The sequence below is a fragment of the Vipera ursinii genome (genome assembly GCF_947247035.1).
Source record: "Vipera ursinii genome assembly, chromosome: 6".
Classification (NCBI taxonomy): domain Eukaryota; kingdom Metazoa; phylum Chordata; class Lepidosauria; order Squamata; family Viperidae; genus Vipera; species Vipera ursinii.
In genome coordinates this window covers 86696614-86757602 of record NC_139515.1, presented here as the reverse complement: position 1 = coordinate 86757602, position 60989 = coordinate 86696614, and the positions used below count along the sequence as shown (strand labels likewise).

General features: G+C 46.2%; 1 long non-coding RNA gene across 1 annotated transcript; it reads left to right on the top strand.

Annotated features, from left to right (window-relative positions):
- Positions 1 to 8800: 8800 nt before the first annotated feature.
- LOC310642462 lies at positions 8801 to 44335 on the top strand. Its single transcript, XR_014492908.1, has 3 exons — positions 8801 to 9250; positions 34761 to 34896; positions 43621 to 44335. It is a non-coding gene; the product is annotated as an uncharacterized lncRNA (long non-coding RNA).
- Positions 44336 to 60989: the final 16654 nt, after the last annotated feature.

The window sequence follows — 60989 nt, the reverse complement described above, 5'->3', positions numbered from 1 at the left end:
GTATTTAATAGATTTATCGTATAGCCTCGGTTCTGGTAGAAGAAGGAACACAATTCTGGTGAAAACGGGGGAGCTACCTGTAATCCTCAATTCGTGGCTACCGTGAGCTCAAAAATTTATGTCGTAAAGCGAGACAGTTTTAAGTTAATCTTGCCCATTTTGCTTTGTTTCAGGGCAATTGGCTGACTCTGCATACCGCTTTACACAGCGCTGTAAAGCCGATGAAGCGGTATATAGGTCTAAGCGCTGTTATGACCTTTTCTTGCCACAGGTTGTTAAGCGAATCGCTGTAGGTGTTACGTTGGTAACACGGTTGTTAAGTGAATCTGGCTTCCCTGTTGACTCTGCTTGTCAGAAGGTTGCAAAGGGGATCACGTGACCCCGGGACGCGGCAGCCGTCATAAATGCGAGCCAGTTGTCAAACATACGAAGGTAAATATTTGAGAGGCTGGCCCAAAGATGAGGGGGTCACATTATTCTCCAAAGCACCAGAGGGCAGGACGAGAAACAACGGATGGAAACTGACCAAGACGAAGCAACCTGGAATTAAGGAGAAACTTCCTGACAGTGAGGACAATTAACCAGTGGAACAGCCTGCCACTAGAAATCGTGGACGCTCCATCAGTGGAGATTTTCAAGAAGAGACTGGACATTCACCTGTCTGAGATGGTATAGGTTCTGCTTGAGCAGGGGGCTGGACTAGAAGACCTGCAAGGCCCCTTCAACTCTATTCTATTCTAAAACACAGCATGGGACGCTGCAACGGTTGTAAGTCTGAAAAACGGTCACAAGTCCCCTTTCTCAGTGCCGCTGTAATTCTGAACGGTCACTAAATGAGCTGTCATAAGTCGAGAACCAGCTGTAGAGATAACCTGGGACCCTTTGCTGCGGGGCGCCAAATGCCTCGAGGGCCAAAAATGTTTCAGACGTCGGAGTTTTTTCATTTTACACACCCCTTTACGCGTCCCACTTCTGCGGTTTGCAGATTAGATCTTCAGGAAGCCCGTTCGGATCCATGCCTCCTTACCCAGGGATGTAGTTCCCTTAATGTGCAACACACTTGAGGGCATTCCTCTTGTCGATTGAAGGATTCGTGCATGTAAGATTGATGGTTAGTTATCTTCCGGGTCTAGTAGCTGCGGAAAAATGTAACTCCTCAGCTGGTTTCCAAACCATAATTCAGCGGGGTGTTTTATTGCATTGCATGTTTTTAACCACGCTTGGAAAAAGAGACGTTGGCTGCCATTTTAATAATAATAGGAATAGAGCTGGAAGGGACCTTGGAGGTCTTCTAGTCCAGCCCCCTGCTCAAGCAGGAGTCCCTATATCATTTCAATAATAGATATGGATGGAATGATGGATGGATGGATAGATAGATAGATAGATAGATAGATAGATAGATAGATAGATAGATAGATAGATAGATAGATAGATAGATAGATAGATAGATAGATAGATAGGCAGATAGGCAGATAGATAGATAGATAGATAGATAGATAGATAGATAGATAGATAGATAGATAGATAGATAGATAGATAGATAGATAGATAGATAGGCAGATAGGCAGATAGATAGATAGATAGATAGATAGATAGATAGATAGATAGATAGATAGATAGATAGATAGATAGGATGGAGATAGATAGATAGATAGATAGATAGATAGATAGATAGATAGGATGGATATAGATAGATAGATAGATAGATAGATAGATAGATAGATAGATAGATAGATAGATAGATAGATAGATAGATAGAATGGATATAGATAGATAAAATAGATAGATAGATAGATAGATAGATAGATAGATAGATAGATAGATAGATAGATAGGATGGATATAGATAGATAGATAGATAGATAGATAGATAGATAGATAGATAGATAGATAGGATGGATATAGATAGATAGATAGATAGATAGATAGATAGATAGATAGATAGATAGAATGGATATAGATAGATAAAATAGATAGATAGATAGATAGATAGATAGATAGATAGATAGATAGATAGATAGATAGATAGATAGATAGGCAGATAGGCAGATAGATAGATAGATAGATAGATAGATAGGATGGATATAGATAGATAGATAGATAGATAGAATGGATATAGATAGATAAAATAGATAGATAGATAGATAGATAGATAGATAGATAGATAGATAGGATGGAGATATATATATTTCTACTCTGTGGATACAGGATAAGGCGTCGCTCTCATTTTCCGAGCAGGTATTTTTCAACCTGAAGCCACTATAGGCCATAATTTACTGCCTTATTAAGGGACAGATTCAATTAACCAGCTGAGAAAGAAAGAAGCTCTGCCAATATATTAGACTGGACATTCATGTAATTTTTAACGGCCAGCCCTATTAAAGTAAACAGGATATTTCTATCCAACATTTTACATGGGTCTAGATTTCTTCTGTAAAGGTGAGCGGGGAGGGTTTGGTGGGGGGAAAGCCAAAATAAAACCACCTATAGGTTGAGAAAGTGTGCGTATGTGCCCACCTAAGTAGAGTGCCAAGTGAAAACCGTATCATTTAACTAAGCTGAAAATAAATCAGAGGGAGGGTGGGTGGCTGCGAAATATGAAGTATAAATAAATAAATGAATATTAATAAAAGGCTGCTTTTATGGTCCGAAGACAGAATAAGGCTGTTCAATATGTGTAGCAGCTTATCGTTCAAATGGTGGAAGGAAAGGAAGGGAGGGAAGGAAGGAAGGAAGGAAGGAAGGAAAAGAAGGAAGGAAGGAAGGAAAGGAGGAGGGAAGGAAGGAAAGAAGGAGGGAAGGGAGGAAGGAAGGAAAGGAAGGGAGGGAGGAAGGAAAGAAGGAGGGAAGGAAGGGGAAGAGGAGGAAGAGAGGGAAAGAGGGAAAGGAAAGGAGGGAGCGAGAGAGGGTAAGACAGGGAGGGAGGCAGGAACGAGGAAGGAAAGGAAAAGAGGAGGGAGAAAGGAAGGAAGGAAGAAAAAGGTAAGAAAGAAAGAGAGAGAGAGAGAAGTACCTCAGTCGGTATGGAAAGAATACTGCTTGTGTGTCCCAAACCCGCCTTTCGTGCTTTAAAATGACAAAAAATTGCCATCGATCTCTACAACTGTTGTGTTCATCTTTATTGATTAGGCCGAAGGGAGATAAATCACTCTCCTCCCTACGAGATGGAGAGATGAAGGCCAGCGTTAGCCTCCGAACGGAGGAGGGAGGGCCGGTGGATGGAGCACCATCGGTCATCTCCAAACGGCTGACCCGTCCATCTCGCCCACCGCCGTCTCCTCCGCTTGTGTCTAATCGCCTCCCGATTTGGTTCGATTTGCGTTGGGGCCACCTGGAGGCGACTGTCACAGGATATGAGCCCCATTGCTAAATCCAGAAGTGGGCTGGTGTGTGTGTGTGTGTGTGTGTGTGTGTGTGTGTGTGTGTGTGTGTGTGTAGGCGCGACCTAACGAAATTTTCCTTTTCTGACTGGCTAGCAGTGATGTATTAAAATAATAATAATAATAATAATAATAATAATAATAATAATAATAATAATAATAATAATAATAATTAATAATTAATAATTAATAATTAATAATAATCTACCCCCACCAAAGTTGCGGCTGCAACTGGATATCCCAGGCAGATGAATTATGAGGGCCAGATAGAGACCACCTTGTTCTGTTTTAATCTTCATGAAAGCCTTTTGACTGTCGAGGCGGCTCCACAATTTATTATAATTTGTGTAGAAGACAGGAGGCCTGCCTGAAACACAATTGGATTCTGCTTCTCCTTCCTTGGCGTAATGTTTTTTTTAAAAAAAACAAAAACCAATGATTTCTGCGGATCCCTGGCAAACGTCAGCGCGGCCTCGGAGAGAGCGTAGGAGGCCCAGCTATGATCATTAAAAATCAGATAATCCAATATTTGTCCTGCTACCTTTCCTAGTGGCATTTTGTCTTTTGAGATGTCACTGAACCTCGGTTTGAGCATTTCTCACTGCAGGAAGTCCTTGACTCGCCAGCCCAGCTGAGCCCAAAATTGCGGTTACTAAGCGAGACGGTTGTGAAGTGCATTTGGCCCCCGTTTTTACGACTTCTCATGCCGTAATGGTTAACCCAGGGGTAGGCAACCTTGGCTCTTTTATGACTCCTGGACTTCAACTCCCAGAATTCCTGAGCCAGCCATGCTGAGGGGAAAAGGAGAGGTTTCCAAGCTGAACCATGCTGGCTCAGAAATTCTGGGAGTTGAAGTCCACGAGTCATGAGGGGGCCACAGTTACCCCATGCTGGCTCAGGAATTCTGGGAGTTGAAGTCTACGAGTCATGAAGGGGCCATAGTTCCCCCATGCTAGCTCAGGAATTCTGGGAGTTGAAGTCCACCAGTCATGAAGCGGCCATAGTTCCCCCATGCTAGCTCAGGAATTCTGGGAGTTGAAGTCCACGAGTCATGAAGGGGCCATAGTTCCCCCATGCTGGCTCAGGAATTCTGGGAGTTGAAGTCCACCAGTCATGAAGCGGCCATAGTTCCCCCATGCTGGCTCAGGAATTCTGGGAGTTGAAGTCCACAAGTCATGAAGGGGCCATAGTTCCCCCATGCTGGCTCAGGAATTCTGGGAGTTGAAGTCCACAAGTCATGAAGGGGCCATAGTTCCCCCATGCTGGCTCAGGAATTCTGGGAGTCGAAGTCCACAAGTCATGAAGGGGCCATAGTTCCCCCATGCTGGCTCAGGAATTCTGGGAGTTGAAGTCCACGAGTCATGAAGGGGTCATTGTTGCCCCATGGTATAGTTCACTGGTATAGGGTCTCCTGCTTGAGCAGTGGGTTGGACTAGGTGACCTCCAAGGTCCCTTCCAGCTCTGTTCTGATTGATAAGTGGTTTAGAAGAACGGGGAGAAGGCTTGGGCCGTGATAGATCCATATGTTTCATCTGATGTCTCTGGAGATTGCCAGTCGATCATGCTCGTCTCCGAGGTGCTTGTTCTGAAAGGCAACTCTTCTCTCTTGGGTTATTTTTCCACCCTCCCCTTTGGAAGCGTTTCGCTTCTGACCCAAGAAGCTTCTTCAGTTCGTCTGATGAGTTTCATCTGAAGAGATACTCAGAGCACGGTTTGACGTTGAATCGTGAGGGCCTCCACCTCTTCTCCAACGCATCGGAAGGCAAGACAAGAAACAACGGATGGAAACCAATCAAGGAGAGAAGCAACCTGGAATAAAGGAGAAACTTCCTGACAGTGAGGACGATTATCCGGTGGAACAGCTGGCCACCAGAAGTTGCGAGAGATTTTTAAGAAGAGAACTGGACTGTTGTGATTCAGGGTCAGCCTGTGGGTTCGGCAGTTGGGTCGGATGACTCAGATGAGGGGCAGGAGGGGGGTGTTGAAGAACTTGCTGATGATGGCTTTGAGGCTCCGCAGAGCCCCCAGCCAGGCCCCTCCCACCTGGTGGAGACCCAGCTGTGTGAGCCTGACAGCGTGGATGAAGATGACCCACAGCTGGCCCTGTTCAAGGACGCCGGACGCAGGAGGCAGTCAAGTAGGAGTAAACAGAGGAAGGCAATGGGGCTTCTCGGAAGGAGGCAGAGAGAAGCCACGCCCTGAACTCTTTATAAAGGACTTGTGTGGGGAGGGCTGGTTTGCTGAAAGCAACCGCTCAGATAGTGTTTCAAAGCTCCGGTATCTTGGTTCGTGTCTTGTTTGTTTTTGTAATAAATTTGGCAGACGTATTCCAGCCTCTTGCCGTCTGTAAAGGGGTTGCCTTTTCTGCAAGGCCGGTAGCAGGCTGGTACAGAACATGGACAGGCACTTGTCTGGAATGGTGTAGAGAGTCTCCTGCTTGAGCAGTGGGTTGGACTAGAAGACCCCCAAGGTCCCTTCCAGCTCCATTCGGTTTGATTGAAAACCGAGTGACTGACCTTCTCTGCGGAGGTCGTAAGACGAACGCAGCCGTCATAAAGAGAACGCCACAGTTGTTAAGCAAACCAAAGATTCACTACAGGCAAGTTTTACCATAAGCTGGAAGCCAGTGCGGCTTTTTCCCCCCCAGCAAAACGGTTGCACAACACGGTCACGCGTGGGATGCTGCATATGGCTATAAACACGGGACACTTGCCAACACCCTAACTGCGGACACGTGACCACAGGAGAAAATTGTGGGGGAGGGGGGCGGCCATTGGAACTGAATCTTAGACGAGGCTATCCCTCGGCAGGCTCACTGGAACGAACTCGTCGTAAGTCGAGGACTAACTTTATCAGAGGGCGCTTTTTTTTGCATCGGTTCCATACCTCGCTGATGTTCACTCCGTTGTGTCCGACAACCGCTAACACGCTGGTCTTTGATACATTAATTGTCCGTGCCGCATTCCTTAAATCACCCGGTCTGTCTCATATCCACCGCAAATCATGCCCGCTCGCCGACAAAACAGCCTTGTCAGAATACAAAACTGCAATTTATGTGCACAACATTCCTACGATGTCACAGCAAGCATTGCTGGTAGGGTTTCCCATAAGCCGATTAAAACCGAGGGGGACTTTGGGCATCCTCACTTCATTCCTTGCTCAAAATATACTTAGTCCTCATCTCAATGGCCGCTGTTGAGCCCAACATTTCCTTTTAATGCTCTACGCTGCCTGGAGTCAGCTCGTGTCATTTCGGTGGCCATATGCAGTAAATCTATTTAATAAATAGATAATAGAAGAGAGCACGTTTGATCTAGTGCAGGGGTAGGCAACCTTGGCCCCTTCATGACTCGTGGACTTCAACTCCCAGAATTCCTGATCCCGCATGAGGCAACTATGGCCCCTTCATGACTTGTGGACTTCAACTCCCAGAATTCCTGAGCCAGCATGGGGGAACTATGGCCCCTTCATGACTCATGGACTTCAATTCCCAGAATTCCTGAGCTAGCATGGGGGACTGTGGCCCCTTCGTGACTTGTGGACTTCAACTCCCAGAATTCCTGAGCCAGCATGGGGGAACTATGGCCCCTTCATGACTCATGGACTTCAATTCCCAGAATTCCTGAGCTAGCATGGGGGAACTGTGGCCCCTTCATGACTCATGGACTTCAATTCCCAGAATTCCTGAGCTAGCATGGGGGAACTGTGGCCCCTTCGTGACTTGTGGACTTCAACTCCCAGAATTCCTGAGCCAGCATGGGGGAACTATGGCCCCTTCATGACTCATGGACTTCAATTCCCAGAATTCCTGAGCTAGCATGGGGGAACTGTGGCCCCTTCGTGACTTGTGGACTTCAACTCCCAGAATTCCTGAGCCGGCACGGGGGAACTATGGCCCCTTCATGACTTGTGCTGGCTCAAGTTGAAGTCTGGGAGTTGAAGTCCACGAGTCATAAAAGAGCCAAGGTTGCCTACCCCTGATCTAGTGGTTCAGGCAGCAGGCTGGAAACCAGCAGGTGGTGAGTTCCAGTCCCGCCTTAGACGTGACAGTCAGCTAGTTGACTTTGGACCAATCAACAGGAGACTGAGTTCTAGTCCCAGCTTAGGCACGAATGCTGGCTGGGTGACTTTCAGCCGATCACCAGGCGATGGTGATTTCTAGTCCCGCCTCAGCCACGGAAGCCAGCTGGGTGGCTTTGGGCCAATCACCAGGAGATGGTGAGTTCTAGTCCCACCTTAGACAGGAAAGCCAACTGGGTGACTTTGGGCCAATAACCAGGAGACGGCGAGTTCTAGTTCCGCCTTAGGCACAAAAGCAAACTGAGCATCTTTGGGCCATCCTCTTGTCTTAGCCCAAGTCACTCCACAGGGTGGTTGTTGTGAGGAAAATTGGAGGAAGAAGATGTCTTGGATACATTGGCCATCTTGAGTTATTTGTAAAAGGAAAAAAGGCAGGATATAAATAAAATAAATACAACACGCTGCTTTTTAGCCAAAATAATGGCTTGGCTAACTTACCGAGAAGTCACTACTTGGGCGCTGTGAGCATGACTCAAGGTTGCTGCTCTCGGTGTGTTTGCGGTTGCCAAGGCTTTTGCGGCATTGTGATGTCACGAAGGTTCAGTTGGGAAGCTCAGCTTAAGCCTGGAGGTCCGCAGTCCTTCGGGGTCACGGACTGGTAGGGCCACGGGGGGGCGGGCCTGGGGCCAAGGATGGAAAAGCCTGGGAGAAGAGGAAGCCAGGCAAAAGGAAGAGGGCCCCCAATGAAAAAGGTACCAAGAGGAAATCCAAGTTAAAGGTGGGGGGCGGGGGAATGTGCAGTTGAATTGGAAAGAAGGTGGACTGTGCTTTTCCCGGTCAAGTCGTTTGAATTAATTAGTGATTAAGGTGCTAGCCTAGAAACCAGGAGTCTGTGAGTTGTAGTTCTGCCTTAGGCACGATAGCCATCTGGGTGACTTTGGGCCAATCACCAGGAAGTGAGTTCTAGTCCTGTCTTAGGCATGAAGGCCGGCTGGGTGACTTTGGGCCAATCACCAGGAGGTGATGAGTTCTAGTCCTGACTTGGGCACAAAAGCCTGCTGCTTAACTTTGGGCCAATTGCCAGGAGGTGGTGAGTTCTAGTTCTGACTGGGGCATGAAAGCCAGCTGCATAACTTTGGGCCAATCGCCAGGAGGCGGTGAGTTCTAGTCCTGACTTGGGCAAGAAAGCCAGCTGCATAACTTCGGGCCAATCGCCAGGAGGTGGCGAGTTCTAGTCCTGACTTGGGCATGAAAGCCAGCTGCGTAACTTTGGGCCAATTGCCAGGAGGTGGTGAGTTCTAGTCCTGACTTAGGCACGAAAGCCGGCTGGGTGACTTTGGAGAGTTTGGGGTAGTGATTAAGGTGCTAGCCTAGAAACCAGGAGTCCGTGAGTTCTAGTCCCGCCTGAGGGTATGAAAGTCGGCTGGGTGACTTTGGGCCACTCCCCCTCTTAGCCCCATCCACCTTACAGGGTTCTTATGGGGAAAATATGAGGAAGACAGAATATTAGGTATGTTTGCTGCCTTGAGCTACTTACAAAGTAATTAAGTTGGGAGATAAATCTAATAAATACAAAAATAATAATAATAATAATTAGGAACGCATCTTGAATACTTTGTTTCGTCCTGCTTGTGGCCTTGCTTGAAAGTTCCAAGTATTGTTATGCACAAATTCCTCTTTGGGGATTGTAAGAAAGATAAACACTCACCATTTCTCATTTGGTTTTTTTGGGGGGCATTTATACTTAATTTCTTTCCTTTTTTCCCTCCTCTTCCCACAGAGCTCACAATTCTACAAAGTCACCACCGAGCAATACGAGAAAGCTGTGGCGGAAGTCAAATCCCGATTCAAGTAAGACCTGTGTGTTTTTTTTAAAAAAAATCTTCTTTATCCATTGCTTGCCCATAAACACCACACCCATCATCCTGTGCCATGGAATTGTAATACAGGTTGCCAATGTGATTTTTCCCCCCCAAGAAAGCGTTTGGACCAAAATATCTAAAAGGTACGCATGTCCTAAAGAGAGACACTGATTACAGATAGTCCTCTACTTACAACAGTAAGTCATTTAGTGACCGTTTGAAGTTACATCAATGAAAAAAGGGATTTACGACCGTTTTCACACTTACAACCGTCGTTGCAACATTCCCCATGATCACATGAACAAAATTCAGACACTTGGCAACTGACTCACATTTATGACAGTCGCAGCATCCCAGGGGTCATGCGATCTCCTTTTGTGACCTTCTGACAAGCAAAGTCACGGGGGAAGCTGGATTCACTTAACAACCGGGTGACTAGCTTGACTGCAGTGATTCACTTAAGGACTGTGGCAGGGAAGGTCGTAAAATGGGGCCAAAGCACACCTAACAACTGTCTTGCTTAGCAACACAAACATTGGGCTCCATTTTAGCCGTAAGCCGAGGACTCCCTCGTATTATGATATGGTTAAATGGTAGACTAAATGCAGGATGTGATTTTTTTTCTGACGTCCTCAAAAAAATGTCCATCAGGAAAAAGGGCTTCCGATTATTGGAGTGAAATTAAAGGCCATGTTGCTTTTTTTAGGCTATGCTGCCAAAAAACGAATGTTTTTAAAGTTGTCCTTTCGAAGTTCAGCCTTCTTCGGCATTTAAATTAGGGGTAGGCAACCTTGGCTCTTTTATGACTCGTGGACTTCAACTCCCAGAATTCCTGAGCCAGCCATGCTGAGGGGGAAAGAGAAAGGTTTCCAAGCTGAGCCATGCTGGCTCAGGAATTCTGGGAGTTGAAGTCCACAAATCATGAAGGGGCCATAGTTCCCTCATGCTGGCTCAGGAATTCTGGGAGTTGAAGTCCAGGAGTCATGAGGGGGTCATAGTTCCTCCCTGCTGGCTCAGGAATTCTGGGAGTTGAAGTCCACAAGCCATAAAAGAGCCAAGGTTGCCTACCCCTGATTCAAATGAAGCCCATTTTTTCTTTGAGTGCAGCTTGCTGTGTAAATGGCTTGGGGTGGGTGATTAAAGAAAAGCGCTCCCTCCATTGATATCTCTTCTGATGTCTCGTGTCCCGGTTTAATTGAATGTGAGGACGAAAGTCAGGCTTGCGAGGGGTAGTACCTTAAAGATTGAGCTTGCTTAATTGCCTGTAAAAAAAAATAGAGAGAGAAATTAAATAAGGTGGAACGGCTAAATTTATCATTTCGTTCGACACGTAAAGTGAACGCGCGGCGTGTCAGCGTGATTTCAAGTTGGGAGTGTGAGATTAATGGAGCTAATTGTGGCATTGTTGCAAAGCAGCTCCACTTAATAAGGGCAAATATGCCTGGGATTTTTCAGTAAGTTTCCACTCAAGAATTCACTTTCTGCATCAGCTTATAAAAGGCGAGTTTCACGCTGTCACGCTTACCACAGGGATCCTGTGAAGGTGATCGTATGAATGCAGGACATGAGGTTCAGCCTAGTGCAGGGGTAGGCAACCTCGGCTCTTTTATGACTCGTGGACTTCAACTCCCAGAATTCCTGAGCCAGCATGGGGGAACTATGGCCCCCTCATGACTCGTGGACTTCAACTCCCAGAATTCCTGAGCCAGCATGGGGGAACTGAGGCCCCTTCATGACTCGTGGACTTCAACTCCCAGAATTCCTGAGCTAGCATGGGGGAACTGTGGCCCCTTCATGACTTGTGGACTTCAACTCCCAAATTCCTGAGCCAGCATGGAGGAACTATGGCCCCCTCATGACTCGTGGACTTCAACTCCCAGAATTCCTGAGCCAGCATGGGGGAACTGTGGCCCCTCCATGACTTGTGGACTTCAACTCCCAAATTCCTGAGCCAGCATGGGGGAACTATGGCCCCCTCATGACTCGTGGACTTCAACTCCCAGAATTCCTGAGCCGGCATGGCTCAGCTTGGAAACCTCTCTCTTTCCCCTCAGCATGGCTGGCTCAGGAATTCTGGGAGTTGAAGTCCACGAGTCATAAAAGAGCCAAGGTTGCCTACCCCTAATTTAAATGCCGAAGAAGGCTGAACTTCGAAAGGACAACTTTAAAACCATTCATTTTTTGGCAGCAAAGCCTAAAAAAAAGCAGTGAGGAGACAGTGAGTTTTAGTCCCACCTTAGGCATGAAAGCCCAGTAATTTTGAACCAATCATCAGGAGATGGTGAGTTCTAGTTCTGACTTAGGCATAAAAGCCGGCTGGATGACTTTGGGCTAGTCACCCCAGAGATGGTGAGTTCTAGTACTGCCTTCGGCATGAAAACTGACAGGGTGACTTTAGACCAGTCATCAGGAGACTATGAATTCTAGTCACACCTGGACTATGAATTCTAGTCCAGCTGGGTGGAATCACCAGGAGACGGTGAGTTATAGTCCTGCCATGGCTATGAAAGCCAGCTGGGCCAATCACCAGGAGACGGTGAATTCTAGTCCCGCCTTAGGTATGAAAGCCAGCTGGGTGACTTTGGGCCAGTCACCAGGAGACGGTGAATTCTAGTCCTGCCTTAGGCATTAAAGCCGACTGGGTGACTTTGAGGCAGTCCTTCTCTCTCATCCCAACTCACCTCACAGGGTTGTTGTCCTGGGGATAACAAGAGGCCAAAGAGTATTTTGGATGTTCACCACTTTGAATCACTTATGAAGTAGTAAAGACGGGATAAAAATCTAATAATAAATAAATGGACAGAGCCTTGTGTATTTCTACCAGCAAGTCCACAAGGTAGGCAGGAGATATCTTAAACAGCAGGAACTTTTCGGGCACCTCCAAAAATATCCGTGCAATGGATTGTTCTGGAAGGTTCTCTGCCTGGAGCTGACCCCGTAACGCTCGTTTGTACGAAGTGGGGGGAAAAAAAGAAATCTGCAAAGCGGCACAAAAATGGCGCACGACCACATGCTCCCTTAAAATGTCAGATCTAGGAATATGCAAATCGCACCCTGAAGGCCAGCAAAACATTAAAGAAGATCAGAATCCAATTCTTTTAACACAATGACCAAGAAAAAAAACAACAGTTCCCTCTTGGGCGAAACAGTAGCAACACCCTGAGTCTCCGGCTAAGGTTCTTTGTAAAGGCGTAGTAGCCTTTTCCCCCTTTCACCTAGGAGCAAAGTTTTTCCAGCAGGTCTTAAGACAAGAACAAAATCACCCCGGACCTCTGATCTTTGTGTATTTCAAACGCTGTAACCGACATCAGTACTTACAGATAATTCTTGATTTAACGCCATTTGGTTACCCCCACCAGCACTGACAGGGCAAGCCACTGGTTATATAAACCAGGAGTAAACCCCTTTCCCTTCGAGCACTGATGATGTTACCTAGTTGGGTCATGAAACATTTACAAGAAAACTACCAAACTTAGAGAGAACCAGGGACTCCACAATTCTTCTCCTTCTCTTCCTCCTCTTTCCCCTTCATTCTTTCTCTTTCTTCCTCTTCCCCCTCTTCTTAAACCTCACTCCCTTCTAGCATTGATGAGGTTACCTAGTTGGGTCATGAAACATCTGCAAGAAAACAACCCAGCTCAGAGAGCACCGTGGAGATCACAGTCCTCCTCCTCCTCCACAACCCCTCCTCCTACCACTGATGTTACCAAATTGGGTCATGAAACATCTGCAAGAAAACCACCAAACTCAGAGAGCACCATGGAGATCACAATCCTCCTCCTCCTCCTCCACTCCTCCTCCTCCTCCTTCCTCACCAGAAACCCTCACTCCCTTCTAGCACCGATGATGTTACCAAGTTGGGTCACGAAACGTCTGCAAGAAAACCACCAAGCTCAGAGAGCACCAAGGACCCCACAGTTCTCCTCCTCCTCGTCCTCCTCCTCCTCCTCCTCCTCCTCCTCTATTTATTAACTATCTCAAATTTATCTGCCATCTGACAATTGCCACCAGACATTGTCTTCGCAACAAAGATGGTTAGGGGACTGGAGGCTAAAACTTACAAAGGACAGTTGCTGGAATTGGATATGTTTGGTTTAATGAAAAGAAGGACTAGGGGTGATAAGAAAGCAGTCTTCCAATATTTGAGGGGCTGCCCCAAAGAAGAGGGAGTCAAGCTATTCCCCAAAGCGCCTGAAGGCAGGACAAGAAGCAAGGGATGGAAACTCATCAAGGAGAGAAGCAACCTAGAACTAAGGAGAAATTTCTTAAGAGTGGGAACAATTAACCAGTGGAACAACCTGCCTCCAGAAGTTGTAAATGTTCCATCACTGGAGATTTTTAAGAAGAGACTGGACAGCTATTTGTCTGAAATGGTATAGGGTTTCCTGCCTGAGCAGGGGGTTGGACTAGATGACCTCCAAGCTCCCTTCCAACTGTGATTATGCGATGCTTACCTGATGCTCTCATTGTGCTGATCGCAGCAAGGCCCAAATTTTAATATTCCAAAATGGAAGATTTCTTTCACTTTAAAAAAAACAACAACTAAAAACTAGAGATTTTTCTGGGGGCCTTGGATCCCATTGATTGTCAAATGTTTTATCTCTCTTTAAGACACTAACTCGCATTGATCTGACGGTAAAACGATCAGGCTGCGCGACTTCCTTCAATACCCAAATTGCATTAAAACCGCATTAGCTGGCCCGCCTGCCTTTTCTCCGAGGCGGGCGTTGTGTTCTCCACCGTGGCATTGTAACCTGACATGATTACGTTAGGCGGGAATGTCTCATGGCTAATGAAAAGTTTACATAATAAAGCAGAAAGGGGGAAAGAGAAGCGAGACTTTGGAATTACAGGAAAAGGGTTGGCTCTGGTGGAAAAGGATTTCAGCTTTGATTGAATAATTCTATTAGGGCCCTCTCTGGGACTCTGCCTTTCGTTCTTCACAGCCCAGGGGTAGAAACCTGGCAGCTTGGAGGATCACATTGCCTGCCCTGATGCTTAAAAGCAAAGCCCATTATTATCATTTCTGTAAGAGATTCAGCCAACCCCGTTCCCGGAAATAATCAGCTATGTTGCACAACTGTTGCCTGATCTTGGGGCAAATGCACATGTGTTCCTGATGGGAGCTGTCTATTTATTGATTTGTATATTTTATGTATTAGATTTTTATCCTGCCTTTATTTCTATAGAATGGAATGGAATGGAATGGAATGGAATGGAATAGAATAGAATATGAATGGAATGCAAATAGAAATAGAATAGAATAGAATAGAATAGAATAGAATAGAATAGAATAGAATAGAATAGAATAGAATAGAATAGAATAGAATAATAAAAATAAGAAATAGAATAAGAGTACAGGAATAGAATAGAATAGAATAGAATAGATTAGAATAGATTAGAATAGATTAGAATAATAAAAATAAGAAATAGAATAAGAAATAGAATAAGAGTACAGGAATAGAATAGAATGGAATAGAATAGAATAGAATAGAATAACAGAATAGAATAGAATAGAATAGAATAGAATAGAATAGAATAGAATAGAATAGAATAGAATAATAAAAATAAGAAATAGAATAAGAAATAGAATAAGAGTACAGGAATAGAATGGAATGGAATGGAATAGAATGGAATAGAATAGAATAGAATAGAATAGAATAGAATAGAATAGAATAGAATAGAATAGAATAGAATAGAATAGAATAAGAAAATTTGGAATGGAATAGAATAGAACAGAATATAGAATGGAATAGAATGCAGAAAGGAATAGAATAGAATAGAATAGAATAGAATAGAATAGAATAGAATAACAGAGTTGGAAGGGACCTTGGAGGTCATCTAGTCCAACCCCCTGCTCAGGCAGGAAACCCTATACTATTCCAGACAGATGGCTCTCCAATCTCTCCTTAAAAACTTCCAGTGTTGGAGCACTCACAACCTCTGGAGGCAAGTCGTCCCACTGATTAATTGTCGGGAAATTGTCAGGAAATCCACGAGCCACAAAAGGCCCACGTTTCCCCAACCCCGGCATCCAACCCATGGAACCTTTGACTTCACAGACCGGTGATGCTTAAAAAAAGTTGGAGGAGGACCTGCCAGCTATCCTTTTAAAGTTCTCCCAGATCTCCGTCTCTAGCAAACCGTACCAAACTTTCGGCCCTTCCGTTTGGAGAAGGACGCCGTCCGCCTCCTGAAAGTTGTGTAGCTCCCCTCTCTCAGGTTGTGGTTGAGGTTAAAAATTTACAAAGCCTAACTCTGCCTTACGCGTATTTGCCCGCTCCACCCATTGGTAGCTACGGCCGGCCGGCGAGGGCTCCGTTCATTATCTCTCTTTCTTCCGCCTCTTCTCGGAGGCCTTTCGGATTGGCCGCGAGTTGTAAGCTCTTTGAACCTGCATCGCTTTATAACTGACAGCTTCACTTTTCCCTACAGCAGCCGGCTACTTTTTCTGTCTGCCTTTGATCAATACAATCCATTAGGAATGTGGAGTAGCCAAGGCAGCGATATGAAATATTAATTAAGCACATTTTAGTTAGACAAATGTGTGCTTGGAAAGCAGCACAAAATGGGGTGTGTGTGTGTGTGCTAGAGTCAGTCTCTCTCTCTCTCTGTGTGTGTGTGTGTGTAGCTGCATCTGTATTAAAAAGCAAAGATTTCAATACATATTTGATCTTTCTTTCTTTCTTCTGATTTTATTAGTGTTTTAATCCTGCCTTTATTACTTTAGAAGCAACTCAAGGCAGCAAATGTCCATAATGCCCTAATAAGCAGGCATATACATAGAATGAAGGCTACTGCTAAGCTTGTAAGCCGCCCTGAGTCTTCGGAGAAGGGCGGGATATAAATGGAATTAAAATAAAATAAATAAATAAATAAATAATACTCCCTTTATCCTCTTTCTCCCCCCCTCTCAACAACAACCCTGTGAGGTGGGCTGGGCTGAGAGACAAGAAGGAGGGAGGGGCCCAAAGTCACCCAGACACGTTTCGTGGGACTAGAACTCACCGTCTCCTGGTGATTGGTTCAAAGTCACCCAGCCGGCTTTCGTTCCTAAGAGCGTGACTAGAACTGGTTTCTAAGCCAGCACCTTAACCACTACGGTATGCCACTGTGGCTCTTAATGTATATGAAATCATTCTGGTCCTTTCCTTATTCTTTGTAAAAGTTAAAACCCAGTCATCCTAAGAGCCAGTTTCGTCTGGTAGTTAAATCAACCGGTTAGCAACAGACTGCAAACCCCACACTCCCTTCTAGCACTGATGATGTCACCTAGTTGGGTCCTGAAACGTCTGCAAGGAAACAACCAAACTCAAAAGAGTCCCAAGGAGCCGCATTTCAAGCTAATCCAGCACCTTGGTATAAGCCCTACATTTAGAATAGCTGGAAGGGACCTTGGAGGTCTTCTAGTCCAGCCCCCTGCTCAAGCAGGAGAACCTATACCATCTCAGACAGGTGACTGTCCAGTCTCTTCTTAAGAACCTCCAGTGATGGGGCGCTCATGATTTCTGGTGGGAAGCTGTCCTACTGGTTAATTGTCCTCACTGTCAGGAAGTTTCTCCTTAGTTTCAGGTTGCTTCTCTCCTTGACGAGTTTCCATCCGTTGCTTCTTGTCCTGCCTTCGGGTGCTTTGGAGAATAGCTTGACTGCCTCTTCTTTGTGGCAGCCCCTGAGATGTTGAAAGACTGCCATCATGTCCCCCCTCATCCTTCTCTTCCTTAAACTAGACATACCCAATTCCAGCCACCGTTCCTTGTATGTTTGAGCCTCCAGTCCCCTGATCATCTTTGTTGCTCTTCTCTGCACTCTTTCTAGAGTCTCAACATCTGTTCCCCATTCCCTGCAGGTAGAAACCTAGCAGCTGAGGAGTTACACAGGTGTAGTGAAGAAGGAGAGTGCAAAACTTGGGTTGAAACTAAACATTAAGAAAACCAAGATCATGGCATCCGGCCCTCTCAATTCCTGGCAAATAGATGGGGAAGAAATGAAGGGAGTGACAGATTTTATTTTCCTGGGCTCCAAGATCACTGCAGATGGGGATTGTAGCCAAGAAATTAAAAGACGCTTGCTCCTCGGGAGGAAAGCCATGTCAAATCTAGACAGCACACTAAAAAGCAGAGACATCACCCTGTCAACAAAAGTGCGTATAGTCAAGGCTACGGTCTTCCCAGTTGCAATGTATGGCAGTGAAAGCTGGACCATAAGAAAGGCTGAGCGCCAAAGAATTGAAGCCTTTGAACTCTGGTGCTGGAGAAGACTCCTGAGAGTCCCTTGGACTGCAAGGGGATCAAACCGGTCAGTCCTAGAGGAGATCATCCCTGACTGCTCTTCGGAAGGCCAGATCCTGAAGCTAAAACTCAAATACTTTGGCCACCTAATGAGAAGGAAGGACTCACTGGAGAAGAGCCTCATGCTGGGAAAGGTTGAGGGCAAGAGAAGAAGGGGACGACAGAGAAGGAGGTGGCTAGATGGAGTCACCGAAGCGGTAGGCGTGAGCTTAAATGGACTCCAGAAGATGGTAGAGGACAGGAAGGCCTGGAGGAACATTGTCCATAGGATCGCAATGGGTCGGACACGACTTCGCAACTAACAACAACAACAAGTGTTCTTTTGGAGATGTCAATTTTGGCCCCCTCTGCCTTGTGGCAACCCCTCAGATACTGGAACACTGCTATCATGTCTCCCCTACCACTTCTTTTCTTTAGACTGGCCAGACCCATGCCAGAGACATTTTCTTCCTGCCTAGACAATGTAAACTCACCCCCCCCACACCCTTGAATGGAGAAACTGAAACGTAACCAGTAGCACATTTCTTCAAGGTGTGACAGCCGGTAAGAATCCCTGGCTTTTCTTCTCTTCTCTTCATAAATTATTGCTCCCTGCCCTGAATTATTGAAATCTTTGAGGAAGACCATACCTTGCCCCAAACGGGCTTGAGCGAGCCATTATGTGGACCTCAGGCTCTTTGGCCGCTGACCCCCCCCCCCAGTGGATGGATGGCCTTGACAGGCCAGTCCAGAAGACTGAAAAAGATCAGAGGCTTCTTCTGGTTGAGGAAACGAGCGGTTATGGGGCCCTGGTGCCTAATACCCACTAAAATATTCATCATCCATTTGCTTAATTCTCTCCTGAAGGCATCTAACCTGGCGGACGTCAACATACTTTGGGACCATGAGCTCAGAGCATTGATTTACATGTTGCATAAAGGAGGAGGCCTGAAATCAATCAGCTTCACGAGGCAACTTGAAGCCGCCATGTTGAGATGTGTGGCTGATGTCATTCCTCTCTCTCTCTCTCTCTTCCGTCCACTGCCTGTCATTGTGTGGCAGCTGCCACAAAATGGCCAACACAGCGCTAGGCTGCATTAACAGCGGGATAGAATCAAGATCACGTGAAGTGAGTTGCCTCTGGAGCTGCGGACGGCCCCTGACCTTCGGTCCTTCCGCTGTGACCTGAAGACCTGGTTGTTCCAACAAGCGGGCCTGGACTGACTACGTTTTTTTAATTAGGCTTTTTACTGGGTTAAATTGTCTCATAATTTTGCATTTGTTGTTTAATTCTCTTTTAAATTTTTTACTCTTATGTTTTTTAATTTTTATTGTTGTGAGCCGCCCTGAGTCCTCAGGGAGAAGGGCGGCATATAAATTTAATAAAATCAAAATCAAATCAAATCAAGTGTTGATGCCACTTTACCAGGCCTTGGTAAGGCCACCCTTGGAATCCTGCATCCAGTTTTGGTCACCAAGATGTTAAAAAAGATGCTGAGACTCTGGAAAGAGTGCAGAGAAGAGCAACAAAGAGGATCAGGGGACTGGAGGCTAAAACATATGAAGAACGGTTGCAGGAATTGGGCATGTCTAGTTTAATGAAGAGAAGGACGAGAGGGGACATGATAGCAGTCTTCCAGTATCTCAGGGGCTGCCCCAAAGAAGAGGGAGTCAAGCTGTTCTCCAAAGCCCCTGAAGGCAGGACAAGAAGCAACGGATGGAAACTAACCAAGGAGAGAAGCAACCTAGAACTAAGGAGAAACTTCCTGACGGTCAGAACAATTAACCAGTGGAACAACCTGCCTCCAGAAGCTGTGGGTGCTCCATCATTGGAGTTTTTCAAGAAGACCCTGGACAGCCATTTGTCTCTCCAAAATGGGATAAAATCTTTTGCTTGAGCAGAGGGTTGGACTAGAGGACCTCCGAGGTCCCTCCCAATTCCGTCATCCTGTTACCCTTGTTGTTTCTGTAACTGGACGGGCCCTTTCGGGAAGTAGATTTCAGAAGGTGCCTGTTGAGCAGAACGTCTGCCGAACGCTGGAGGCGAATAGAGCCGGCTTCCTCATTGTGTTAGAAGAACTTGGTAGACAGTGGCGACTCATTTTCCCACACAGCCGGTACGGTTACATTTGTACAAAGTGTTCTGTGCTCCAGGCAAGCTTGGATCCATGTGGGACCTTCTGCCAACATAGTTAAACACCGGAGCAGGAAAAGATAATCAGCATCGGGCTGACAAGGCTTGAAGGAAGGGATGTAAGACAGGATAGCCAGGATCGTCTGCAAAGATCTTAGGGACATGCTTGAAAGAGGCGCGGGGGGTGGTGGGGCGGGCTGATTCCCCATCCATTTCTTTGCATATTGTTGGGGGGCAAATTAGCATACGTTCTCCTGCAACATTATCTTTCTCTTCCCGCTTTTCGAGCGAGGGTTTATTTTCAGTGGAACGTAACTGATGTTCTTCCTGGTGGCCATTACCATGCAGCAGGCCGGGACGGGCTGCAGACCCATCCTTGAACCAGTGGAACAGCTTGCCACCAGAGGTCGTGGGCGCTCCAACACCGGACGTTTTTAAGAAGAGATTGGTCAGCAATTTGTCCGAAATAATAATAATAATAATAATAATAATAATAATAATAATAATAATAATAATAATAATGATGATGACAATGATGATGATGATGTTGTTGTTAGTTGCGAAGTCGTGTCCGGCCCATCGCGACCCCATGGACAATGTTCCTCCAGGCCTTCCTGTCCTCTACCATCTTCTGGAGTCCATCTAGGTTCACGCCTACCGCTTCAGTGACTCCATCCAGCCACCTCCTTCTCTGTCGTCCCCTTCTTCTCTTGCCCTCAACCTTTCCCAGCATGAGGCTCTTCTCCAGTGAGTCCTTCCTTCTCATTAGGTGGCCAAAGTATTTGAGTTTTAGCTTCAGGATCTGGCCTTCTAAAGAGCAGTCAGGGTTGATCTCCTCTAGGACTGACCGGTTTGATCGCCTTGCAGTCCAAGGAACTCGCAGGAGTCTTCTCCAGCACCAGAGTTCAAAGGCTTCAATTCTTTGGCGCTCAGCCTTTCTTATGGTCCAGCTTTCACTGCCATACATTGCAACTGGGAAGACCATAGCCTTGACTATACGCACTTTTGTTGACAGGGTGATGTCTCTGCTTTTTAGTGTGCTGTCTAGATTTGCCATGGCTTTCCTCCCAAGGAGCAAGCGTCTTTTAATTTCTTGGCTACAGTCCCCATCTGCAGTGATCTTGGAGCCCAGGAAAATAGGGGTATTTTTTCCTGGAGAGACCAGAAGTAAATTCAGGGGGGTTTTGGCAGAAAATATTGCAATTTGCAGTTGATGGGATGCTGCAGATGGCTGTCAGTGCAGCCCAGTTGCCAAGCACCCAAGATGCGGTCATGTCACCGCGGGAGAATGGATGTCAGAATTTGGAATCCGGGTCGTATCATAGCATTTTCTGGGCCCCTTTGTTGATTTCAAAGGGTCATTAGGCGACCCGTCGTATGGCGAGGACTAGGTGTATAGGGGAAGGCACGTCTGGAGATCTTCTTTTTTTTTTTTTTTTTTTTATTGAAAAGTTTTAAAATACAATTTTCCTTTGAAAGACCCCCCTTCCCCCTCCCTCCTCCCCTCCCTACCTCCCCCCTATCTCCCCCCCTCCCCCTCTCCCTCTTCCCTCCCACCCCTCTACTTCCCCTCCTCCCCCCCTCCCCCCCCCCCGACTTCCCAGAGCAAAATACAAGGTATATATCTAAAAAGCAATCATAAACAATCATATACTAACAATTATAAACTCTAAAATCCATCACTCTCTAGCTTATATAGAGTAAACCAATCCTTAACAATACTAAATATGTATAAAGAACTAAAATAAAAGAAAACTAGCATCATTCCCATCTATGTTCTTCCACAATTCACTATTACCTAGACATATTCTCACTTACACATCACAAGCACCTATCCCTATTAACCTCTCTAGCCAAAATAGGCTATAATAGATAGTTCTTACACAAATTATCGTATCATCCATCTCGTGGGAAAGAGGAAGTTAGGACCCTTTTGTTTATTGCTGACAAAACCCAAATGCTAACCCCCCCTTTTGTTTCCCCAGTTCAAAAGGCTTCTCCTTTCCTTTGAAATGCCTATTGCCCGTTCAATACACATCTATCCTCTTCTCTTCGGGAGATGACAGAATCCATGGGATAATGTTTGAAACATTCCATTTATGAATATGATATAGATGGATTCTGACAGTCCATTAATTCCAAATTGAACATTCTGTTACCATACATATCATCCCAAAACTCTTAAAAACACAACTACCACTTGACTATAAGTATATTGTGGAAGTTCCATAGATTTCTACTGGTCTTATTTTTTAATCTTTTTTGAGCGTTTTAAGGCAGCACGCGTCACCACGTCTGGAGATCTTCTTGATGGCTCTCCATGGTGGAATTTGTTTTGCCCTTGGTTGGTCATAAAAGTCAGAAGTCAGCCCTTGGTAGCCCACGGTTGAAATGAAGGGTCCTTGGTGCTCTCTGAGCTGGGTGGTTTTCTTGGAGACGTTTCATGACCCAACTAGGTAATGTCAGCAGTCCTAGAAGAGAGTGGGGGGGAGGAGGAGGAGGAATGATGAATTTTGGGTCCTTGGTGCTCTGTGAGCTGGATTTCTTTCTTGCAGACTTGACGGTTTGTCGGATGTTACTCTTATAGTTAATCTGTGCTCTTTTGTGTCTGGATTGCTGGCAGGGATGTGTCTTGGATTTTTGTTCCCCTCGCTGGCTGGTTGACTTGTCTCTTTTGCGCCGTCTGTGGATATCGTTTACGTCTACGTGTCTAGGGATGGCTAATTGGTCAGACTGCCCGGCTTCTAGAAATCCCCTAGAGTTTTTGGACTTGACTTGGTCTCTAGGAGGGCCACAGTTTCCCCGCTGAAACTACGGTTAGGCCTGTCCACGTGTGGTGAAATTTAAAAGCGTTTTCATCCTGTCTTCTGACTGCTAAGCTTGGTGTTCAGGGATGCGTTCTGCCGGTCTTCTGCCTGTTTGTCCTACATAGTGGCGGTTCCAGTCATGACACTGTATGTCAGGGGTCCCCAACAACCCCCCCCTCCGGTCCGTGGACCGGTACCAGGGCCGCAGCATGCCAGCAACCGGTCCACACAAACAAGCAAAGCCCCATCCGTGAGATGCAGGCAGCACACAAAAACCACACATGCTCTCCGGTCCACGGAAAAACCTCTCTCCACGGAACCCGTCCCTGGTGCCCAAAAAGTTGGGGACCTTTGCTGTATGTTGTAGAATGAGACGCCTGTTTGGTTTTGGGGTTGTTTTTTTTTTTCTTCTGGGTCTTGCATCGTCTTCCCAGAGGCGCTCCTGTGGATAGGTGAAAACGCTGTCGGGCCAACTCAAAATACGAAAATCTTTACGGTTGTGTACCTGCCCTTTAAGGGACGCGGTGGCTCAGTGGGTTAGGACACTGAGTTTGTCGATCGGAAGGTCGGCAGTTTGGCGGGTCGAATCCCGAGTGCCGCGTAACAGAGTGAGCGCCTGTTACTCGTCCCAGCTTCTGCCCACCTAGCAGTTTGAAAGCACGTAAAAATGCAAGTAGAAAAATAGGGACCACTCCGGTGGGAAGGTAACAGCGTTCCGTGCGCCTTTGGCGTCCAGTCATGCCGGCCACATGACCACAGAGACGTCCTCGGACAAGCGCCGGCTCCTCGGCTTTGAAACGGAGATGAGCACCGGCCCCTAGAGTCGGAAACGACTAGCACGCATGTGCGGGGGAACCTTTACCTTTACCTTTACCTGCCCTTTAGATCTCAATGGCAAAGAGTCAAACTGGGGGCGGGTGGAGGGCCCTGAAAAACGATGGGCGGGCTCATTGAGGGCACATCTTGCTTCCAACTGCTGGGTGGTCTCACGCCCGCCGGCTCGGAGACCCTCCTGGCTCCCAGCATCTCTTCCAAGCTTTAGAGGCCTCTGCTTTTGACGGCTGAAGAGGCCTTGTCGGGAATTTGCATTAGTGCAAGTCGCCCCTTGCTCAATTATGTTTTGGCAACAAGGTGGGAGGCTAAAAGCTGCAGTCAATCCTGTGGATCTCGTTTTTTGGCGAATTAATGAGGTCGGCAAGCATCTGTTCCCCCCCACCCCCTCCCCTTTCATAACCAGAGCTGCTTTGCAGATTTCTTTCAAAACGCCTCTCACTTTGCATTAAAAGGAATGCAGGCTTGCAAGGTGGGTGGATGCAGCTGCTAGAGCCAGATTGGTCTAGGGCAGGGGTCTCCAAACGTGGCCCTTTGATGACGTGTGGACTTCAACTCCCAGAATTCCTCAGCCAGCATGGACCATGTAAGCCGGGGGGGGGGGTCTTCAAACGTGGCCCTTTAATGACTTGTGGGCTTCAACTCCCAGAATTCCTCAGCCAGCATGGACCATATAAGCCAGGGATCTTCAAACGTAGCCCTTTTATGACTTGTGGGCTTCAACTCCCAGAATTGCTCAGCCAGCATGCCTGGCTGAGGAATTCTGGGAGTTGAAGTTCACAAGTCATAAAAGGGCCAAGTTTGAAGACCCCTGGTCTAGTGGTTTAAGGTACCAGGCTAGAAACCAGGGGATAATGACTTCTAGTCCTACCTTAGGCATGATAGCTGACTGGGTGACTTTGGGCCAGTCCCCTCCCTCTCAGCCTATCCGTCCACCTGATAGACAGCAGTGAGTAGACACAACAGTGAGAAGACACGTGTGTTGGTTCCTGGAAGCAAAATGTGACTGTCCCATCTCTCTGCCTTAGAAATCCTGAGTGACTCGTCGATGGGAAAGTTCTCTGTCAGGTGGATGGATGGGTGAGTGGGTAGATGGATGGATATGATGGAAGGATAAAATGGATGGATGAGTAAATGGATAAAATGGGTGGATGGATGCATGGTTGGGTGGATGGATGGATAGATGGGTGGAAGGAAAGATAGGTGGGTGGAAGGAAAAAAGGAAGGGATGGATGGATGGAGTGAATGGGTGGGTGGGTGGGTGGAAGGAAAGATATATGGAAGGATGGATGGAGTGAATGGGTGGGTGGGTGGATGGATGGGTGGAAGGAAAAATGGAAGGAGAAAAGAAAGGGATGGATGGAATGGATGGGGGGAGGTGTATGGATGGATGGATAATGGTGGATGGATGGATAGAGTGAATGGACGGATTGATGGACGGACGGACAGGCAGACAGAGCTGCCAGCCAACCAGCAGAATTTAATAATTTTAATAATTTAATAATTTTATTTATATACCGCCCTTCTCCCAAAGACTCAGGGCGGTGAACAGGGCAAATGTATAAAAATACAAAAATACAAAAGTTAAAAGGAATTAAACATAATGCCCAAGCTAAAAACAGTAAATACTAATATTAAGAACAATAAAAACCCAACCCATCCCCCATCAGGCCAAGCCGGCTTGTTCAAATAAATAAACATTAGGACCCGTAACATGGTCTTCTTGATCCCTGTTCTTGTCATTGGAACTGATTTTTTTTTCTTTCTCATTTGTTGAAAGCACAAGGCTGTTAGGTACCAGAAATGCCAGTTTTAGTAAGCGGTTGGCTTAATGTGCACGTTAAACAGATAATTTTAAATATTTCATGGCGGTTTTAAATTTTCCATTCAGACCCTCTGTTGACAAAATTGCCATGTACGTTGGAGCGCATGGTGTGTGTGTGTGTTTTGGCACAGGCCTCTACAAATCCCAACACAAGACAGGCGTACAAAAAACGATGGCCGTGTAAATACAAAGGAAACCAATACTATGTCCTGGGGGGTGGGGGAAACGGGGACAACGACAACGAGTCACAGAATGGATTGCACACAGAAATGGCGCTCTGAGCTTGGTGGTTTCCTTGCAGACGTTTCATGACCCAACTAGGGAACATCATCAGGGCTAGAAGGGGGGGGAGGGTTGTGGAGAAGAGGAGGAGGAGGAGGAGAGGACTGCTGCAGACAGCCATAAATGTCCCTCCCCAACTTTTCCACTTAATGCTTGGTTGTTCAAATCCCAAGCCAAAGCACCCGAAGGCAGGACAAGAAACAACAGTTGGAAGCTCATCCAAGAAAGAAGCAACCTGGAATTAAGGAGAAACGTCCTGACAGTGAGGACCATTAACCAGTGGAACGGCTTGCCACCAGAAGTCGTAGGCGCTTCATCATTGGAGGTTTTTAAAGAAGAGACGGGACTGGACACTTGTCTGAAATGGTATTGGGTCTCCTGCTTGTGCAGAGGGTTGGACTAGAAGACCTCCAAGGTCCCTTCCCGCTCTAGGTTGATTCTGATTCTTCCCACCCCTCCACCGGCGTGTCTCCATTTTTAAATCATTCCTGCAAACTTTGATTAAACTCCTCTTTTCCACCTTGTAAGCATCCTTTACATTTTTGTCCTTTGTTGTTTTTTTTTACTCCTCCGGGGATCAATAACGCCTTTCAGGTCTCCCAGAGCCGGCGATGCAACCCGGTGAAGTTGGCCCGAGTTAATATGCGCGCGCCCGCACGCTAACAATATGTTTTGCCTTATCGCAACGGATGGGATCGATGATCCGTCGAGCGCGGGAATCGCCCGTCCATCAGGGGCTGCGATGTCTGATGCTTGGCTGGAAACGAATCCCCGTGTAACGATTCTGTAATGCAGCCTGTCAGTTGTCCAGAGCTCGGAGCTCGGCAGAGGCTTGCCAGACCTTCTCCGGCTGGGAAAAGAGCTCAGATTACTGGAACATAACTAACGCCGTCTCTAATTGCGGTCTTGCAAAGGTGCGTTCTCAAACTGCGCCAGGATCGCGGCAATGGAAGGAAGGTGTGCACGCACGATTCAACAGATAACACCCACCGTTCAAAAGAGACAATCAAAAGGCCAAAAGGCAAAGAAAAAGACCTAAAAAAAAATTTCTCCCGGCCAGCAGTCAGCAACGCCCAGATGAGAGAAAGTAACACTAAACCAACAATCAGGAAGTAAATAACACCCAAATCAAGGGACTACCAACTCGGATAAACAATCCAACAGTAAACAGCAGCCTAATCAAAGGCTCATCTCTAACACTCCCACTGATAGGGCCAGCCACTAGTATATTAACAGAGAGCGAACCCCCCTCCCTTCTAGCACTGATGATGTTCCCTAGTTGGCTCATGAAACGTCTGCAAGGAAACCAGCTCAGAGAGGACCAAGGACCCCACAGTAGTCCTCCTCCTCCTCTCTTCAAACCCCCTCCCTTCTAGCACTGATGATTTTAGAATAGAATAGAATAGAATAGAATAAGGATGAAGAAATTAGAACAGAATAGAATAGAGTAGAATAGAATAGAATAGAATAGAATAGAATAGAATAGAATAGAATAGAATAGAATAGAATAGAATAGAATAGAATAGAATAAGGATGAAGAAATTAGAACAGAATAGAATAGAATAGAATAGAATAGAATAGAATAGAATAAGGATGAAGAAATTAGAACAGAATAGAATAGAATAGAATAGAATAGAATAGAATAGAATAGAATAGAATAGAACAGAACATATGGAGCGGAGTGAAGTGGAGTAGAGTAGAGTAGAGTAGAATAGAATAGAATAGAATAGAAAATATGGAAAGGAATAGAACGGAATGGAATGGAGTAGAGTAGAGTAGAGTAGAGTAGAAAAAAGAATAGAAGAGAATAACATTAGAATAGAACAGAACAGAATAGAATAGAATAGGGAATAGAATAGAACAGAACAGAACAGAATGGAATGGAATAGAATAGAATGGAATGGAATGGAATAGAAAAGAAAATATGGAATAGAATAGAATATATGGAATGGCATATAAAATGTGATATATAACAGAATAGAATAGAACAGAACAGAACAGAATAGAAAATAGAATAGAACAGAACAGAATAGAATAGAATAGAATAGAATAGAATAGAATAGAATAGAATAGAATAGAATATAGAATGGAATGGAATGGAATGGAATAGAAAAGAAAAGAAAATATGGAATAGAATAGAATATATGGAATGGCATATAAAATGTGATATATAACAGAATAGAATAGAACAGAACAGAATAGAATAGAATAATGCTGGAAGGGGCCTTGGAGGTCTTCCAGTAAAAGTTTTTTTAAGCTCCATGGGCAGGAATAATTTGCATTTGCCTGCCAAAGACGAATTGAAGGAGAGAGGAAAAAAGCTAAATAGCATCAGCAGAAGAAAAACGTATGTTCGGTGCTTAAAAAATAAGAAAAAAATCAGACCGAGGGGGGAGAAAAAAGGACCCAAAGCAGCCACATCTCCTTTTTCCAGCTGAAGGGCCCGGAGGGCAACCATATATAAACTAAATAAATAATAAAACTCTCTTACAAAATTCTTCTGCCGACTGAACTGTTTAACTCCAGGGAGAAAAGGGTTATGTCTGCATTGTCTTTAACCTTCTCTAGTAAAGCCAGACCAGGATTTTCAGACATTGCATCCCAGCCAACCCAATTAAAATTGCATTTGCAACGTTGGAGTCTATTATTATTATTATTATTATTATTATTATTATTATTATTATTATTATTATTATTATTATTATTATTATTATTATTATTAATATTTAAATAGTCTGCTCACCAAGGATTTTGAAAAGTTGATGGCTCAGAAGAGGCACGGGTTCAAACTTACCATCCTAATCTCCTGCCTACTTCTGGACAAGGTTTATCTCTTTCATCCTACTGGTAGTTTACCAACAGTTGGACCCTCCCTCCCCCATTTGTCTGAGATGCTGCTGGCCAGGGGGTTGGTCTAGAAGACCTCCAGGGTCCCCTTCCAAAGCTTGGATTCTAGGATTCTACCTGACTGAGCTCTTAAGAAGGCAGCGTTTGCCAAGCCAAGTCCTCGACTTGTACAACCGTTCATTCAGTGACCATTTCAAAAGTTACAATGGCACTTAAAAAAAAAAAGGGGGGACGCCTGCCCTGGCCAGAGATTTGGACTAGATGACCTTCAAGGGTCCCTTCAAAACCTTGGATGCTAGGATTGTCCCTGACTGAGCTCGTGCGCCCTGGAAAAATTGGAGAAGGCACCAACTGCGTGTGTTATCTGACACGCCATAATGAAAGCTGGGATATAAAACGAGCCTGGGATGATAAAAATAATTGCCACTTGCAGTTGTTAAAAGTCACTCTCCATTTTTATAGGAACCTGGACTTCATTCATTGTTGATAATGGAGGTTCCTTTGAAGATTCTTCAAAGTGCCCGCCGCGCTCTTCCAAATGCCTATTTTAAAGGAGGGGGATTCATACGATGAAGGAAGATTTATTCTTACCTCGCTGCATATTCAGATCTAGCCTGGACCAGATGCTGCAGTCCATCAGGGTTTGCAGGAACAATTAACTTTTGTGCGTGTAAGCAACAAAAGCAACCAGGATGCTTAGGAAGGCTGGAGGCTAAAACATTCGAAGCATGGTCACAAGAATCGGGGATGCCTAGTCTAAAAGAGAGAAGAAATAGGGGTGACTCGATAGCAGTCTTCCCAATATTTGAGGGGCTGCCAACAAGAAGAAGAGGGGGTCAACTCATTCTCCAAAGCCCCTGAAGGCAGAACAAGAAATTGAAAATAGTCAAGGAGAGACGCAACCTAGAACTAAGGAGAAATTTCCTGATAGTTAGAACAATTAAGCCATGGAACGACTTGCCTCCAGATGTTGTGGGTGCTCCAACATTGCAGGCTTTTAAAAAAGAGACTGGACAGCCCCTTTTCCCCCCTGGAATGCTATTGGGTCTCCTGGTCAGGTTGGGGGTCAGACTAGAAGACCTCCATGGTCCCTTCCAAATCTATTCTATGCTCTAAAATCATTTTCTTATCCTTCAAGCCTTTGCTTTTAGTGGCCTCTCTCTCTCTCTCTGTCTTTCTCTCTCTCTCTCTCTCTCTCTCTCACACACACACACACACACACACACACTTTTGGGGAGAGTTGGGGGTATCTAGAAACATGGAGGGCAAACTTTACAACTTTTTTTTTTTGGCCCCAGCTGTTCGGCGCATCCTTTCCCGTCGTTAAGTGAATCGCGCCGTTTTTGAGCGAATCTGGTCCTCCCGTTGACTTTGCTTGTCGGACGTCGGCTGGGAGAGTTAGAAATTGAACGTTCACAGGAATGCCGGTTGCCCACCCACCACCCCTTGCCCAAATTTTTAATTCTGTTAGGGTGAGGATTTTGTGATGGGCGCCGTTGCATCATCCGTCTTGTGGTTTTTTTTCCGGTGCCGTTGTACCTTCGAACGGGTCACTGAATGGATAGCCGTAAACTGAGGACTTCCTATATCTGCCGTTGGGCCAGGGCTAAGCTGGCAGTCAGCCACAACAAGGGTGAACAAGCACACATTTTTTTTTGCATTTTTTGGTTGTTGTTCTGCAGTTCAACAAGATTAAATTTTATCCAGGGGACTAGACTACACGGAGCTAAAATTCTGGCCGAGACGGTTTTCTCTCTCTCTCTCTCTCTCCTCTCTCTCTCTCTCTCTCTCTCTCTCTCTCTCTCTCTCTCTCTCTCTCTCCTCTCTCTCTCTCTCTCTCCTCTCTCTCTCTCTCCTCTCTCTCTCCTCTCTCCTCTCTCTCCTCTCTCTCTCTCCTCTCTCTCTCTCTCTCCTCTCTCTCTCTCTCTCCTCTCTCTCTCCTCTCTCTCCTCTCTCTCTCTCTCTCTCTCCTCTCTCTCCTCTCTCTCTCTCTCTCTCTCACACACACACACACGCATCCCGTCCTGTCAATTTTTTATTACCTCTCTTTTTTAAGGAAATGCTGCATAACACACTGCCAGCATGATAGACATGGGGCTCATATAACCACCCGTAACCTGGACTAATAAAATCTTTATAGCGTCTTTCGCTATCCTTGGAGCTGAGTTTTTTTTTCTCCTTCCTCTTTTTTTTTAATCTCTGACCTCCTCTGCTCTCCATCCTTAAATGAAAGAAACTTCACTCCTCCGAAAAGATCAGATGTAACACTCAAGCATCAAACGGCCTTCAGGCACACACACAACATTACATTTCGGCTTCATTATCCCAGGAGTGTCTTTTCGGTGGCGAAAGACGAAAAATTGTAGACTTTTTCTTTTTCTTCCCCACCCCCCTCCCACCCCCCTTCACCAGAGAAAGAGAGACCAAGATACTTGGTGTGTCGGCTCGGCTTTTTTTTTTTTTTTTTGATCATCATCATAGGGAAGAAAAGATTGCACAGAGTAGCCTAAAGTTTCGCCCTTAAGGACCGGATCCCCCCCCCCTGAGAAGGGGAGCGGGCCAGGCTTGGGTTCGAAGGATGCGAGATTGCTTGTGCAATCCAGAAACCGTATCCGTGCACGCTCACGGGGAAGATCCGGCTGCATCTGGGCGACGTTGCTTTTCTTCTGTTTCAAAACGCGGGCCGTCCTCGACTTAGCAGCCATTCCATTAGTGACTTTCTTATTTGCAGGTAGTCCTCAACTTAGGAAAACAACGGAGCCCCAAAATTTCTGTTGGCTAAGCGAGACATTTCTTAAGCGAGTTTTACATGCGTAAAACTGCACATTTTGTGTGTGTGTGTGTCTGTGTCTTGGTCTCTTTGCCCAGCGTGGAAGTGGTACAAGCAAGAATACAATCGGCCACTGCATTACCTTATTTTAAAGCCGCTATCTGAGTTTAATTGCAGAGTGACAGAGGAAAAAAAAATGGCCCAGTCAATGGGAATTTAATTTCTCCTCCACCCCATTACTTGTCTGATGCATTAGAAATCTTTTTTCGATCGACAGGCGCTTTATTAAAGCAAAGCGGCAAGGGCTGCAGCGTGACACATCCCGGGCATCTTCCAAGGATCTTTTTGCCACCCTGATTTTTGCAAAATGCCCCTGGAAGAACACCTGCAGAAAGGGAACGGCTGAGGGCTCAGAAGCTTTAATTGCATTTATTTAACGAGAGGAAAAGCAATACAGGCAGTCCTGGGCTTACGAGCCTGGAATTTCTGTCGCTAAACGAGACAGTTTTGCCCCATGTTACAAGCCTCTTTGCCACGGTTGTGAGGTAAATCGCCTCAGTGGTTAAGTTAGCAACGCAGACGTTAAGCGAATCCCCCCCATTGACTTTGGTTGTCAGAAGGTCGTAAAAGGGAATCACGTGACCCCGGGACATGGCGGCCGTCGTAAATATGAGCCAGTAGCCAAGTGGCCGAATTTTGATCACGGGGATGCTGCAGCGTTTGTTGGTGTGAAAAACAAGCTATAAGTCAGTGCCGTGGTAACTTCAAACAGTCACTAAATGAATTACTGTAAGTCGAGGTCTACCTTTAGTTAAGAGAGCGAAGGAGAGGTAAAAGAGTGCAGGTAAGTCCTCGACCTACGACCACAATTGAGCCCAAAATTTCTGCTGCTATACGAGATAATTGTTAGGTGAGTTTTGCCCCAGGTTCCAACCTCCCTCGCCACCGTCGTTGAGCGGATCAGTGCAGTTGTTAAGTTAGCAGTGCGGTCGTTAAGTGAATCCAGCCTCCCCATTGACTTTGCTTGTCGGGAAGGAAGGGAAAGAAGAAAAAAAAAGAAGGGTGGGAGGAAGGAAGGAAGGGAAAAAAAGGAAGGGGAAGAAGAAAGAAAAAAGGGAGGGATGGATGGAAGGAAGGAAGGAAGGAGCGGAGGAAGGGAAAGAGAAAAAGAAGGAAGGGAGGGAAAGAAGAAAGAAGGAAGGAGGGATGGAAAGAAGGAAGAAAAAGAAAAGAAAGAGAAAGAAAGGAAATGAGGTTGAGTGGGTACAAAATGGCAGCTCTGGGAAATACTTAAAAATATGCTGCCTCCTAGTTCATCACACAAGCACAGCTATTTTACTTTACTTCACTTTACCTTAGGGATCCAGTAAGATGGATGACCTTGTGATTTTTATTTTTTATTTTCCTTCAGCCCATTGCCTGGTCTGGCCACATGAAGAGGTCTGTGGGCAGAGGTGGGATTCAGATAGGCGAGCAACCGGTTCTCTGGGTGGATGCCGCTTCCGGAAGTCCGTTCTGGGCCTAGGCAACAAAAAATAAATAAATAAATTAGCTACCGGTTCTGCCGAACCGGTGCGAGCCGGCTGAATCCCACCGTTGTCTGCGGGGCTTCTGTCCACAGAGCTAAAATAATATTTATTTATTTATTTATTTATTTATTATTATTATATTTGTATACCGCCCTTCTCCCGAAGGACTCAGGGCGGTGAACAGGGCACATAAAAAATACAGAATACAAAAATTAAAAAAGAATTAAATAAAGAGCCCCAGCTAAAAACAGTAGAATAATATAAAAATCCCCAATAAAAACCCCAGCACATCCCCCATCAGGCCAGGCCAGCTTGCTCAAATAGGTAGGTCTTCAGACCGCGTCGGAAGGAGCGAAGGTCGGGCGCCATCCGGAGCTCGACCGGCAGCTGATTCCATAAAGCCATTCTCTGACCGGTGGCACCCTGAGGAGGCCCTCTCTGTGGGAACGCACAGGGCGGAGGGAAGTTGACGCCGGCAGCAGGTCATAAACGATGTCCTTCTACGGATTTTGAATAACGGGCACGAAACTTAAAAAACGGTTCTGCCCTCTTCCCCACCCGATATCATTTGACCTCCAGGGCTCCTCTTTCAAAAAAACCCCCATCATTTTCCCCTCTGAATTTCCACCACACCCCACAGAAGGAGCCCGACGTGTATTTTTGTTGAGCTCATCCCATCTTTGAGTGCGCCCGTCAGAGCAGTTCAGGAGTCAAATCCCAATTTTTAAGTTAATTGCGTTGGGGGTTGGCGCTTCCGCTAAGCCCCATCGGATGGGATGACTCACGAGAGCCGTGAGTCATACATCCCAGAAATTATTGGTACACAGCTTTGTTTTTCAATTTCTCTGGGGCTGCGGCAGCTGCAGGATTCATAACTGCTGGCCTCTGATTAATTTCACATCTTGAGGGGCTGCAAGTCTCAAGTTGGTCCAAAGCAGAGGTGGGGAACCATGACCCCTTCATGACTTGTGGACTTCAGCTCCCAGAATTCCTGATCCAGCATGGCTGAATGGCCCCTTCATGACTTGTGGACTTCAACTCCCAGAATTCCTGATCCAGCATGGCTGAATGGCCCCTTCATGACTTGTGGACTTCAACTCCCAGAATTCCTGAGCCAGCATGGCTGAATGGCCCCTTCATGACTTGTGGACTTCAACTCCCAGAATTCCTGAGCCAGCATGGCTGAATGGCCCCTTTATCACTTGTGGACTTCAGCTCCCAGAATTCCTGAGCTAGTATGGCTGGATGGTCCCTTTTATGACTTGTGGACTTCAACTCCCAGAATTCCTGAGCCAATAGGGCTGGATGGCTCCTTTATCACTTGTGGACTTCAGCTCCCAGAATTCCTGAGCCAGTATGGCTGGATGGCCCCTTTTATGACTCGTGGACTTCAATTCCCAGAATTCCTGACCCAGCATGGCTGCCTCAGAAATTCTGGGAGTTGAAGTCCACACGTCATAAAAGGGCCACCACAGTCTAAAGCAGACATGTCCAACTTGCGACATCGCGTGACGTATCGGAGCTTTTTCTCCATGGCCGGCAATGGACTGGGCGCGGCTTCCATGTGACGCATCCGGCCCTTGGCCGGCAGTTTGACACCCCTGGTTTAAAGTATCGTGGGGGTGTTTCCCAGAGAAACTCTGTACAGATAGTCCTCAATTTAGGACCACAAGTGAGCTCAAGATTTCTCTTGCTAAGCAAGAGAATTGTTGAGTGCTTTTTCTCCTCCTTTATGATCTTCCTTGCCAGTGTTGCCAAGCAAATCACTGCAGTTGTTAAGTTAGCCACACGGTTATTAAGTGGTGGCAAGGGAGGTCGCGAAAGGGGACCACTTGACCCCAGGAACTTGCGACCGTTGTAAAGATGAGCCAGTTGATCACATGACCACAGGAATGCTGCCAGGGTTTTTAAAAGGGTTGTGTGTCATTTTTTTCCCCATTGCTGTTATTGAAGATTACCCATGCTAAAACCTTGGAACTTGGTTGACAACTGCAGTATTTGTGGGTGCTTTTAAAAAAGGGGACTGGACAACCATTTGTCTAAAATGGCACAGAATCTCCTGCTTGAGCAGAGGGTTGGACTAGAAGACCTCCGAGGTCCCTCCTAGCTCTGTTATTTTGAGCCTCAAGGGTGTGTCACTTCAAGTGTGAGAACAATCCTTTGAAGTTTTGTAACTCTTCCTTCTCTCTCCTCTTCCCCTCATCCAGGCGATACAAGGCTGATCCTGTGTGTGTAGATCTCCAGAACCAGATCTTCCAGTGCTATCAGCAGAACCCAAAGGAGACCCTCAGCTGCTCAGCTTTGGCCGCTGAGTACTTCAAGTGTGTCCAGCACGCTCGGCAGGTGGGTGCAAAAGCTCAGCCTTCTTCACACTTGGCTTGTTGCGAATGGGATGGGATGACAACGCCCAACAAATCCTAACTCAGGCCATTGCACTATATTATTATATTGCATTCTGCTAGCCAGTTTGGTCCAGTGGTCAAGGCACCAGACTTGAAAGTGGAACACCGTGACTTCTAGTCCCGCCTCAGCCACGAAAGCCGTTTGAGTGACTTAGGGCCAATCACCAGGAGACCCTGAGTTCTAGTCCTGCCTTAGCCACAAAAGCCATTTGAGTGACTTTGGGCCAATAACCAGGAGACCGTGAGTTCTAGTCCCGCCTTAGCCACGAAAGCCGGTTGAGTGACTTTGGGCCAATCACCAGGAGACGGTGAGTTCTAGTCCCGCCTTAGCCATGAAAGCCGTTTGAGTGACTTTGGGCCAATCACCAGGAGACCCTGAGTTCTAGTCCCGCCTTAGCCACGAAAGCCATTTGAGTGACTTTGGGCCAATCACCAGGAGACCATGAGTTCTAGTCCCGCCTTAGCCACGAAAGCCGTTTGAGTGACTTTGGGCCAATCACCAGGAGACGGTGAGTTCTAGTCCCGCCTTAGCCACGAAAGCCGTTTGAGTGACTTTAGGCCAATCACCAGGAGACAGTGAGTTCTAGTCCCGCCTTAGCCACGAAAGCCGGTTGAGTGACTTTGGGCCAATCACCAGGAGACGGTGAGTTCTAGTCCCGCCTTAGCCATGAAAGCCGTTTGAGTGACTTTGGGCCAATCACCAGGAGACCCTGAGTTCTAGTCCCGCCTTAGCCACGAAAGCCGTTTGAGTGACTTTGGGCCAATCACCAGGAGACCATGAGTTCTAGTCCCGCCTTAGCCACGAAAGCCGTTTGAGTGACTTTGGGCCAATCACCAGGAGACGGTGAGTTCTAGTCCCGCCTTAGCCACGAAAGCCGTTTGAGTGACTTTAGGCCAATCACCAGGAGACAGTGAGTTCTAGTCCCGCCTTAGCCACGAAAGCCGGTTGAGTGACTTTGGGCCAATCACCAGGAGACAGTGAGTTCTAGTCCCGCCTTAGCCACGAAAGCCGGTTGAGTGACTTTGGGCCAATCACCAGGAGACAGTGAGTTCTAATCCCGCCTTAGCCACGAAAGCCAGTTGAGTGACTTTGGGCCAATCACCAGGAGACTGTGAGTTCTAATCTCAGCAGCTCACAGAGTTGTTGTTGTCGTGGGGAAAAATATGTTGTAATCTGTTTTGTGATATTTTGACATCATCAGATGTCTCATAAAATCTGCCAAATTTTAAACTTCATGGCTGTCATATGGATCCTGGACTTTGGATGCTTTCTGTAAATTGGCCCTGTTTTGAGGTACCTTGGTCGAAATTGTTTTGCCCTAACTAACACACCTAACAACGTGCTTAAAACCACATCCTTAAAATTGAGCCCTGAATCGGATGCCGGGGTGCTGCGTTCGCTGCTGGGCTGTAGATTGCCCAGGTCCGATCTAAGCTCCAAGACTTTCTGTAGGAAAAGAGTTGGCAGAGCTGGGGGGGGAGTTAAGTGCGCCATTAGCTTAGAATCCTTGCGTTCCCACAAACAGTCCCAGTCCAACCCTTTTTAAAAATATTTCTTTTATTTAATTGTAACATAAACTATGAAAATACAAAAGGAAATAGTAAGGAACAACGGGAGGGGAATGGGAAAAAGAGAAGTGTGGAAAAGGGGGCAGGAGAAAGAGAAAAAAAAAGGCGTTGACGTCCCTCTGTGGCAGTAAAATAAGGCATTAACATCCAACCTCAACTTTTTTATATTTCTGTAGTAGTTATGAACCAGCATTTCAGTGTCAACAAATCAGTCTGATCAGTAGAACCTAAAATCATGGTATCGTGGTTTTTTTTCTCACCTCAAGCACAAAGCCCAGAAGCGGTTTCCCAGTCGAAACAAAAGTACTTATTATTCTTTTCTTTGATCAAAACGGTCAATTTCGCCATCTCTGCTAATTCCACCAGCTTTTGTAGCCATTCCTGCGTGGGTGGGAATTGAAACATCCTCCCATTTTCATAACACGGAGCAGTCTCCGTCTCTAAAATCAGAGTTCCAAATTTTCCCATTAGACCTGGAAGGAAAGTTTCTGGTTTAATGGTCTAGCACAGCGGTCCCCAACCCCCGGTCTGTGGACCGAGACCGGGCCATGGCTGTTGTGATTCAGTGTCAGTCTGTGCTCCCAGCAGCTGAGTCTGAGGAATCTGAGGAGGAGGAGGAGGAGGAGGAGGGGTTTGGAGAGCCTTCGGTGTCAGAGGGAGGCTCTGATGCACTGCAGGACTCTCAGCCTGGCCCCTCCAGTCGTGTTCCTCACGAGGCTCAGCTGGGTGAGGAGGAGGGGTCGGACTCAGAGGAGTCACAGCTGAATCTGTTCAGAGACGCTAGAAGCAGAAGGCAATCCAGCAGAGCAGAGCAGAGAAAATCAATGAGGCAACTCAGTGAGAGGAGGAGAAGGCAGTGAGAAGCCACATGGTGGGACAGATAATAAAAGGGGAAGGTGTGGGTGGTGCTGGTTGCTGAAGGCAACCGTTCGGAGACGTTCAAAGAGAAATCCTGGTCTGTTCTGGCTACTTCTGTTTAACTCTTGTTTGGCTCTTGTTGGATGTTTTGAATCATGTATTTTTGGTTGAAGAAAATATTCTGCTGCTTTTTTGTTTGAAAGACTTTATTATTTGGAACTGTAAATAAATTTGGGTTGGGTTTTTTTCCCCCAGCCTATTGATTGTTAAAAGGAAAAAGGGGTTGTTCCTGATACACAAACACGGCCAGTCGTAGGCTGGAACAGAACAATGGCATGCCAGCCACCGGGCCGCACAAACAAGCAAAGCCCCATCCGCGGGATGCAGGCAGCACACAAAACCACACCCCCTTCGGTCCACGGAAAAACCTTTCTCCACAGAACCGGTGGTCCCTGGCGCCCAAAAGGTTGGGGACCTCTGGTCTAGCTGCCTTCCGACTGCAAACCCTGCTGAATTCCATTGATCCTAACCTGGTGCCAATTTAGCGTCGAACATTCCTGGACCAGATTCTTACATATAGGTTTGAGTGCAGGTAGTCCTCGACTTAACAACCATTTGTTTAGCGACCGTAGGGCACTGGAAAGAAAAGGGGCTTAGGCCAGGTTTTCACACTTCACAACTGTTGCGGAATCTCCACAGTCACGTGATCAAAATTAAGACCCTTGGCAAGCGATTCATACTTAACGCTGTGTCCCTCGGGGGTTTAAGTTTTAGGTTTATTGAATTTATATGCCGCCCTTTTCCCGTAGGACTCAGGGCGGTTTACAAGGTATTTAAAAACGTCAATACAATACAAAAGTTAATGTGACACACACACACACACCCCCACACACCCTTTTGAGACCTTCTGACAACCGAACTCCGTGGGGAAGCCAGTTTCATTCAACAACCGGGCTCAATTGTAGTCGTTAAGTCGGGGACTAGCTGTAAATCTTACGCTGCAACCTAACCGACGGCGCCTGGTTCTTTGCGCTTGACGTTTTTCCCTTGATGGGCAATTGCCGAGTCGTCCTCTTGAAATTGGCGGCCGTTCCAACGTTTTGCGAGGTTGTGCTGCGCTCTTATCTTTTAACACAGAGGAGGCCAGAATGGGCTTTCGGCCAGCAACTTTCAGGCAAGATTGTCAGCAGCGGGCACCGCGCATCCATTTAGCTCTGCTTTTTAAAATCAAACCCACTTGTGTTTTCTATTATCCCGGTCTCTACCAAGTTGGCCCGCCAGCCAGCGCGCTCTCTTAAGTCCCTCTCGCACGGATGGGGACGGTCCGGGAATCCTTTTTGGCTGAAGAGTCTCTCTCAATCCCTTCCTCGGTGTCTCTGCGTGTCCAGAGCAAGCAGGATGATAATGGCTATCAAGGCAGCCGGCCAGAATTTCTTTTTTGTGCGGGAGTGTGTCTCGAGAGTGCCGGAAACTGGCAGCGACCATCTGGAAAGAAGAAGACAATTAGGGCATCTTTATTCACACTGCCTTCCTGGCGTTTTCAAGTTGCTCGTCCGATGCTCTCCATTTATAACTCGCTCTCAATAGAGGAGAAACGGAGAACGTTTCTCCGTCCTGGCTTTGCTTGCTGGCACGCGAAAACACGTCGCCGTTTTCTCGGAAGTCTCTTCCCCACCCAGCCTGCACGTTTTAGGGGAAGCGGATGCAGCACGCTTTCCCTCCCCCCGAACTACTTAGGGCATATGCAGATAGTCCTCAACTTAAGGACAGTTCCAATCCCTCCTGAATTCCGTAAATCTGGCACCAATTTAGTGTTGAACTGGAGTTGACAGAATTCTTGGGTATAGGCTTGAGTATAGGTATAATTCGTTTGGTGACCGTTCGGAAGTTAGAATGGCATTAAAAAAAGTGACTAATGACTTGTCTTTTTCCACACTTACGACCGTTGCAGGATCCCCATGGCTCGTGGTCATAATTTGGACACCGGGCAATTGGTTCCTATTTATGCCGGTTGCGGTGTCCTGGGGTCACGTGATCTTCTTTTGTGACCTTGTGACAAGCAAAACCCATGAGGAAGCCAGGTTCACTTAAAGACCGTGTTCCTTACTTAACAACTGCAAGGATTCACTTAATGGCCGTGGCAAGAAAGGTCATAAAGCGGGGCAAAACGTATTTTACAACTGTCTTGCTTAGAGACAGAAACGCTGGGCTCAATCGTGGTTGAACATCGAGGGCTACCGGTACTATATACAGGTAGTCCTTGGCTTATGACCGTTTGCAGTTACGACCAACCCCCCCCAAAAAAACAGAACTTAACTCAGATTTGAAATTGGGCCCCTGCTGTGGTCATATAACTAAACTTAGGGCGCTTGCCAACACGGCCTCATTTAAGGCTGTTTGCAGCGTCCTGCTATCAGTGACCAGGTTTTATAGCGTTTTTGCTAAAAATTGAACACTCACGTCCGACTTTTGACAAAGCTGCCCTGTAGCAAACCTTTGGTTTGCTTAACAGCCTCAGCGTTCGGTTAATGCCCATGGTGTTTGCTTTATGACCACCATGTTTGCTTAATAGCCAAGAAGATAATTTCAAGCCTTGCATGATACCATGTTTCCCTGAAAGTAAGGCCTACACCAACAATAAGCCCTAGCTCGGTTCTGCAAGACCTCTGCAGCCGAGCATCAAGCTATGGATTGAATCCATAGCTCGGTACTCAGCTGCTTAGACTGCAAAATGCAGACCCGAATGCAGCTGCAGAACTTTGGCCCCAGAAGAAGTGGACCGGCTGGGTGGGGCAGCGGTGCCAGAGGTGAGATAAGGCCTACCCCAAAAATAAGACCAGGTGCCTTTTTTGGAAGTAATAATAATATAATATAATTATAATTATAATACCCATTGCTTTTTTGTAAAAGAAAAAGGTGCCGGAACTCACACACATCATAGAACCTGCCTTGCCTACCCTACAAGGTTCCATCCAAAAAAGGTGCCGGAACTCCGTTCTGAGCGTTCTATGAGAAAAAAAGCCCTGATAATACCCAGTCTTATTTTTGGGGAAACACGGTAGTACCTCCACCTCAATATCTGTCTGCCTATCACCTATCTAGCTATCTAATCTTTCATCTAACTTAGCGGTTCCCGACACGTCTGGCTCCCCAGACTAACAGCAGCGGCGGGAGTGGGAGGATAGTTTCACATACACAGCCTAATCCTGCACATACACAAATGAGGCTTGGTGTGTTCACCCGCCGCTTATGCAGCCCGGTTCCCCACAGTCTGTGGACCGGTATTGGGCTGCAGCCCAGAGATTGGGGACCCCTGATCTCTCTATATCTCTATCCACCTCTTATCTGTATATCTGTCTATCTCTTTCTATCCATCTCTCTTTCTATCATGTATCTAACTGCATCTCTCTATCCATCTCTCAGAGGGAACTCTAGTAGTCAAGAGTGTGTAACGGGGCGGGGACATATTAGTCTTGCAAGATTCAGTTAATATAACCTTAGAATAGAGTTACAGATAGCCGTTCCCTCGACGTACAAATCCCTTCTTTGGTCACCGTTTGAATTTAACAATGGCGCTGAAAAAAAGTGACTTAACCAACCGGGTCCTCGCACCTAACAACTGTCCCAGCATCCCTGCAGGTTGCATGATCAAAATTTGAGCCCGTGGCAACCGTCATGGATTTAGCATGATTGTTGCAGCATCCCTGGGAGGGTGTGTGTGTGTGTGTGTATGTGTGTTTGTGTGTGTGTCACGTGATTGCCACTTGTAATCTTCCCAGCCGGCTCTCATTAAGCAAAGTCAGTGGGGGAAACCGGATTCACTTAATGGCTCAACAGCGCTTCACTTAGTGATGGTGGTGATTTGCTTAACGACCATGGCAAAAAAAAGGTTATAAAATTGGGCGCGGCTCGCCGAATTGCTACCTTGCTTAAACGCAGATGTTCTGGTTCCAATTGTGAGCGTAAGCCGAGGACTACGTTCCGTGCTGCTTTTCTGGACCACCTCGGAGGGCTAACGGTTGTTCATTCAACCAGCTCTGGAAAGCACTGCAGCATCGCCCATTAAGCTCTTCTGCCTTCAGAATTTACAGTTCTGACTGATACGGATGCCCTGAACAATTTGGCACGCAAGCAAGAGTTTTGTTTATAATCGGGGGAAATGTCCCACATTAGCAAGTTTTCTGAACAATTAATCCAAAATGGTGCAGCTGTAGCTGTGGCAGCTTCAAACGCCAGAAAGGACACACACACACACACACACACACACACACACACACACACTCATCTCAATCTTCCTAGTATCACGCAGGGCCTCCCCGCCGCAGGCAGAAAAATGGATTTTTGTTTTTCAAGTCAGCAAACTGCAGGTGATGGAGAATCAGGAGTCTGCTTGGTTCTCCTCCTCTGTAGCCCAAACACACGCGGGCGTGTGCACACACACACACACACACACACACACAGAGCGATCATTCCTTTGAAAACACAAAGTTAATGAGGCCAGTAGTTCAATTTTACACAGCAAGAGGGAACACAAATAAAATTGAAATAAAATAAGAACGTAAAAATAAAATAACATAAATAAAATAAAAACATAAAATAATGAATAGAATAGCATAGAATGGAATGGAGTAGGAATAGGAACGGATAGAATATTTTCCTAACCTAGCAGTCTCTAAATGTTTCAGGATTGGTAACTGAGAGAAGAAGGGAATAGAGAATGGAATGGAATGTAGGATAGGATAGGATAGGATAGGATAGGATAGGATAGGATAGGATAGGACAGGACAGGATAGGATATATGGAATGGAGTAGAGTAGAGTAGAATAGAATAGAATAGAGAATGGAACAGAACAGAATAGAAATAGAAATAGAAATAGAATAGAATAGAATAGAATAGAATAGAATAGAATAGAATAGAATAGAATAGAATAGAATAGAATAGAATAGAATAGAATAGAATAGAATAGAATAGAATAGAATAGAATAGAATAGAATCTGGAAGGGACCTTGGAGGTCTTCTAGTCCAAACTGCTGCTCAGGCAGGACACCCTACATTATTTCAGACAATGGAATAGAATAGAATAGAATAGAATAGAATAGAATAGAATAGAATAGAATAGAATAGAATAGAATAGAATAGAATAGAATAGAATAGAATAGAATAATGATAGAATAGAACAGAACACAACAGAACGGAATAGAATAGAATAGAATAGAATAGAACAGAAAATGTGGCATGGAACAGAATAGAACAGAATAATGTGGTGGTGGGCAGCAGACATCATGCGCAAGAAAGTTCTGGATCTGCCTGTTGGGGATTCCACAGCAGGGAAAAATAAGGTTTTTGCAACATGGGGCCAAGGTCATTTTCCTCCTGTGACTTATCTAAAAAAAACCTTAGCGATGCTGCTAAGCCCAAAGGACGCTGTTAGGACCTGCCGGCCTTCACCTTAAAACTACTGGGCCATCCTCTGTCCTTGGGATACGGCTGGACAATTGTATGTTATTTATCTGTTTGTTTGTCTGATGGATTTTTATCCTGTCTTGTTATTGTTTATAAATAACTCAAGACAGAGAACATATCCAACATATCTTCCTCCTCCTCCTCCTCCTCTCTTCTTTGCAACAACAACCCTGTGAGGTGGGGTGGACTGGGATAGAGTGGCTGGTCCCAAATCACCCAGCTGGCTTTCACACCTAAGGCAGGACTAGAACTCGCCGTCTCTTAGTGATTGGCTCAAAGTCACCCAGCTGGCTTTCACGCCTAAGGCAGGACTAGAACTCACCGTCTCTTAGTGATTGGCTCAAAGTCACCCAGCTGGCTTTCACTCCTAAGGCGGAACTAGAACTCACCGACTCCTGGTGATTTGCCCAAAGTCACCCAGCTGGCTTTCATGCCTTAGGCGGGACTAGAACTCACCGTCTCTTAGTGATTGGCTCAAAGTCACCCAGCTGGCTTTCATGCCTTAGGCGGGACTAGAACTCACCGTCTCCTGGTGATTGGCCCAAAGTCACCCAACAGGCTTTCACTCCTAGGGCGGGACTAGAACTCACAATCTCCCATTTTCTAGCCTGGTGCCTTAACCAGGAGACCAAACTGGCTCTCCCTTCTCTATTCTATTATATATAGGGCTTCATATCTAGTTTTCTGGGCCAACTCCGCTTCCTTATTTTGATTTTTTTTCCCTCTCTCTCTTTTCCCCGCCCTTGTTTCCCCGCCCCCCCTCTTCTCTTGCAGTGCAATGCTGGCCGGGGAGGCTAATATCTGCGCATGGAACACCCCTCCCTCCATTTCAATTCCCAACAGCTGGAAGGAGAGGGAGGACGGTTATTCTGGAACGATCCAGCAGCCCGTTTACAGGGCAGACGGACAGAGCACCACCTCCGGAAGACCCAGATTGACAGCAACGAGCATCCTGGCTTTGGCATCACAACCACAATATTCATTTCATTAGGCTAGCAACGGCTTAACACAAAACCCACTTACTGGTAATTGAAGGGAAGCAAAATCTAAATCTTTGGGATGGGGTGTCCAAGCTGGGCTACTTTAAGACTCGTGGACTTCAACTCCCAGAATTCCCCAGCCAGTTGGCTGGGGAATTCTGGGAGCTGAAGTCCACGAGTCTTAAAGTAGCCCAGCTTGGACATCCCTGCCTTAGTGACCTCTTCCCACCTCCCCAAATCCTATTGTTTTCACTGCTTCCTCCCACCTTCCGAATGTCATAGTATCCTTTTGGATCGCGGAGAAGGTGCGGCTTAATTTATGGCGGAATGGCCGTCCTCGTCGCTCTGAATTTTGGTCGTGCTGGCATCGTGTCTCAGGAACCACCGCAGCACAGAAACTCCTTGATTTGCAAATCATGATTAAGGCGTCCGGTTACACCCTGTATGTACCGGCGGGCTGACGCCGAGTATTAACAATTATGTATCTGTAATAAAAAAGGTGTCTTTTTTTCTATTCTTTTTTGCAAACGGGACACGGGAACTCGGCTGACGTTCTTTCGGGATGGGGAGGAGAATGCAAGTGGGGTGCAGAAAATCGTCTCACACACACACACACATACACAGAGAGAGCACACATGCAGGCACCTACGTCCTTTGTGACACGCCGAAGCTACCTAGGTTTATTTTATGGATGGAGTGATGGATCAGATTTAGGAACCGCCTGTCTCAGAGGGACGTTGGGCAGTGCACGTGTAAAACGTTAAAGGCATAAAAACTGTACGGAAAAAATTTGAAAACAGATAGTTGATATTCATTCATTCGATGTGCACCCACCTGAAAGCATGCAGGCTGGGGAATTCTGGGAGTTGAAGTCCTCCCACCTTAAAGCATGCCTATCGCAAAGCTTACCTGTGAAAACCACTGGCCACAAAGAACCTGTTTTCTGAGAAAGCAAAAGGAGCCGGAGTGTAGTATTCCACTTTTAGGGTAGCTGCTGGCTTGACTGATGCTAATCGAAGATAGTTAAGGCAACTGACATTGATTGAAGGGGAGGCTGCTGCCGTGACTGCAGAGCTCTGGCTATCTTGATGAATTAAATGGGGTGGCCGTGAGGAGCGAGTCTAAATAACTGCTGGACAAGTCTTTCGGAGGCTGGAAGGAATATTGGATTCCTGCAAAGGTTCGAGTTAAAATTTAGCAAGCGTTGCCCGGCAGCAAATGTCAAAGCAGAAAGGGTGGAGGATGCGTCTCCAGAAGGCTGATCATAGAGGTTATCCGGGATTGGATCCCAAAGCCGTGTTCATGTATGGCTTAGCAAAGTAGCCCTCTTTCATGGTTTGCAGGTGTGCAACCATAATCAAATCGGCTGTCTTATTGTTTGCATTGTAATGCATTAACTAAAGTGCAATCTAGGGACGCGGTGGCTCAGTGGGTTAGGACGCTGAGCTTGTCGATCAGAAGGTCAGCAGTTTGGCGGGTCGAATCCCGAGTGCCGCGTAGCAGAGTGAGCGCCTGTCACTCGTCCCAGCTTCTGCCAACCTAGCAGTTCGAAAGCACGTCAAAATGCAAGTAGAAAAATAGGGACCGCTCCGGTGGGAAGGTAACAGCGTTCCGTGCGCCTTTGGCGTCTAGTCATGCCGGCCACATGACCACGGAGACGTCCTCGGACAAGCGCTGGCTCTTCGGCTTTGAAACGGAGATGAGCACCGGCCCCTAGAGTCAGAAACGACTAGCACGGATGTGCGGGGGAAACTTTACCTTAAAGTGCAATCTAGCTCTATGTTTTTCATGCTTAGGATGGGTGGAATTCAACTCCCAAAATTCCCCAGCCAGCATGCTTTAAGATGGGTGGACTTGTAACTCCCAGAATTCCCCAGCCAGCATGGTTTAAGATGGGTGGACTTCACAACTCCAGAATTCCCCAGATGGCCTGCTTTGAGATGGGTGGACTTCAACTCCCAGAATCCCCCAGGCAGCGTGGCTAAGGAATTCTGGGAGTTGGAGTCCACAGGTCTTCCAATTTGCCAAGATTGGACATCCCCGCTGCAAATAAAAACTGCCATTCTGAAATCCACAATCTTAAACTTGGCGAGGTTGAGAAAGGCCGGACTTCCCACAGTTCAACTCCGTTTTGCAAATATCCCCCTTCCTTGACTGTAAGGTAGGAGAGTACGATGGTCCTCGACTTACGACCACAACTGAGCCCAAAACGTCTGTTGCTAAGCAAGAACTGAGTCTTGTCTCACGTTACGACCTTTCCTGCCACCCTTGGGAAGCCGGTCGCTAAGTGAATCCGGCTTCCGCCATCTGAGTTTGCTTGAGAGAAGTTCGCAAAAGGGGATCACGTGACCCCCACCTGGAGATGCTGCAACCGTCACGAGTACATGCCAGTTGCCAAGCTTTTGAATTTTGATCATGTGGCCCTGGGGAATAATAAATAAATGGATGCAAGTCGGGGACTTCCTGTATAATCAGCAGATAGGAAACTCACTAATTCTTGACCCCACAAGCCATGAAAGTGAGTCATTTTGGGAGGGGCACTGGAGTTTCTTTCAAACCTGTACATTTCGTCTTTTCTATCGGCTAAGAATGCACACCTGTATTTTGAGCCAGCAGCCTAGCGGGAGGAATCTTGTTCAGGTGAATTAAAAACCCAGAGCCTGGCAACATTCAAGAATTGTAAAACCACGAGGTGCCTATTCCGGAATCAAATTACATTTACATCTGAAAAGAACTCCGATCCGCTGCTGGAAACAGTTGCTTTTATCATCCCGGCTCGTCTGTGTGTATCGATCTCCGGAATGAAACTGCGCAGAATGTTAACAAGCACAAAGGGCCGAGGCTGGGGAAGCCCGTCTTGCACGGCTAAGCCGGTGGTGGTCCTTAGTTGGGGGGGAATCGTGAAAAGTAACCGGGTAACAGACAGAATAACAAAAGTTGGAAGAGACCTCGGAGGTCTTCTAGTCCAACCCCCTGATCAAGCAGGAGACCCTATTCCATTTCAGACAAATGGTTGTCTTAAGACCTCCAGTGATGGAGCACCCACAGCTTCTGGAGGCAGGTTGTTCCACTGGTTAATTGTTCTAACAACTAGTTCCAGGTTGCTTCTCTCCTTGGTGAGTTTCCCTCCGTTGCTTCTTGTCCTGCCTTCGGGCGCTTTGGAGAATAGCTTGACTGCCTCCTCTTTGGGGCAGCCCCTGAGATATTGGTAGACTGCTATCATGTCACTCCTGGTCTGTTCTTTTCACTAGACTAGCCATACCTAGTTCCCTTAGTCATTGATCATGATTGGAAGGGACCTTGGAGGTCATCTAGTCCAACCCCCTGCTCAGGCAGCAAACCCTATACCAGTGGTAGGCAACCTTGGCTCTTTTATGACTCATGGACTTCAACTCCCAGAATTCCTGAGCCAGCTATGCTGAGGGGAAAGGGAGAGGATTCCATGCTGAGCCATGCTGGCTCAGGCATTCTGGGAGTTGAAGTCCGCGAGTCATAAAAGAGCCAAGGTTGCCTAACCCTGACCTATACGATTTCAGAAAAATGGCTGTCCAGTCTCTTCTTTAAAGCTTCCAGCGTTGCAGCACCCACAACTCCTGGAGGCAGGTTGTTCCACTGGTTAATTGTTCTGACTGTCAGGAAATTTCTCCTTAGTTCCAGGTTGCTTCTCTCCTTGATGAGTTTCCCTCCGTTGCTTCTTGTCCTGCTTTCAGGTGCTTTGGAGAATAGCTTGACTGCCTCTTCTTTGGGGCAGCCCCTGAGATACTGGAAGACTGCTATCACGTCCCCCCTCGTCCGTGCTTCTCTCCTCGGTTTGTTTCCATCCGTTGCTTCTTATCCTGCCTTCGGGTGCTCTGGAGAAGGGGTGGAACACCCCCCCCACCGCTCTTTGTGGCAGCCCTTTTTGGAACCATGGCTATGGATGCCTTTTGCCCCCTTCGTCTGGGTCCCTGATGCTTTTCCTGAAAGGGGCTCTCACCATCCTGTGTTCGTTGCATTCAGGTGGGCCTGTTGCAATGCACTGGACAATCACCTGTCTGGGATGGCATAGGTCAGGGGTAGGCAACCTTGGCTCTTTTATGACTCGTGGACTTCAACTCCCAGAATTCCTGAGCCAGCCATGCAGAGGGGAAAGGGTGAGTTTCCAAGTTGAGCCATGCCGGCTCAGGAATTCTGGGAGTTGAAGTCCACCAGTCAGACATGTCAAACACAATGCCCGGGGGCCGGATCCGGCCCGCGAAGTGGTTTCATGCGGCCCGCGAAGCCATCCTGGAAACAGTGAGGGAACGGCCCCCACTGCCTTGGCCCTGGCCCAGAGACCCTCCTTCCTCCAGAGACCCTCAGAGCTGTCCCACTCCTGCCCAGGCCCCCATAGGCACCCTTGATGCCAACGATGGAGAGCTGGCCACGCCCACCCAGTAGGCCATAAGCACTCTAGCCACGCCCACCCAGTAGGCCACGCCACCCTGGCCATACCCACCCAGCCCCTTGAGGGCAACCGCAATGCTGATGCGGCCCTCAATGAGTTTGATATCCCTGTCACCAGTAATGAAGGGGCCATAGTTTCCTCCATGCTGGCTCAGGAATTCTGGGAGTTGAAGTCCACCAGTCATAAAAGAGCCAAGGTTGCCTACCCCTGGCCTAGGCCAGTTTATAACTCGTGGACTTCAACTCCCAGAATTCCTGAACCAGCCATGCTGAGGGGAAAGGGAGAGGTTTCCAAGCTGAGCCATGCTGGCTCAGGAATTCTGGGAGTTGAAGTCCGCCAGTCATGAAGGAGCCATAGTTTCCCCCATGCTGGCTCAGGAATTCTGGGAGTTGAAGTCCGCCAGTCATGAAGGAGCCATAGTTTCCCCCATGCTGGCTCAGGAATTCTGGGAGTTGTGCTTTAGATTGTAAGCCGCCCTGAGTCTTCGGAGAAGGGCGGGATATAAATGGGATTTTAAAAAAAAAGTTGAAGTCCACCAGTCATGAAGGGGCCATAGTTCCCTCATGTTGGCTCAGGAATTCTTGGAGTTGAAGTCCACCAGTCATGAAGGGGCCATAGTTCCCTCATGCTGGCTCAGGAATTCTGGGAGTTGAAGTCCACGAGTCATAAAAGAACCAAGGTTGCCTAACCCTGGAAAAGAAGTTAATATGGCCTCCTTAATTGGACATTTAAAACGTGTTTTCTCCCAAGAATTGCCAGATAGATTCACACAACGCACGAAGCCTGATTGGTTTTTAAAGTGCATTTGTTTGTTTTCTGCCTGTAGATGTGTGCGATTTGTTTGGGTTTCGAAGATTTCTGCTTCAAAGTATTGTGCGAACTCCAAAAAAGAAAAGAAAAAAAAGGTTTTGTTCAGTAATCAGATTAAGCATACTGAGTGAACACAGACCCTTGTTACGGTTAAGGGTGATTTTTAAATGAATTTCTCTTCCTTGCTTCCTCTTTAATCCAGTTAATATGGCATTTGCTTATTATGCTACTGGTTTTTTTAGATGTTTAGTAAGTCTGTTGCCTCAGGGGTCTTTTGTCTCAGGAAGGCACAGTTAATACATCATTTTATAAATAAATACGGCCCCGTTTCATCTGTAAATACCAGGAACTGGATCTGTGCCCTTTTTGATATAAAGAATATGCCTTCCGATATATTTCAGCTTTACTATGTTGAGTTTCGTAAATGTGAAACTCAAGATATAAAGGGTAAAATATAAATTTGGGTGGAAAGTTATTTCTTACCAACAAGGGTTGCATTCATCACGAAGCCCTGTCCACAAAAATTGAACCAATAGAGAGATTTTTTTGGGGGGGGGGAGTAAAAAATGACTGCGTTCCTTTCCTTGGAATGTTTAAGGAACAAAATCATTGAACGTGGATTGATTAAACATTTGGATACAACTGTTCAATACCTCTTAAAACATTTCACCATCGAAGTGTTACCCTCTGTGAAAGGGTCAACTTAAGTACAATAAGTAAAATAACTCTCATCTCCCTGAAATCTCCTTTTGCAGGCCTCAATTCAGCGAGTTCACCAATAACCTTGTTTAATTAATCTTGGTCGGGTCTGTTTCGGCACAAATATTCCATCTTCCATTGCAATAACTCCCAAATCTATCATCTTGAGACCGTTAAGGGCAAAACTCATCAATTCAGCAAAGATGCCCTTTCAAGAAAGCTAACTTTGAGTGGAGAAATACACCGTGGCCGTCGGTTGTCAACAAATAATACAAAGATTTTGCCCTCAGATAAACAATGATAGCAGATAGACATGACAGCAGTGTTCCAGTATCTCAGGGGTTGCCCCAAAGAAGAGGGAGTCAAGCTATTCTCCAAAGCTCCCGAAGGCAGGACAAGAAGCAACGGATGGAAACTAGTCAAGGAGAGAAGCAACCTAGAACTAAGGAGAAACTTCCTGACAGTGAGGACAATTAACCGGTGGAACTCCTTGCCTCCAGAAGCGGTGAATGCTCCAACACTGGAGGTTTTTAAGAGGAGACTGGACAGCCATTTGCTTGAGATGGTATAGGGTTTCCTGCCTGAGCAGGGGGTGGGACTAGATGACCTCCAAGTTCCCTTCCAACTTCTTCTTCTTCTTCTTCTTCTTCTTCTTCTTCTTCTTCTTCTTCTTCTTCTTCTTCTTCTTCTTCTTCTTCTTCTTCTTATTATTATTATTATTATTATTATTATTATTATTATTATTATTATTATTATTGCCGGCATTGCCAGCAATAGTAACAGAATCACAGAGTCGGAAGGGACCTTGGCGGTCTTCTAGTCCAACCCGCTACTCAAGGATAGCTAGACAGGGAGAACAATTAACCAGGGGAACGGCTTGCCACCTGGAGTTGTGGGTGCTCCGTCTCTGGAAGTTTTGAAGAACAGATTACACAACCATTTCTCTGGGATGCTACAGGCAGTCCTCAACGAACGTAACTGAGCTCAAAATTTCCAAGCAAGACAGTTGTTAAGTGAATTTTGCCCCATTTTACCACCTGCCTTGCCACCGTCGGTAAGTGAACCATTGCGGTTGTTAAATTAGTCACACGGTTGTGACGTGAATCTGGCCTCCCTGTGGACTTTGCTTGTCCAAAGGTCCACAAAAGGCGATCCTGGGATACGACAACCGTCGTAAATATGAATCAGTTGCAATTCTGTGATTTGCAGGCAAAGATGGCCTGAAATGACTCCGCTCAAAGCGGCAGGAAAAAATGTGAGAATTCATAAACCAGTCCTCGATTTACAACGGTTTGTTTAGTGACCGTTCAAAGTTACAATGGCACGGAAAAAATGTGACTTTTTTCACACGACGGTTGCGGCATCCCCCTGGTCAGGGGATCAAAATTCGGACGCTTAGCCACCGACTCATATTTATGACGGTCTCAGTGTCCCAGGGTTCACCTGACCCCCTTTTGCGACCTTCCGACAAGCAAAGTCCATGGGGGGGAAGCCCAATTCGCTTAACGGCCATGTCACTAACTGAAGAACTGTAGTGATTCACTTAGCAACCGTGGCAACCAAGGTGGTAAAATGGGGCAAAACCCATTTCACAAATGTCTCCCAAAAATTGTGGATTCAATTGTGGCCAAAGAGAGAAGGAACATAGAATTAAGGAGAAACTTTGTGACAGTGAGGACAATTAACCAGTGGAACAGCTTGCCACCAGAAATCGTAGGCGCTCCATCTCTGGAGGTTTTTAAGAAGAGACTGGACAAAGGGACGCGGTGGCTCAGTGGGTTAGGATGCTGAGCTTGTCGATCAGAAGGTTGGCAGTTTGGCGGGTCGAATCCCGAGTGCCGCGTAGCAGAGTGAGCGCCTGTTACTCGTCCCAGCTTCTGCCAACCTAGCAGTTTGAAGGCACGTAAAAAATGCAAGTAGAAAAATAGGGACCACTACGGTGGGAAGGTAACAGCGTTCCGTGCGCCTTTGGCGTCTAGTCATGCCGGCCACATGACCACGGAGACGTCCTTGGACAAGCGCTGGCTCTTCGGCTTTGAAACGGAGATGAGCACCGGCCCCTAGAGTCGGAAATGACTTTACCTTTACCTTACCTTAGACAACTACCTGTCTGAGATGGCATAGGTTCTGCTGCTCGAGCAAGGGGCTGGACTAGAAGACCTCCAAGGTCCCTTCCGGCTGTCTTCTATATAATTCAGCCCAGCTAGGGGCAGTGGAAAAGTGAAAAGGAAGAAGAGACACGAGATGGCACAGAGACATCATCCTATCTTCAGATGTCTTTATTTAAATAATTTATTGGCCTCCAGTCACCCAAAGCCAAGAAACAGCACTCAATCAGGGCGCGCGCCAAGGGCAGCCATGATCTATCTCTAATAGGAGAATATGAAAAATGCATGAAAGATCAAATGGGGGGAAAAATGCCCTAGAAAAAAAAAAGAGAGGGCGCCTTCCGTAAATCTTGCCTAGGAATCCGTCAGGCAGGCTTTGCATATGGGCAGACACCCATCTTAAAAAAAATAAAAAAAGGAGGAGGAGGGGGGTGGGGGGAAAAAAGTTTTGACGGTAAATAGGAAGTTGTAAAAACTAGCCAGAGCTTTGGATCGTTAAGTCACCGAGAAATAATAATAGAAAACACGACCCCGCGGGATGAATTAAAATGGTTTTCTAAATGTCAGCCACCAGTAAATCTACGTTTCCCTTTAAAACATTGCAAAAAAAAGGGGGAAAAAGAATTACCTCTTTTTATAAGATGCTTTTTTTTTTCCTCCCCCCCCCTGGCTGGGGGAATTGTTGAATTGTTGTTGAATTGATTTTTTAAAAAAAAAAAACCCCATTGAGGATATGAATAGATGTTCCTCTTGGTTATTCAGTAACATTCAATAAGAAATCTTTATTTTTGTTTTATTTTTTTGCAGCAAAGGGGTGAAAAGACAGAGGACAAATCAAGACAAAAAGAGACAGGACTTTCTATTGTTGCGGTCGCCCTCTTGGTTTTTTTGACCCTCCCTTGGAGATACCTTTGAACACAGCAATGGTATTTCACTTAACTGTATAGAACAGAACAGGAAATAGAATAGAATAGAATAGAATAGAATAGAATAGAATAGAATAGAATAGAATAGAATAGAATAGAATAGAATAGAATAGAATAGAATAGAATAGAATAGAATAGAAAATATGACAGAATATAGAATAGAATAGAATAGAATAGAATAGAATAGAATAGAATAGAATAGAATAGAATAGAATAGAATAGAATAGAATAGAATTACAGAACAGAATATGGAATAGAATAGAACAGAATATAAAATAGGACAGAATATAGAATAGAATAGAATAGAATAGAATAGAATAGAATAGAATAGAATAGAGTAGAGTAGAGTAGAGTAGAGTAGAGTAGAGTAGAGTAGAGTAGAATAGAATAGAATAGAATAGAATAGAATAGAATAGAATAGAATAGAATAGAATAGAATAGAATAGAATAGAATAGAATAGAATTACAGAACAGAATATGGAATAGAATAGAACAGAATATAAAATAGGACAGAATATAGAATAGAATAGAATAGAATAGAATAGAATAGAATAGAATAGAATAGAATAGAATAGAATAGAATAGAATAGAACAGAATATAGAATAGAATAGAATAGAATAGAATATAGAATAGAATAGAATAGAATAGAATATAGAATAGAATAGAATAGAATTACAGAACAGAATATAGAATAGAATACAATAAAATAGAATAGAATTACAGAACAGAATATGGAATAGAATAGAACAGAATATAAAATAGGACAGAATATAGAATAGAATAGAATAGAATAGAATAGAATAGAATAGAATAGAACAGAATATAGAATAGAATAGAATAGAATAGAATATAGAATAGAATAGAATAGAATAGAATAGAATAGAATAGAATAGAATAGAATAGAATAGAATATAGAATAGAATAGAATTACAGAACAGAATATAGAATAGAATACAATAAAATAGAATAGAATTACAGAACAGAATATGGAATAGAATAGAACAGAATATAAAATAGGACAGAATATAGAATAGAATAGAATAGAATAGAATAGAATAGAATAGAATAATAACTTTATTGTCACTTTGAATGTACACCAATCAGCATACATTAACATGAAATTTTGTTGCATTCAGCTCTTAAAGGGTCACCACCTCCGATATCCACTACATAAATGTGACAAAAATAAATACAGAATGATGCATGTACCACATATATTACATGACCCAGAGTTTAAGAGTGAACGAAATGGGAATCTAGCTATTGTGGTTGATAAACCATGTTACCTAGATTAGTGTGTTGTATCAACCTTACATTTTGAGTTTTATTCCATAAGTCATGTCAAGCGATTGATGACCTAAGAAATTTTAAAAGTTTTGGGGGATACGTAAGGAGGCACTTTGGATATAAAACCAAAATGAGGCACTAAAACATATAAGAAACGGTTGCTGGAATTGGGTATGTGCAGTTTAACGAAGAGAAGGATGACATGACAGCAGTCTTCCAATATCTCAGGGGCTGCCCCAAAGAAGAGGCAGTCAAGCTATTCTCCAAAGTGCCCAAAGGCAGGACAGGAAGCTACGGATGGAAGCTAACCAAGGAGAGAAGCAACCTGGAACTAAGGAGAAACTTCCTGACAGTTAGAACAATTAACCTGTGGAACTACCTGCCTCCAGAAGCGGTGAACGCTCCAACACTGGAAGTTTTTAAGAAGAGACTGGACAGCCATTTGTCCGCAATGGTTTAGGGTTTCCTGCCTGAGCAGGGGGTTGGACTAGATGACCTCCAAGGTCCCTTCCAACTTTGTTATTCTGAAGCCCATAAGTGGCCTTCAAGCTGAAGAACTCAACCTGAAGCCCTTTGTGGTTCTCCACCGCCATCCTTGGTTGTATTTCCAACGATTTCACCGGTGATGTCACCATTGTGTGTGTGTGTGGGGGGGTGGAAGTGCCGGAATGTCATTAAAATTGGGGGATGGGGGCAGAGGAAGGGGGCTTTTTGCTGTCCACGATGTCCAGTTTGCCCTGCGGGAATCCCACCGCCCTCCGTCCTAATGGAGCTTAATGCTGCATTAGCTAAGAGGGGGTGATCTAATTAGTTGGCGATGCTCCTGGGGGGGTGGGGGTGGGCAGAGGCGGGGGGGGCATCTCTCCTTTGTGGAGTTCTTGGAAGTAAGGCAGATGCTTTTTCTAGAAGGTTGCCTGGGCCTCTTTGTGCAGCTTTGATGCAATCCAGACCTTTGGTCAACTTGTCAGTTCTGGGCAAGGAAGACTTGGTGGAAATTGGACAAACAAGATGGTCGTCTTTAGCAGAATTTAGCAGATGGTCGTCTCTTTGGCAGAATTTCAGGCAGAAAAATTCCCTCCCTCCTTTCTCTATTTCTTCCCTCCCTCCTTCCTGACTCACCTACTTCCCTTTCTCCCTCCTTCTTTCCTTCCCCCTCCATCTTTCTTCTCTCTCTCTCTCTTCCACCTTCCTGATTCATCTCCTTCCCTCTCTTCCTCTCTCCTCCTCTCTCTCTCCCTCCCTCCCTCCCTTCCCCAATTCATCTTCTTTTCTTTCCCACCTTCCTTCCTCCCCCTCCCTTCCTTCTTCTCCCTTCCTCCCTCTTTCTTTCTTTCTTTCTTTCTTTCTTTCTTTCTTTCTTTCTTTCTTCCTTCCTTCCTTCCTTCCTTCCTTCCTTCCTTCCTTTCTTTCTTTCTTTCTTTCTTTCTTTCTTCCTTCCTTCCTTCCTTCCTTCCTTCCTTCCTTCCTTCCTTCCTTTCTTTCTTTCTTTCTTTCTTTCTTTCTTTCTTTCTTTCTTTCTTTCTTTCTTTCTTTCTTCCTTTCCTTTCCTTTCCTTTCCTTTCTTCTTTCTTTCCCACATCCATCTCCCTCTCTCTCTCCCTTTCACTGCTTCTCTCCTTCCCTCCCTTCTCCCCTCCGTCTCCCAATTTATCTCCTTCATTGCCTCTCCCTCCCTCTCTCCCTGCCTCCCTCCTTCCCTTCCTCCGATTCATCTCCTTCCCTCTTTCCCTCCTCCTTTCCTTCTCCAATCCATCTCCTCCTCTCTCCTTCCCTTTCTCCCTCCTTCCTTCCCTCTCTCCCTCCCTCCCTTCTCCCCTCCACCTCCCAATTCTTCTCCTTCATTCCCTCTCCCTTCCTTCCTTCCTCCCTCCCTCCCGGTTGCATCTCCTTCCCTCTCTCCTTCCTCCTTTCCTTGTCTGATCCATCCCCTTCTCTCTCTTTCCCTTTCTCCTTCCCTCTTTCAATGAAGTGACCTGGTGTGGCGGGAAAAGAACGCCCAGCCAGGAAAATAACGACCGTTGTAACTGAAGATGGCTCTTTGGCATGGCGAGTCAGGCAACAGTGAGGTCTACTTCTGCCTTGGGCACAAACGCAGCGGTGTGGCCTTGGGCCAGCCACTTTCTCTCAGCCCTAAGAAAGAGGCAATGGCAAACTGCTTCTGGGGGAAAAAAAAATCTGGCCAGGAAAACTGCAGGGATTTGTCCAAGCAGTCTCCGAGGATCTGACGCAACGGGAGGGGAGGAAAACAAGAGGAAAGAAGGAGAATGGCTCCTTCCCTAATCTGTACTGGCAAAATTTCCGAACAATAAGTCATTGATGGCGCTCCCATATGGGCTTCCTGGCGGATGTGCATTCATGGGAAAGAGTTTGCAAACAGCCTGCCGACTAAAAACAATGCACTAGGGATCACGAGGAACTTTCCCGGCTTCCTTTTCTTGCCTGTTGGCTGCGGGAAATTTCGGTAATTTCTGAGACTTTTTCCTGGGTGCTTGATTCTCGGAAGGTGCTAGCCTAGAAACCAGGAGACAAGGAGTTCTAGTCCTGCCTAAGCCGTGAAAGCCATCTGGGTGGTTTGGGGCCAATCACCAGGAGACGGTAAATTCTAGTCCCGCCTTAGCCATGAAAGCCGGCTGAGTGACTTTGGGCCAATCACCAGGAGACGGCGAGTTCTAGTCCCGCCTTAGCCATGAAAGCCAGCTGGGTGACTTTGGGCCAATCACCAGGAGACGGCGAGTTCTAGTCCCGCCTTAGCCATGAAAGCCATCTGGGTGGTTTGGGGCCAATCACCAGGAGACGGTAAATTCTAGTCCCGCCTTAGCCATGAAAGCCGGCTGAGTGACTTTGGGCCAATCACCAGGAGACGGTGAGTTCTAGTCCCGCCTTAGATATGAAAGCTGGTTGGGTGACTTTGGGCCAATCACCAGGAGACGGTGAGTTCTGGTCCTGCCTTAGATACGAAAGCTGGCTGGGTGACTTTGGGCTGATCACCAGGAGACAGTGAGTTCTAGTCCCGCCTTAGGCATGAAAGCCCGCTGGGTGACTTTGGCCCAATCACCAGGAGACGGTGAGTTCTAGTCCCGCCTTAGCCATGAAAGCCATCTGGGTGGTTTGGGGCCAATCACCAGGAGATGGTGAGTTCTAATTCCACCTTAGGCATGAAAGCCGGCTGGGTGACTTTGGGCCAATCACCAGGAGACGGTGAGTTCTAGTCCCGCCTTAGGCATGAAAGCCAACTAGATGGGGGACGGTCAAAAAAGTCAAGATGGCAGCCACAACGGTGTAATCAAAGCTCCTCCAGCTGGTTTTCAGTGTGCGTTTTGTTTGCCATTGTACATGTCAAGCACCCTACAATTCATCCTTGGTGTTTCCAGCTGCAAGAATTTTTTGAACATTCCCATTCATAATTTCCCATTCTGTTTGCCCCCACCCAGAGCAAGCAGCTACAGATAGTCCCCGGCTTACAACAGTTCATTTTAGTGACCTTTCAAAGTTACAACAGCACTGAACAAACTTACCCAGGACCGTTTTTCACACCTATAACCGTTGCAGCCTCCCCAGGGTCAGGTGATCAAAATTCGGACGCTCGGCAACTGGCATGTTCTTGTGACGGTTGGAGTGTCTGGGGAATCACGTGATCCCATTTCGGGACCTTCTGACAAGCACAATCCACGGGGAAGCCCGATTCACTTAACAACCGTGTTACTAACTTAGCAACTGCAGTGATTCACTTAACAACCGTGGCAAGAAAGGGTCATAAAATGGGGCAAAACCGACTTAACGACGGTCTCGCTTGGCAACCGAAATTTTAGGCTCAGCTGTGGACGCAAAACGAGAACTAGCCGCGTTATTAAATGACGTTATGAATTTAATTTGACCTTGCCAAACAACAGAAACTCTGAGACAGACAAACCAGGAGAGGGGAAAGCGGTGAACCCCCAAGCAACAATTTACAGTCTGTGGAGAATGACAGGGTGCAGCTGTCCATAACTCTGTAGCTTTCATCCTTTGGAGGGAGATCACGGCGGCAAAATGGAGAAGGAAAGGAGGACACCAGGTGATCCTTCCATTGTTTTTTTGTTAAAGAAACACTGGGGTGGACTGTGATGGGGCATCCCACACACAGATTTGGGAGGATGTGATGAGCAAAAACTCCCACTCTTGGTAACTTTCATGGCAAGCAAAGAGCGTGGTTGGTTTGGGGTGGGATAGAAATTGTGCTATTTCTTTTTTTTTTTCCCCTAGCATTTGTCCCACTGGGTCGCGGGTTGCCTTCATTTGCACTTTGCTGTTTAGCAGAACATTTAAGATCTATTAACATCTAGGCATAGTGTTAATAAATATAACAAAAATAAGGCAACTTATTAGAAACCTGGCGCGCCAGGAGCCTAAACGCTGCTGCTGCTGCTAATATTATTACGGTTGGTTGCAAAGTCCGCCAGATGTTTAGACCGGATTTGGCATTTTTTAATCCGCCTATCGAGTCCTTCCCAAGGATCTGGGAAGTTCTTTGATGGGGTTAAAGATCTCGTCGCAGGAGTCCGAGTAAAGCTGGCTTTTGCAATTGACTGATGGGGATTTTGTCAATGCCCATCAGTCAATTGCAAAAGGCAGCTTTACTCCGAATAACTTACATCCTTCGAGTGGCATTATTATGATTTGTCAGCCAGATGTTCCGACTGGATTTGGCATTTTATCCACCTCCCGTGTCCTTCCCAAGGACCTGGGATAGGCAGACCCGGCTGTTTGATGGCCTTCAAGGCCTCGTCGCAGGATGTCAGCTGATCCAAGGAAAGCTGCCTTGTGCAATTGACCGATGTGAATCTGTCAATGCTGTTGGTGATCAAGCGGCGCTCCGGCTGTTTTGGGATTGCACCCAAGGCGCCTATCCCTATTGGCACTACCTTTGCTTTCTTTTATTGCCTTTGTTTATGCTTTTCTCTTTTATTTCTTTTTTTTTATTTGTCTAAAAGTGACTTGGCCTGCCTACTGAGCTGGTAGTTCCTTGACTGGGATATTGCTTCGTGCTTGTGTCCTCTTAGCTTTTTGATTGTCTCTGTTGAATGGGATGTAGACATTGGTGGTCTCTAATGTGCCTCTTGAGGGCAGTGAGCAATACCCCAATCAGAGAACTACCAACTCAGACAAACGATCAACAGGCTAATCAAGAAACCACCAAGAACATTTCCACCAACATTGACAGGGCAGCCACAAAGAGCAAAACCTTCTCCCTTCTAGCACCGATGATGTTCCCTAGTTGGGTCATGAAATGTCTGCAAGGAAACAATCCAGCTCAGAGAGCACCAAGGACCCCACAGTCCTCCTCCTCCTCCTCTGCCTCCTCCTCCTCCTCCCTCACCAGAAACCCCCCTCCCTTCTAGCACTGATGATGTTACCTAATTGGGCCATGAAACATCTGCAAGAAAACAACCAAGCTCAGAGAGCACCAAGGACCCCACAGTCCTCCTCCTCCTCCTCCTCCTCCTCCTCCTCCTCCTCCTCCTCCTCACATTTCCTACTAGTATTGTTGATTTTTTTCTAGATCAACAGTCCCCAACCTTTTGGGCACCGGGAACTAGTTCCATGGAGAGAGGTTTTCCACAGACCGGAGAGAGCGTGGCGTTGTCTGCTGCCTACATCCTGTGCGTGGGGCTTTGCTTGTTTGCACGGCCCAGTGTTGGTCCATGGAGCAGGGGTTGGGGACCCCTGTTCTAGATGGGTCATGAGACGTCTGAAAGAAAACAAGCAGGCTCAGAGACACGAAGGAGCCCACAGTTTTCTTCCTCCTCCTCCTTTGCACACCCCACTCCCTTCTAGCACTGATGACGTTACCTGGATGGGTCATGAAACATCTGCAAGAAAACCACCAAGCTCAGAGAGCACCAAGGACCACACAGTTCTTCTTCTCCTTCCTCCCTCCCTCCCTTTTCTTTCCTTATTTTATCTCTATCCTTCCCCTTTGTTTATTCTATCTCTATCCTTCCTTTCACCCTCCTTCCTTCCTTCCTTCCTTCCTTCCTTCCTTCCTTCCTTCCTTCCTTCCTTCCTTCCTCCCTTCATTTCAAACCCAAGCTACAAATATTGTCTTTTATTGGGAGTGGTTTTCCTTCCATACTCCTATGTAAATAGAAAGCAAACCCACCCCCTTCTAGCACTGATGATGTTACCTGGATGGGTCATGAGACGTCTGCAAGAAATCAACCCAGCTCAGAGAGCACCAAGGACCCCACAGTTTAACCCTGAACTACAAATATTCTCTTCTATTAATACCTGGACTTCAAACATCCAGAAACTCCATTGGGGGGGAGGGGAGTGTATACGTAAGCATCTCTTCCCCGCCTTGAAAATCAGCCGTGCATTTCCCCAAGATCATCTTTAAGATGCTAACCACGAGCGCTGCGTTCATCCTGCCCGCTCCCAACCGTCTTGCAGAGACCGACTAGAAAGGGCCACAATTTAATTTTTAAAACGATAAACCTTTCCCTCAACATTATTTCTCTGCTTCTCTATAATCTCAGGTGTTCATAACCTTCCTGCAATAAGTAATCGGGAAGCCTCGCTTGAGAATAAAAATGCGTCCAACGGAGCGTGCCTTCCTGATGCTTCCTCCCCACGCCGTCTTTCCGTCTTGGAACGACTTTTTGGGAAGGTGCTTCCTGAAATTCGGAGGTCTGGATCTGGGATATTTCGAGCCGTTGTGCTAGGAATGGCATTCTCAAGGGATTTGAATCTGCAGATAGGTCTGTGTGCAATAACCCGCCCAGGAAGGGGGCTGGTTGAGAATAGAATATATAATATAATTATGAATAGAAAATAGAATAGAATAGAATAGAATAGAATAGAATAGAATAGAATAGAATAGAATAGAATAGAATAGAATAGAATAGAATAGAATAGAATAGAATAGAA